This window comes from Anser brachyrhynchus (genome assembly GCF_964034855.1).
Source record: "Anser brachyrhynchus genome assembly, chromosome: 2".
Classification (NCBI taxonomy): domain Eukaryota; kingdom Metazoa; phylum Chordata; class Aves; order Anseriformes; family Anatidae; genus Anser; species Anser brachyrhynchus.
In genome coordinates, this window is record NC_137695.1 from 139,853,395 (window position 1) to 139,925,176 (window position 71,782).

Here is a 71,782-nt window from a genome sequence, read left to right on the forward strand (position 1 = left end):
AGAGCTTAAAGGAGATGCCCGGGGCTGCAATAGGAGCAGGAGACAGCCCCCTCCGGAGCCTGCGGTCCTGCCTGCTGCAACGTGCCAACGCAGCGCCCATGCACGGCTTAAATCCTTGCTAAGCCCTCGAAATTGGCTTAGCTGGGCACAGTCTGGGCACAGGTTGGCTTAGCTGGGCACAGGTAAGGCTGTCCCCTTACCCCTGGCCGTGAGCGGGCTGGGGGCTGCGGCTGCGGGCTGCAGAAAGCTCGGGGTGTGAGGAGTAACAGCACGTGCTACGAAACTGGCTGCAGCAGGATATTTATTAGTAGGAAAGAACATTTAGGGGACTTCAGTAGGGGAATTCGTGTGAACCTTCGGTATCCACCATACATTGGTTTTCATCAAGATTGTTCAAGGTTACATATTTATATAAGAAAACAAAATAATTCATATTTAGGTGCAATCAGTAATTCCAGTATGAAAAAGCACCATGTCACAAAACAGTTTACAATACAAAATTCTTCAAAATCTAACATTTAAAAACAATATTTGTTCAACAGTAATAACAATACAGTAAAAAAATTCTTATTTCCCTTCAAACAATACTGCTTATATATTTTGGCACTGAAAAAGAAACTATCACAAATGCGCCTTTTTAACCACACAATGCTGTTTTGTGAGTGTCTATATAACAAGGAAAAACATGCTTTTGAAGTCAGTCATTTTGTCAGGTGCAGGCTGAACTGCATTCTCCTTTAAAAAGAAAAAAAAAAAATATTTATATGAAAAAAAAAATTGGTAAGCTGCAGCATGTCTTGCGTTTTGGCCCAGGATGGGAGAAGCATCTCTCTCAGAGTCAGTCCGCTGAGGCAGCCCTGCCTGAAAGGCTGGGTGAAAGCTCCTCTGCCTCCACCACGCCTGACCAGAAATGAAGATCTGAGCCCCCCCAGATGGTCCCATCCCTTAGGGACTGACCCCAAATTCTTACTACATTAAACACCCCAATAGGATTCTGACCCTATACTTGCAGCCCAGGCTAATATTTCCTTCTTGGCTAATGTGTCATTATGTTTCAATTTTAGTTAAATATTTTTCAAGTCACTTGTGCAAAGTGTCTTAAAACATGGACCCAGTACATTTGTCACAGGGTCTCACGTCGGCCCGGCTGCAGCCCATGGTGGCGGGGCTGGCCAAAGCGTGTGATCTGGATGCTAGAGTCTGAGAGAGAGAGCACGACAGAAGAACAGACTTTTGGGGGAAGAATTAGTTTCCGCTCAGAACTGACCCCTATTGAAATGAGAAGGCGGGCACTACACTCCATGTCAAACAACGGCGCCTGTGTGCAGCTACGACGGCCCTTGGAAAGGCTGATCCTAGTGAACATGCAGTCCTCGGTGCAAGCTCTAAAAGCCGAACAAGAACAAAAAAAATAATTCGTTTTAAATAGTTTTTACATCTTACATCAAAGATGCCACTACGAAAACACAATAGTATCACACATTAATTAGTACAGTCTTAAAAATGCAAACCGACGCTGGTAAGACTTCCATACATTCTGCATATCATATGTACAGAAGAGAAGAGCTTCTCGAGAGGAGAGGACGGTCAGAGAGAGATAACCATTTTTTTTTTCTTTTTTTTTTTTTTTCTGAGTTGCATAATACAAATACATTATCAGCATAAGAAAACTTGACTCCAACACTAAGAATTCGAGGAAGGTCCTAGCTGGGAGTTAATAGCAGGGGAACGGTGCGCGTGCTGAGGGGCACAAAACACATACACAGCCCTCCGCCAGGCTCTGTCCCCTCTCGTGACTCGGTCGTCCGCTCTCCTTGTGCAGGGTGGGTTTCGCACGTCACTGCGGGTACGTGTTCCTACAGCATGCAACAGCACAGAAACAGATCCTGAGAGCTGCCCGCAGCCTTTCTGAAGGCAAAGCCCCTCCGGATGTCCTCGCGGGCGGGTTCTGCCTGGTGAGAACTGGCCGGAGACTCAGAATATCACCATAGGAGATCACAACAGAAGTGGGGAGAAAAATTAACACATCACAATAGCTATAGGCAACCACACGAAAGGACACTAACAATTCGAGACAGCCATAAGAAAACTATGCAGACCAAATTCTTATAATTCGTAGTTGTCCCTCTCCTTTCTGAGTTGCAAAAGTCTTTCTTAGGATATGTAGGTTTGCTTACAAAGCATTCGTCTAGAGAGGTATCTCATTTTGCCAAGACACAGAATATGCTGAACTCCGTGCTGCTGCATTTAGTCTGCCCATGGTAGCTTATTTAAAATTAGATTTGGTTCCTCTACTTTACGCTGCGACGTAGAGACAGCCTGGGGAGCAATGATGAGAAAGCTGTCTGTGGAATGGTCATGGACTTCAAAGGGAATGGACGCCTGGATCCGTTCAGCTTTTGGCCATGGGATATTTCAATTTGTTAGCCTCCACAGCATCAGAAGTTTTTGCCCAAATTCACACAAACAAATCTATAACTACATAGTTTTGCATGTATTATGTCGCCTACTGGGCAATATTTATAAATCAGAGATATGAAGTGCTTCTGTCAGAAGATGCTCCTATAGTTCACCTTGGGTTCAAGAGCAAAATAGCACTGAATGTGCAAATATAAATTACAGGACTGCGTGGATGGAATGGAAGTGAGCAAGTGGAAGAAGTAAGGATATCGAAATGCAACTCTGTCTCCTTGCAGGAAATATGCAGACAGAAATAATCCCTAACCTGCTTAAGCACTTCATTTTTTCTAGGCACAGCGAGCCCACCTCAATCGTAATTGTTCTGGCAGATCTGCTCTTGGGTTCATTGAGACTTTTCCTAGCATATGAGCTACACGGCGTGCAGGACTGTATCTGAGAGGATCTAAAACAAATAAATCAAGAACACAACTAAACCATGAATGAGGAAATCAAACAGAAAATGCCAAAGAAACATGATCCTGTAGGACATTCAAATGGCTATCACAGCACAATGTCTTTAGTAAGCTTCCTCAGGTCCTTATCAAATTGAAACTCTATTTTTTTTGGTTGTTGTGGTGGTTTTGTTTTCTTTTGTTTTCTTTCAGATACTAATAAAAAACTATTTGGTTGCCCTGGAAATGGGAATAAGCTAATGACAGGAAATGAAAAGGTGCTGGTGGCAAGGAGCTCTGAGTTCTCTCCCAGTGCAGGATCCATTAATCTCCCCTCCGAGTGCAGCCAATTAACAGCACAACCTGTGATTAGAATTTAAGAGGATTTTCTCAGGTGGGTTTACTAATCACCACCACCCTGTTCAGGGGAGGGAACGTGAGGCCAGCCCTGAATACTGCTGAAACCCCTGGCCCCCGGGGAGGAGAGAACCAGAGGTCGCACCCTTGACACGTGCCTTTGACGGGCGGCAGGAAGAGTTTCCGCCCGACGTCACTCCATTTTGCCAAAATTATCTCTTGGACCACAGCACCAGGATGCTCCAGGCAGCATCACGCTGAATAGGAAGACACTGTTCCTGCCTGGAAGAAATCAGGTCTCCATGGGATAAGCCGCAGGAGCGGAGAGCAGTCACTGGCCGGGTTCAGTCTGCAGTGCATCAACAAACACACGCGTGATAATGAAAACCACATTGTTCCAGGGGTTCGGCATGTTCCCGAAATCCTTAATACTGCCACTGCTTAATAACAGTAAATAAATAGTGGGGCTGGCAAGGTATATGCAGGAGGGCCAAGGGCTGAGAACCAAATCAGAAGCTGTTCCACCTACGTGTGTCCAGCCTGGCTCCTCCAGATGTCACAGGCCTGTGTTTTTTATTTGTTCACAGGGAGAGGGTAGGGATGAGAGGGGAGCAAAGCCTTGGAGAGCCCAGCACCCTGAGCCCTGGGAAGGTGAGAACATCTTTGGTATCAGGTCAGGGCAAGAGGGGAAGATCTAAGACATCTCTCAGCTGTGGAGCAAGCGAACAGAGCAGAGAGGATGGCCACCGTGTGCTTCAGATGACCATCTTTGAACCCCAAGTCCCCAGCTTTAGCAGGTAGTGACCCAGGGCAACACAGCCCCAGAGGTCCCACAGGCTGGAAGGATGAAATGGAGCTGCTCTGTAATTGCTAGCGGGGTGCTTTGCTGCGGGGATTCAGACCCTGGTCTGAAGGCAGCAATGTGTCTCACTGTTTTTCATTCCTCTTGTCCTTTCACTCCGTTCGCCACAACCCAAGCTCTTTTTTGGCTTGCTTGTTGTGCATTAGCCAGCATTTTACAGGTGATATCTTAATCCCAGCTATACTTAATAAAATAAGATGACCTGTGGGAGCAATGAGGAAACCAAGTCTGTGCATTCCCAGAAACCTCTCACATCTGGCCTTTCTGGCTGTTTCTGGTTAAGATAATGGAGAGTATATCTGAAAACCTTTTTCTCTCATCCTGCGAAAATCCCCATCCCTGAAACAATGATCAGCTCACACGGACATTTGAAACCAACAGCAGCAAAAGCCAGACTGGAACAAGGGATGCTGCTGAGACACTCAGAGAAGCCAGAGATGGTTTCTGCAAGAGACAAGGATGTTCACGTCCAACCAATTGCTCTACAATGCCAAAAGGGTCTAACAACCTCTCCGATGATGGTCCCCATTTCTAGTGTCACTGCCTTCCCTGCTGATTTACCAACCCTGCTCCTTTTTTCCTCCTTGTGCTTAAAACAGCTGTTCTTTTCACCTTCACCAGCCTGCGAAATGGCAACTCGGCTCTGAGAGTCAAGCGGAGCCTTCGTGGCAGACCAGGAGGAAATCTCCTGCAGGCAAAGCTTGGCCCACAGCTACACTTGGAAGTCGAACCAGCAGCTCCCCAGGGGAGCATATGGCATTTCTGAACTGGGGCATGGTGAACAGCTCTGCTGCTGCTGTGCAAGGAAGAGCAGAGCTGCTTCTGCAGCTACACGTTCACGCTAAAGGTATTTTAAAGAGCACTTTGCCAGCAGTCCTCTGCCTGGATGTGCAGAGCAGAGCTGCCCGGTTAGGAGATGCCATTTCTGTGCTAGTCTTACATCGCTCTGTGGGTCTGGCACGTCGCTGCTTCGTGTCTTATCTGCCCAGTGCACAAATCAAAAACTCTGCTAGGAGTCCTGCTCAGCTACCTGCTGCTTGCCAAGTTCCTCCATGTCTCTAAGCACGGTCGGCTCTGCCCGTGGTACCAAGGAAACCGACTTCCCCCACTTCCAAACTCCTACGTGAGATCACACCCAGCACGACAGAGCAATGAACGCATCCGAATATTTGCGCAAAGGGCAGATAAAAAGTTCTTATCCACTGGTCTCACACCAAAGACCCCAGAGACCCCCCTGGCCACATGAAACCGAGGGAGCACCGTGAGACAGACAAAAGGAGGAGCTGGTGTGCTGGGTGCTCGGGACAGGTCTCGCCCAGCCCTCCTCAGCTCGTTTTGCTTTGTGTCCCTGCACCAGGCTCCAAAAGCAAACCCATTTGGAGACTGCCTCCTCTATCCTGACCGTATTGCTATGATTCTGCATCTTCACCGGTGTTACTAAAAAAAAAACCAACAAGACAGAGTTTTATAACAGCGGGGACAGCTGCGTTCGTTGAGGTGCAGGGGGCTCCCTCCCACAGCTCCGTGTCCCCGGGGACCTGCCACTTGTCACCGTGTCTCCTGCTCACATGTACTGAGCATCATACGGCCACGGCCATGGTCTCATCTCAGCTTAGGCCATGGATTAGGACTCAACACCAGCTACCACAGCTCACCCAGTTTCCATGAGTCAGCCGAGCCTGAGTTTCTGCCCGGGTGGGTGCTTTCAGCCCCCAGCAGGTGCAAGGTAATGCGACTTAGTGCAGCCTGCGGTGCAAGAAAAGTAAGCTAAGCTCCATTACTGCATGTTTTCCACCAGCGGGGAGGTGCACGCTGGACATCCCTGGGGCTCAGCTCATGGGGGTGGTTATTAAACTTGGGGACCCCAGGTACTGCTGCTGCACACAGACCACTTCCAGCCACAGAATTTACACACTTCTGGCTTAGTGTTTTAAGCAGCAGTGTCCTGAAAATGCAGAGGTCATGCTTTCTAGCAGGGAACAACAAAGGACAAAATGCCACAGCAATAAGGTAAAAATCCTAAAAGCTCTTACGAGGAACAGCACAGCCCCATTATCTCAGGAACATTCACTGCTTCGAACTCACAGGGCTCCAAATAACGTCGAAACATAGATCTTTTTTCAGCCCCTCTCAAGCCGTAAGTGCTCACAACACACACACGCTGCTTTTACAAGGGTTGTGCTCCTGTTTCCCTTCCCAAAGCATTGTAAAACAAAGACTGCAAAGAGCACAAGCCACAGACATCACTTGGCATCTTCTGGCCCAGAATTTCACAAGCTATGTGGATCAAGTCGCATGCTGGATATGCTCATTAATTCATCTGGATAATACTTGAGTGAAGGTTACCTTTTCCACCAGCAAGTATTATTGGAGGATGTATCTACGAAATTGAGAGGTGACATGCAATAGCATGTACTGTCTGCCAGCCTTCCTGTACGGAAATATTTCTAATTGATCTCTTGAAAGTATCTAACTTGCTGCGTAATTTTATACCGGATAGGTCAGTCATTTTGTTTTCAAAAGGTTTATGAAGGCAGCAATGACTGCAAATGTTAATGGTAGCAAAGCAGAAAAACACAATCCAGCACTCAATGCTTCAGTGTTGCTGCTCTGAGGTCTGCAGATGCTCCCATACACAATTCAGCTAGGGCTCACTTTCAAAGTACACGCAGAGGCAGAGAAAGAAAAGGGTAGTTAATAATTTAAAACAACACCAATCGTCAGCGGTAGTCAGGTAAAAGAGTAACCTTGGTTCACTCTGTAAATGTTTATACAATACTTTTATCTGCAGCTATGTCCTCTGCAGCTGGAGGACGACTCTTATTCTTCCAGATCTCATGAGCTGTGGAAAGAATTACATCTCCGCTGGCCTGGGGTCACGTCGCAGGTTGTGTTTTCAAACACATGTTGGACAGCATTAACACGTGAAACCCCGAAACTACCGAGCTAAAACAAGCTGGAGTTAGGTGCTGGGCCAGAAATGCCTTGTAAAACTAAAGAGAGGTGGAATGCAGATGCTTAAATAAAAGGCGATGCTTTAAAAGTCTCAGTCACCCACCACTACTTTCACAACAGCAAAAAGAAGATGGGACCACGGGAAGGTTTCACGTTCATCCCCAGTAAGTGCCAGCTTTTACAGGGCTGCTTCTGACCTGGAGGCTGCGCTGAGGTGTTTTGTGTCCCTTGGGGTTCCCCCAGCACCACTTAGCTCTGCGGTGGCAGTGGCGGGGCACGCGGGGCAGGCAGGCAGGGGACCGAGTGCTCCGTCCTGTATCTGGACGGAGGTGCGAGCATGCCAACAGCAACCCCAAGCACTGGAGGAGAAACACGGCTTTGAACTCGCGCGGGGTGATGGGGACAGGGCTCTCCTACAGCAGGGCGGGTTAGGGAGAAATAGCTAAGCGACATTTCCACCGACGGGAAGAATCTGTGCAAAATTTGCCCGTGATGCTTGTAACAGCTGAGAGCACTAAGTATTGCAAGCTGTTCGTGTCTGTGCTCGGGCCTCTCCTGCTTTCTCACTTTCCCCCACACACCTCGGCTCAGGATTTTAATTAATTTCACAGGAATAAATCATCAGTTGGCTTTCTGTGATCATTTGAGACAAAAGTGTGCGCCTGAAGATTTTTATTATGTGCAATTAGCCACTCATGATCGTTTTAGTACAACTGATTAACAATGTTATTTTTAATTTATTTTTATTTTATTTTAATAGGCTTTGCGTATCAAACCTGGCAAAGCAAATGGTAATGAGAAATTAAGTCTAGGGATTTTTTTTCTCTCTTAATTATTGTACATGCTAGCTAGTGTTCAACAAAAAATTATTCACACTCGGCTACTTTTTCATGACTTCTAATTAGTACTTAGTTAATCATCATCTGCGAAGCAGACTTATTTTACTCAGTTTATTTTAAATTAAGGCTACCGGGGATTAGCATCTACAAGGTCACTTGACAAAACGCCAGCCTCGCCTGTCAGGCAAAGGTCGTCCTGCCGAGCCCACGGGCTCCCAAGGCTGTGCGCCGCCCGCGCAGACACCTCGCCAGCGGGACCACAGAGCAGCCTTCAGCTAATGACAGATTAATGCCAATTTAGTCAGCGTAATGCCTCCTGTCACCAAAGCCTTTCCATCGCAGCAGCGCTTGTACAGTTACCAAGAAATCCCACGCCTGCACCCCAGCTTTGAATGCAGCGACTCTGGCCAAAGGATGGAGGTTTTGCAGCGGCAAATTTCAGAAGTCCTGCATCTAGGCGAAAAGATAAACATTCAACATTTCTCTCGGAGCTGATCTTTTTTTCGTTTTTTTTTTTTTTTTTTTGTCGTTTTAATTTTTATATATATAAATATACCATAAAGCGTACCATTTCCTTGTTTCAGTACAGACTTTTGAGCTTTACTAAAATAAAGGAAATATAAATGCTACAATTTTATGCTTAAAACAAGTTTTGATGACGGCCTTCCCCTCGGAGCAGGCCCAGAAATTGCGTTAGCTACGTGGAGAGAGACAAAAACACCCCCAAAACTTCATACTGCACAAGAGCATTCAAAATAGCTGGTTTGCCTCAGTTTTAGCTGCTTACAGGTGTACATCATTTCCTTGGCTCAATGCCCACTCTCCTTAGTAGAAACTATTTTATTACTGACCTGAAAACTTCACATTCAACACGTATCTCCCTTAAATTCATTGTCAATACCCAGTTTTTCAATATCCACGTCTGCTTTTGCTGACCCCAAATGGCAAGAGGTATCGTCAGTTGTGGATTTTGGGATCAGGACTGCAAATTGCTGGATTTTCAGATAAAGCCATGTGAAACCAACCACTGTAAACCAAGTAAAAACGGTTGACTTTTTTTTTCTTTTCTTTTCTTGAAAATGTTCACGGCATTGAAACAATGAGGCATAGGAGCAGGGGTGCGGATGGTGCAGCCCTCACCGGTTGCGGACGATCGTCATCCTGTCTCTGAGCTTCACTGGTGCCTCCTGGACAGGAGAGGAGGTCCCAGGCGGGTCCTGCCCTATCACAACCCTTTTGCTTCAATCTCTGCTACACTTTCAGGTCCTCTGGGTGAACACTCAGCTACTAAAGCAGCAACCTAAGACCTATCGGTATGTCTTGCTGCCAAGGGTTTTGTTGTTGGTTTTCTCTTTCTCAATGTGTACTTTCCAAAACAGACACGTTAAAACGAAAAAACAAAATCTTTAAAACAATGATAACACCACAATATCTGTTTAGAACAGTACTGCCCGTGCTCTGGACAAATTGTTAAGAGCAATTCAGCATTCTTATAATTAATCCACAACAAAAGAAGCTATAAGATGCCACAAAAGAAGGCATAATTGGCCATACAGAGGCAACACTACCATGAATGTTGTTTGGCAAGGGGAGAAAAAAAAAAAAAAAAAAAAGCAGATACATAATTCATCCAAAGACTGGGTTCAGAATTGCCCGGCACTGCTGGGATCGCACTGCAGGAGTCGGACTATTGACGGGTCGCTCTTGGCGCCTCGGATGAACTCTTCCAGAGAGAGCTTTCCTAGAAAAGAGACACGTTGGCTTAGCACGGTGGGTCTGCACGCCTGCTGAGCCTGAGGAGAAGCATGGTGGAAGGATGCTGGCAGGGGGCAAGGAAAATCCCTGGGGGTGCAATGGCAGACTGAGGGGCACTTCCTCGGGGTGCTGGTTTGGAGGAAGAATAGCTGGAGGATGGTGGCCACAGAGCAGCACTTTCTGTGGGTGCCAGCAACACCCTGCTCCTGTGGGAAGGCACGGGGTTACATCTCCCCCAGCAACACATGGTTCCTGGTGCCTTTCCTTAAAGAAAAGGAAAAGACATGGAGTCCCAAAATCCTCCTACAGGGAGGTAGGGGTGAGCTAAGGCCGAACGTACAAGCCCTGGTTACAGCTGAGGTGAGACCGAGTCACCCTGGATAGACCTCCTTTCAAAGAAGAGGCCACAGACACATTGATTTTTCCCATGGTTCAACAATTTCTTGAGGTTTTATAGAGATAAGAGTTATTTTGGCCTAAGTTTGTGGTGGTTTTACTAGTTTGCATGCAACAACACCCCTTCCAGGCAGGAGCAGACAACGTAGGCATGGGTTTTTAAAAACCTAATATCCAGGCAAATCCATACCCTGCTCCTCAGTGGAAAATATTGGGCGTTTTCTAAGAGATAACCATCTCCCAGTGTGAAGTTAATGAACTGACAGGAAAAAAAATATAATTTGAGAGGAAAACCAAAGACCTGGCTGTGGGTTCCTGAGCAGTGTTTCTGAGCATTGCACCCCTCTGAGCCCTGCAGGGTGTCTGCAGGGTGGTGAGGAGGGACCATGGGCACCACGGCTTTGCCCAGGTGGCCGGAGGAGGAGCGGTGAGTCCGAGGGGACACCCAGCACCTGGAGGGAGCCTACCGTCTCGGTTGGTGTCCATCTGACGGAAGATCTTCTCTGTCCTCTTCTCCGGTGTTGACTCATCTTCCGGCATCTTCATTACAGAAGAAACCATCTTATAGATTGCCTGTGTGATATGAGAGCAGCAAAAGGCTGGTAAGAAACACGTTATCTTAGTGTAGGGGTATGGTTATCTCCTGGCGACCAAAATAGGCAGAAAATCTCCCAGGAGCATTGCCTGGGATTTGCTCTGCAGACACTGAAGGGAGTAGGTGGCACCAGTACATGCAGCTGCCCTCTTCAGTGGGACACTCGTTTAGAAAATAACGTGTTTCCTTATTTAGTCACAGCTGAACACAATCTGGGCCTGTACTGAGGTTACATTTTCCATTATGAAAACAGTCTTTGGATGAATTTATCACTTGAACTGCACTTAGGCACCAGCAGCTCCCGGGACGTGGGGAGCAGAAGGACCACTGAGGTCTCATCCCGTGCCACAACTCACCTCGGACCTTCAGCCACCCAGGCTCCACCCTCACCTCTCCTGTCCTTCACCCCACCTTTTGTGCACCCATCTGCCTGCTCGGTTGGCATCCTGCCATTGGAGAGCAGTGACTCATCCCTGCCTTTGCCAAGTCTCACAGATAATGCAGGCTTGACCAACAACGAGGTGGCCTTCTCCTTGTGTGCCTCCACAGCTAAAAAAGCACCATTCATAATTTGTTCCACAGGGAGCAGATGTCCCGGTCCCGCACAGCACTGGTGCCACTCATCATTACTCTTTGCACAGACAAATCCATTAGTCCTGCACGATTCCAGCTGCCCCTAAGAGAGAGAGGTGACTTTAATTTTAAAACACAAAAGAGTGAGGATCTCTTCTTCGCTTCCTCTCGCTCTGGAGGCTGGGTCCTCCTGCAGAACCCAGATGGCTCACTGTGGCTCCCCTTCCACACTTTCCACCCATGAAAGCACTCTGCCTGGCACACTGCAGTCTTCTGGCCCAGGGACAGCCCCAGGACCATGACAGCTTGGGTTTACCAGCTGGAGGACGCTGCTGAGCAGCACGGACACTTTACACGCAGCCCAGCGAGCACCCATTGCCTGGGCCATCTCACTGCCTTCTCCTCTGTCAGCAGAGCCAGCTCACCTTTCAGACTGCCTGGCGTTTAAATAACATCAAGCACTACACCCCGAGAAAGGCATTTGTCTGTTCAATTAAATATTTATCACTTATGCTCAGCACAGCCGAACATCTGCTCCCTCGGTTTTGTCACCAAGGCTGAGGCCGCAGATTTCCTGGTCTGCCCTCTGCTGAGTCTGTAATGTTGGTGGTAGGCTGCAGTGGGAGAACATTTTGGCATGGACAATGGCTGGCTGAATGGGAACACGGTGGGTACCCTTTTAATCACCATCATCACAGGTTGTGCTGTGGGGATGCCCAAAGGCTCCCAAGAGATTTGGGGTGCCAGAGTATGAGCCTCAGTAGATGCTGTCCACACAATCTTGATCATCTGATGGCCAGGAGGACAGAAGAAGGGATGAACTTGCAAGCAAATGAACAGTGGGAGCAGGCGAAGAGAAAAAGAGGAGATGGCAGGCAGTGAGAAGTTGCACCCGCCTCATCCTGATCAGCATGCAAGGCTCACGGGGATCCGAGCACAGATGAGGCTCATAAACCTGCCACTGTGTAAGCATCTTAAGCTGTCTGGCTTTTGTCTGGGGGAGGAAGAGAGGTGGAGGGGTCATTCCCTCCCTCAGGGCGAGAGGATGGCAGAGTCTGTATTGAAAGTGTGGGAGGAATGTCCCGGCCCGGGAGCGCAGCCGTGTTTACTGTGATCAAAGCAACCATAGTAAGAATATGCAGATTTTAAGGACAAAAAAAAAAAAAAAAAAAAAAAGCTCTTCAAGATGACTTCATCCTACAGGGTCCTTTTCACAGAGGCATGTGAAGTGAATAACAGATGAGATATTCTAGGAAAGCCAGATGGGAATAACATAGTAAGCGTTCCTTTCATGCTGAAAATGGTTACTCTGGACAAATTCTTCTGCCCTTACTCAGAAGCTCAGTGGGAAGTTTTCCCAAAGTGAAAAACAGCTAAAACTGATTCAGGATCTTGAGATTTGCCCCGTACTAATTCAGTGCAGCTACACAGGGCTCTTTATTGTGGGTTTGAAAGGGTGAGCTCTCGAAGGAAGCTGGTTCCTTGCAGTAGTCCCATGGAACTGGGCTGTGCTCACCTCGGGCTGCGTAACCTGGGACCGAAAGGCTGTGGGGGCCCTGCTCCACATGGAGTAAAGGCCTTGGCCTCACCGTGCTGGGGTGGAAAGCCACTGGGGGCACTAAGCAGGAGGAGGTTTGGACTTCCTCCAACCTGAAAAAAATTGCTTTCCTCTCAGTCTGACAGGGATTTTTGATGCTGCCTTTACGGAGAGCCGTATCAGCTTCTGCTTCTTCCCATACCAGCTTCTGTTTCCTCCTGGCTTACAGATAAGCTAGCCCAGCAAGTGAAATGGATGTCCTCTTGTTCCTATTAAACCGAAAGTGTTATTCTCATCTCTTGGCTAAGTGCTCTTAAGGTGCCTTATGATTCCGCGGTGTGAAAAAATGTGCCCCTAGAACAAGTTTTCCATCTTTTATTTAAAGTCTTATTTCAAGAGACTCTTGCCAAGTATGTCCCATTTCATCCAGGGGAGCAAACGCAAACTTTCTAGCCAGCTATTTTTGAGTGGTCTGGACTATTTAGATTATGGGTAAACATCTGAGAGATGTGAAAAACATTTCTAGAGCAGGAGGACCTGCAGCAAGGTCTGGCAGGAGGGCAGGCTATGAAACCCCTTCTCGCAGTACTTTGCAGATGTGCTATGCACAGTAGTAGGATCACAGTGGCTTCAAAAAGCTGTTCTGGACCATTCGTAGTGTCCTTGGTGGCACTAAGCAAGGAAATTCAAGTAGCCATCAGTATAACAGGGAAAATGGCTGCAGAGAAATGGCTGTAAAAGCACAAAGAAAAGCAGACTGAGAAGGAAGAGAAGCATGGCTTGCTTCTCTTCCCCATTATTTCAGGTGCAGTAAACTCCGGGCACCCTGGAGCTGCAATGGGGGTGGCATTTTTTTTCAGTGAAGCTATGACTTTCAGACTGATTGCCTTTCTTTTAGCATTCATTTTGATTTATTGTCTCATGCAAGAATCCAGATGAAAACAGTAAATCCTGCTATATTAATATGCAAATGCATGCTAGATAAGGGACTTGTAATAGGTTCCTCTGAGACATGTATCAGAGATATTAGTTCTGTTTTTCACTATCAGTGGCTTAGGGTACCGAGGAAGATATCTGATACAGAATCCTGTCTTTCCATATTAAAAAATAATAATCTTTTGTAAATGAAAGTGATAGTTGCTAGCTGCTTTCTCATGAGTCTGATCACCATGTATCAAAGGTGTCTTGATAAAGCATGAAAAGGTGCTCCTTCACTTGTTTCATGTATCAGCTGAACGTGCTTCCAGAGACAGAGCAGCAAATCCTACACAACAGGGAGGAGCTGGGGCTGGCCTGTGCAATACAAGAACATCAGCATGGCCATGAAAGCTGGAAGAAGAGATCAGGGTGAGATCTACAAATCAACTGCCTCATGAAAGGGGCAGCTTTCCTGACTGTTCACGGTACAGAAATGTTTGATGAGAGACTGGCCCGCAGGAGGCTCTGAGCACCAGGACAGTGGGACAACATGCTGGTCAGCTTGCAGGGTAGCATATGCTCCTCCTATGACACTTGCATATCCATTTGACTTTCCCCTTTCTCCAACAAAGAATGTGATTTCAGAAACATGAAACAAAGCAATCGTTTCCATCAAGTATGGCTTAGGGTTGGGTGTACAGATGGACAAAACATCACCCTGCACTGACCCTTCTGCTGCAGCTTTGTTTCATGATGGCAGCATGATTGTGAAAGACAAAGCTACAATTTGGTACCAACGTGGTGACGAAGGAGGCTGAGCAGCATTTCAGCCTCTAAACGTGCTGGTGAGCAGATCCGTGGGAACTGGGAAAAGCTGCCAGTTCTGCTGGCCCTAGCTTGGGTCACTACAGAGATCCCAGCCATTGATGTTCTCATTAAATTTGACACAAACACATTTGTGGGCTTGTCCTTGTGATCTTGGGGGTTTATGTTGCCGTTGAGCACTCAGGCCTTCCCGAAATACTTGTCAGCAGCAAGGGGTCCTGCAGTCTTTGAGGCGCCTCCTCCTGAGGAGCAGACACTTGCTTGGGCTGGGCTCCCCTGTCTTTGCTTTGTGCTTTGTTGGTTCTTTGGGGATTCTTTGTGTTTTATGGTTGTTTGTTTGGTTTGTCTTTCTTTTTTTTTTCTTCATAAGGAGAAATACAGCCAGAAAAACAATAACTGGCAGCCTGTTTACCCTGCCCGGGGGAGTGGAAGATTTGCAAGGAACAGAGCATCTTCTAATGCAAATATTCCATGGAGTCTGTCATGACACTCAGACAGGGAGGTGTCTGCAGCTCAGCGCAGTCCTGCTTCTTAACCCAGATACAAGAATGCAAAATAAAACGTGAAAGACAGTGCAACAACCCTACATTTGCAGCTGAGACATGTATCTGCTCTTACCAAAAGCAGTGTGAGTGCTGGTGTTTGTGACTGTTTGGAGGACACAGAAGTGCCCTTATAAAAAGACAAGGGCACCACGCATTAAACCGATTCCGTACACGCAGCTTGCCATCATGGACTGTAATTTGTGTGCATTCCTTTCGTTTCATTTCCAGCACAAATATAAACCTGAATAATACAGTACAGAGCTAGCATGGCAAAATTTTCCATGAAATAAAAATCTTGATAACAGGCTTTTTTTTTTTTTCTTCTATGGTGCTGCTTTACACAGACTCAAGCTGTGTAAATACACTACTATACCAAAAATGTTTTAAAGCTTTCAGTAGAGTGATGTGCCTCGAGGGTGAAAACATGTTAGAGGAAGACAAAATGAGGTGGGACTCCTACTAACAGCACAAGGAAATGCATCCAAAGAAGCTGCGAAGGGAATCATCATCTATCCAGATAACGTTTATCTATACTGGCAAGTTAATATGAAGATAGCTAGCATGGCACTGAGTATGCAGACATTGCTGGCATTAGGCAGGCAGATATGTTTTAAAATATGTGAGCTGGCTTTTAATAATAACGTGGTTTCAAAGTAAATTTCTTGTAGAGGGAGCTTGCCTTCCTTAAAAGTAAAAACCTGGTTAATCTAAGGTACTTGGTTCAACTGTAATTAATTGTAATTCCTTGACAGTGATTTCCCAGAGGACAGAACCACATTGATCATCATGCTGGCTGCTGTGCTCCAGCCCAGCAGAGCTCCTGAAGGAGAGCTTCCCATGCAGCAGGTTGCTCAGAAAAACACTATATTGGATATCAAATGCAGTAGTATAAATTGCGACAAAACCTTTGCCAAATGAAATAACATTTCATATTAAAGCACTAGACAGAGAACCTAGAACATAACCCCCCAGATGCTGCCGGATGTTCTCATTGCGGCATCTCTCTGTAACGAGGGAGGCGAAGGTGCGCCTCTGAGCAGCACGTACCTGCACGATTTCCAGCATCTCTGACTTGCTGATGTAGCCGTTCCCATCGAGGTCATACATGCTGAATGCCCACTTCAACTTCTGCTCCAGTTTACCTCTCGACGTTACGCTCAAGGCTATGATGAATTCTCTGAAATCTATTGTTCCGTCTCCATTGGCGTCAAAAGTGCGGAATACATGTTCCGCAAACTTAGAAGCGTCCCCATAAGGGAAAAAGTTCCCATATATTTTTTTAAACTCCTCCATAGATAAGTGTCCACTTGGACAGTCTCTCAAGAAGCCTTTGTACCACTCCTGGATCTCGTGTTCTGTAAAGTCTGTACTTTCTAGCAAATCTTGCATGACTTCAGGGCGTAGCTTGCTGTTTTGCTTTCCCATATTGGTGTCAAAATATTACCTGCAGAGGAAAAACAACTTCATTTAAATTATAGTAATTTATAATGTTTGTAAATATTAATAACAATTAGTTTGGAGGCTGTAGAAGGACAGTGTGCTGGAGTTTTCTGATGATAGTTCACACTTGGGAATCAACCAAAACTTTGGGATGTGTACCCTACTACAAGAAAAATCTGAAAAAACTAACAAGCCTAGTCTAATGTTATTTACATTACCTTTTCACAGTCTGGAGAACTGTAATTATGTCGAATTTATCCTACTTTCCTTTTTAAATCACACTGTAAGCAATGGCTTTTGCAAGCAGTAGGCTGACTGGCAGCTGTGTGCTGCGGCACAGCCTCCAGCCGGGGCACCCAGATAACTCAGGGACCTCACCCGAAGGAGCTACCATTTTTTATACCCCTGGTTGAAACCAGGCTGCTGCAGAAGATTACTTTTGCTTGGTCCTGCTTCAGAATGGGATCGGAGTGCATCTGCAATGTGTATTGAAACCAGGAACTCCACTTCTAGACACATCCTTACAGCCAGAGTCAATCGGAGCAACCCATAAATTGCCTCTTCTGTTTGGCAGGGACCAATTCTCATTTCGGTTCAAATGCAGATAAAATCTGGAAAGATTTTATCGACGGTGGATTCCTCCACCCCAAACTAATTTTTTTTTTTTTTTAAATTCTCCTTGTAGCTATAAATTGGAGCTATAACTGAGTAGTAGTGATCTGGGTGGTCATGGCTTTTTGAAAAAAAAATACCCAGACAACAAAACTGGAAATTCATTTCACTTAACAGTTAAGAAATATTCTTGGATGCAGCTTTTATCTACACTGTTTCAGTTAAATCAGCCTAGTTCTATTTTATTTAAGGCAAGTTGCTACATATCACATTGTGCAGCAGATTTACTAACGATTGATGCCCTTTGGGTTTTAAGTATAGGGGTGTGAGTGCATTGGCTCCAAAAGCCAGCATCATCAGTTTTACTGGAAGCTTAGCATTATACCTGAGTTGTGGGAAGCTACGCTTTATCGACAGAAACCTGCCTGAGAATTTATCATGGGAATGACAGTCACCACTGAAATCTGATGTATGGACAACTTAAGCAGAATTGCAAAATAATTTATACAAGACTCCCACGCTGTTGTCAGAACAGTCTTTGAGTTGCAGAGATGGATTTATGAACGATGTCTAGTGTGGCAAATGAACATCCAGTAAAATGTTCTTTCTAGATCAAGGTAATACTTTAAATAAAGAAAAAAAGAAAGAAATTGAGGGAGAAGTTGAGGCTCCCCCTGACTGATGTTAATTGTTTCCTGTGGTGAGAAGCTGAACTTCTCACAAGGTGAATTTGACCCCCCCCAGGAATAAAAAGACTGACTTCTTATTCTCCCGTGTTCTTGAAGCACAACAACCCAAAAGCTGTATTTCTTGAAGGTAAAATGGTGGGATCCATCCTAGATCTGGCCGTTCCTCACAGGATCCATGGCTGGCTGGTAGCTAGACGTCTAGTCTGAACTGCTGCCCTGAAGGAGAAGAGGCTCCCCTGCCCACAGGGAGGATGACAGGGGTGAGAGGCCTGCCTGCTGGGGTCTTCTCCATCTCCTGGACATTTCAGGGCCCTGGACAACTACCTTAATCCAGATAATGTCTTTTCCCCCAATAGCATCTCTAAAACACTTGGAAAGTGGAAGATGCCACCTCAAAGGTATTTTTTTCTGTTGCCTTTCCTGCTCACGAAAGCCTGCTGTGTGTTTTTTAAATCATCCAAGCTCTTAATACCCTGAAAATGGCAAAAATGTCCCTGTTTTATAGGCCCTTTCCAACAGCTGCCGAGGCAGCTGAGGGTTGTGTTGCCTTCAGCTGGCATTGGATGGGGTCCACAATAAACAACCCGGGGGTGAGCTGAGCGAATGGACCACATTAGAAGGGTTTAGGCTAAGAGGAACGGCGGGAGCAGGCTCTACCAGCAGGACACAGAAGCACCTGGGCAAGTGAAGCGGCGAGGCTTGGTTTCAAGCGGCACCAGTTTAACAAAAAGCAAGGAGCACAATCCCCACAGCTTTTAGCAGCTCCCCACGCCCACGGCCTGCCACTGCTCCATAGCCCCGGGGCCGCACACTTTTCAGAGGGTGAGAGGAGGAAGGGAAGGTCTCTGAATCACGCGCAAGCCAGCTGCAGTAGGAGGGAGCTGGCATTGGCAATATAATCCCTCGCCGCTTTTTAATACCTCAAGCATTGGAAAATGCAAAACTCAGCCTGTGCACTTCCAGTCCAGAGTCTTATGAAAAACAAAATCGTGGGGTAGCATTAAGTCTCTGGCCTTCGTGAGGCAGACAAAGGTGATGTGCTTCAATCCAAAAACCGGTGCGTTTATAGCTGCACGTGGCTGCAGGTGCAACATATTTTTATAAAAATAAAGAATAACAGAACACAGTGCCTTTTGTTGGTAACAGCAAAACATCACAATGAGAAAAATCTGTTTTCCAGGCACAAAGGGAGAACCAATCATACGTGGCTCGCAGAAAGGGGCTGAAATTCATAGCCACCGTGATTCCAGGCAACACAGTCAAAAGCTGTGGTATTAGTCCTGAGTACACTTGTGCTGAATATGTATCATGGTCTTTGCCCTCCAAATTGTTCATTATTAATAGCTGGTGTTCTAGGAACAATAACGATGGGATTTATTGTGCCCATTCTATCAACAAGAGATCAAAATGCTTTTGCAGTCCAAGTACAGAAAATCCTCGAGGACACTTGAAGATCCTTATAATCACTTCATATGCTGCTGCCTGCCTCTTCAGGACAGATTGGATTATGGACAGAGTACAGTGAGCTAAGAGACTTTCAGTTAGCAATGGCAGCAATAAATACAAAGGATGAAATAAAATTGGATCTTATCTTAGGCCTTTTTTCCACAGTTTATCACCTCTTGTAGACCTGTCAGAATTATAATAAATTGTTAGACATTATAATAGAGCAAGTAAGTAGTGAATGGCAACCACAATTGCAAAGTAAAACATTGACATTCAGAAAAATAACCGCTGGAGGTATACAAAACAAAGGGAAATTATTTTTTAATGATTATGTTTAATTACATTTCTGCACCAGTTTCTTCCTGTAATACAACGGTGCTGGACATAATGTACATGAACGACTTCTTGCATGGGTCAACATGACATACAAAAAAATTAATGTCTTATTTCTGAGGAAAATATTGTTTGGTAAAAGAAGGTGTTTTTGATGCCTTTATGGCTTGAAGAGTCCATACCATTTCAGCCAACAGAAGATAGAAGATCGTAAAGGGAAGTGTCACTGCTGTGTGGTTGCCATGGGAAGAATCTGTTTGCTGGTTATTGTAGGAAATGTCATAGGGGATGCTCCATAAATCAAATGTTTAGAGCTAGATCTAATCAGGCCTAAGTGTGGAATTTTGCAGATGGGACTGAAGGCAGAACTTGTTGGCAGACAGCACGCCGTGGCAATCCTAAGAGAATAAATAAATGAAACAGTGACCGGCTCCTGCTGGGCTGCCTTTCCCTGGGGCGCAGACAGGACATCAGTGCTGCTCCAGCCTTCTCCTTAGGCAGAGAGACCTGGTGGACAGGAAGGCAACGAACCCTTCTTCTGCCCCATGTCCCCAGCCAGCAGTTTGCTGCCGCTCACGTGCAGTTATCACCTTGATCTGAAACCTCAAGATAAAGCGACCATATCTCCTACCCCTCAGGAGCTGGGGACCTGCCTGCTGACACCACGGCAGCTCAGGGCATGCAGCTAATCCATCACCACATGAGTACAATGGAAGCATCTGAACATATTTCTTTAAAATAAATCTTTTTTTTTTTTTTTCTGTCTGTAACGTAAGCAACTGCTGGCAACATATTTCTAACAACGGCTGTTGTTAGGCCGGTGTGGGATGCACAAGGGATATTGTATATTCAAATGTTTACAAGATCTGTTGCCTTTTTACCTTGACACCCATCATATAAAGACATTCTTTCCTTTTTTCTTTTTTTTTTTTTTTCTCCAGTTCCTGGAGGATCTGCTGAGAAAAAGTATAATGAACAAAGGGCACTTTGCCCAGGGAGAGGTGTTGCTCTGAACATGGAAAATTTATAATGTTGGGCAGTTTGAAGCCAGCAAAGTTGAAAGCACCTGAAAGATGTGAAGAACCAGTGTAGACACAAGTCTTGCCCAATATATTTCCAGTGGGGGCAGCGAGACAAATCACACCATAGACTCGGCTATAAAGACCATCCCTGTCAAAATGAAGGCAGACCACTACTGTCCTGCTCGGCCAGCAGCATGGCTCTGCAATGTTACAGAAAGCAGGGACGAACCAACTCATTGTTTGTCTTCGGAAACTGCCACTTCTTGGTTTATTATACACAGTCTGATCCGTTTCCAAGAAAAACTCCACTTATGGGACGATGCTGTCTTTACGTTTCTAACACCTAATTTGAGAACTTCCTTGAGAATAGCGGTGGTGGTATTTCAGCCTCTGCCAGGCAGCCAAAGCAGCTCCTGACAGCAGCTGGAACGAGCTGAGAGCTGAGTGGGATAAAAGCATCACTCTGCAACATCTTTCATGTCCTACCCACTGACAGTCGTCTCCTGCCACTGCATGCCAGCCTCCACAGCACAGCGTGTGGGGATCCAAAAGCTCATTTCTCTGGCCTTCTCCTTCTGCAGCTCCAGAGACACCCCTGGTTGCTCCTTGTCAGTGCCCTTACATGCAGGGGAGTGCCTGGTTACAGGAGTCAGGGCCCTTGAGAGCACTTTCTGGTACAAAAGCTAGGTTTCCTTCTTACGGTCAGTTATTTCTGTAGGCTGTAATGCTGCTAACCGCTTGCACAAACTGTAGTGAGACAGTTCAAAGCAGCAGCTACCTAAACTGACATGTTTTCTCCCGGTCTCTGTGCGCACTGCTTCCCATGGCCGCAATGCTGATTTGGCATGGGCCGATAACCCAAGCAGGCCCAACAGCAGGTGGGCAACGCACGGCTTTTCATCTCGGGTTGTCCAGGGAAGGTGGCGTGTCCTTGTCATCTTGTAGCTCTCAGGTTGTCCAGGGAAGGTGGCATGTCCAGTGACCTCTGCAGGCCCCAGGCCCAGGAGGCTGTGGACATTCACTGAGCTCCTTGGAGATCCTGATGCTCACAGCCTCAGAGCCGTCTCTCACGGGGCTCTTTGCTTTTTTTGTTTTCTTTTTTCTTTTGCTTTCCCCACTCGTGGGACGTCGTGCTTTGGGTCAGAGCTGTGACAGCACCGGGCAGAACAACTTCTCCGATTGCTCAGCTTCCTGCCGTGATGCACAAGCACGGCCTTGTCAGGAGATTTTTCTTCTCAGCTCTACAGAAACCTGCAGGCTTTTGGAAGCAGCCACCTTGCTTCCTTCTGGCCATTTCTAGTTCTTTTTCAGAGGTTCATTTGAGTAACCGGTGTGGTGGTGCTTGCCAGGGAAGGCTTTTATTTAATTTTTTTAAAGCAGCAACTCAGAACATATTTTTGAAAGGAAACCAAACATTAAAAAATCACACAGGGACTTAGAAAAACACATGCAGAGTAAAATTTTCAGCCTTGCCACCCTCAATTTGTCTGATTTTATTGGCAAATAGCAAAAAAAAAAGGATAAAATTCACAAGCAAGATTCATTTAAATAATCTGACATTCTCTTATGAATATTCAGAAGGAAGAGCAGTAAACAGCTTTGCAGTGCAGTGTAACAAGTGCACAATGCCTGAAACATACTCTACAGAGTAAAACTTTGTGCTCCTTCAGCCCCCTCAGAGGGGATCCTTCCCCTGCAGAAGGTGCCCCTAATTTCCCCTTCGACTTATTCCTTGCTTTCCTGCTACAGCTCCCAGGAGAAACCAAGGATAAGAAATAAAAGCAAAACCTTTATAGCTCCGTGCTTGAAGAAGGGTGGGCTGCCCAAGGAGGAGCAGCTGCACAGGGTTCATGCATTTCAAACTTGGAGGCGCTTAGGGGTATTGAACATCAAAAGCCCAGGCTCCTATCCCTGCAGATTTACGCTGGCAGAGAAATGCTACAGCTGCTCCACGTTGTCTCCCGTTTCTCTTTATCATAATTCCTTTGTGCATTTTAGCAATGAGAGCTGGAGTAGGAGTGGAGGAGAGAAAAAGGAGCAGAAAGGCACTGCCCTGTCAATAAATGCTGATGTATTACTACCAAGATCTTGAGCATCAGTGGTAGATGCTAGCTAACAGCTCATCACGGTACTCTCAGCAATGCCCATGGGTTAGGCTGGAATTGTTTTGTGACCAGCAAGCAATGCTGTGGACCTGAGCATTCACTAGATTGATGCCCTCATGCCTCCTTCAACTGCAGCAGCTTCAGCCTGCTGAGCCTCAGGAGAAGGTCTCTGCTTCCAGCCTGTTTCCTGCAAGGCTGAGTGTGTGCTACAGGAAAATATGACTAGGCATGAGTATTTCTGGTATTGGAGTCGGGGGCAAAGACCACGTTTTGCAGATTTGCACAGAGTAGCATACTGTGCATTAATTATTCTTGCAGTCAGTCACTCTTTCCATTTAAAGCCCTGCATTCAGGACTTCACAGAGCTCACCTGTGAAACCATTCTAATTGAAACTTGGTGTACATCTACCCCATGGGCCCTGTCTGCTCCATCTCTGCCCACCAGATTTTGGTTGCCTGTGGACGTTAATCAGGTCTGCTCTTCAGCTACCGTCAGTCAGCAACTTGCTGCACGGCGAGCGTGCTCATAGCACACAGGATGGGGTCACTCCCCTTAGCACAAAATCTCCACCACCTCAAGAGCAGCTCAATGAGAGCTCTTTAGGAAAGTTTTCTACTTAATTAAGGTATAGTCTCTGTCTTCACACAGGTGTAGGCAGGCAGTGAAGGCTGCGAGAAAAGGGACTACAGGCACTACACGTAAAGCAATCAGTCTTCCCAAACCCTACAGTGGCCCTCCAAGGTCTAAATAGTGGGCTTGGGCACTACGCTTCCCTGTGAACATGGTAGGAGTCTGGCCCTCCAGACTTGCTCAGTGCCTGGGCTTTGTCCAAAATACTTTGGAAAGTGAGGAGGGACCCATCACTCTGTGAGCAGTGTGAAAAATTATGCAGTAAGTGCTAGTTAGTCATCCCCTCGGGCCGCCCAGCAAAGGCTTCACCCACCCAGAACAGCTTGAAAGTAATGTTTTCTCTGCTTAGTGAGAAATAAGGAGATAAGATAGCAGAAAGCAGGCAAAAGGGGAAGAACTCGCACACATTTTAAGCCCTCTTTCCAAGCTCCCAAAGGGTCTCGCCAATTCATGTCTTCCTCACTCTTTAAGAGCTCACTACAACAAAAATCATGACAATATGCACATGCTTTTTTGGTTCATAATTACTATTTTATAGAGAGTTGAGGAACAACAGTTTACCGTAGGTCTTCTAAAACAACAACCCCAAAACATTTTTTTTTTTTTCATTAATCCTGGGTAGAACCATCTAAGGTCTTTGAAATGACTAATTCTTAGTCTTGGCAGACTCGATATGACTCTTGTGAATTAGATATACATTTTTATATATTTGATTTCTCAAACTCTACAGAAAGAGCATTTTTATAGAAGTATGTCTACCTTTGCCTAATATTTTAAGATAAAGGACAGCAGAGACTTTGCTAATGCAGTACGTGAGGACATCCATCCTTACGAGGATGCTTTTCCAGATTTTGCTGCATTCAACTGTCTCACTAAGCACAGCATTTATAAACACTGGTGTTGAGCTAGCCGCAGGGGAGCTGGCAAAATCTCTCAGCCTATTCCAGCTGGGGGTGACTTTATCCAGCAGCATTCATTCAAAAGGAGACCCTATAGCAAGACCCAAATGGCGGACACTTTCTACAGTGATTTTGTCTTCTATTATGAGACCAGCTCAGGAGCATGAAGTTTCTTTGTTTAACAATCCCTTTCAGGACCATGTTTTCTAAAATGCTTGAGGTCACATTGTTCAACAGCTCAGCACCCACAATTTAATTCAGGCTTCTCAAAAGAAATACACCTTCCATTTGGGCACCTGCATAACAGGCAACTTCTCAAATTCTCCGGGATTTTCTCCCAGAAAATCACACCATTTATTTTGGTACCTAACAAGGGCCTGAGTGCTTTAGAAAAGCCAACCTTCCTACATGTCTGCCTCACTGTAATTTGTCTTTGTCTTGATACTCACAGCTCGAGCTATGTCAAATGCAGTTTATTCTCCTCTCTTCTGAAGTGCTTCTCTCCATTGTGTAAGGCACTCATGGGTAGTAACATAATCCTCCCCAATGCACCCAAGCAGACCAGTCATCAAATTCATCTAGCAGCAACTTTATCGGGTTTCTAATCTGTCCTACATCTCGTTCAGTCCCTTTATGTAACCATGTATGCAATACCTTGGTGGAAGGTAGTGGAAACTAAAGCAGAAAGCTACTGTTGCACAAAGTAACGTGAGAAGCTGATGTGAATTCACGATCTTGATGTTTTTTTTTAATCTTTGTAAATAAATAGCATGTGACTCCCAAAGAGTGACATTTGTGCTTACTCTACCCTTAAAAAAATTGTTAACAGATGGTCTTCTATCCCACAGCAGAGACTTGGTGTTGACAGATAAAATGAAAGCATGATATTGAAAAAAACTGAGCCATTAACTGGCAAACTAGATATTCGTAAAGATGTTCCTATGATGGGAAAAGGAGTGATGGTGGAGGTTTCTACCTGGAGAGCAACCATGAGTTTTTGTTCCATATTGAAGAAATTTAGTGGAACTTTCTCAGGGAAAGTCAGCAACAGGAGAATGGGAGTGGGAGGTTTTGGCAGCCAGGACCAGAATCTTGTTAGGAGATGGAAACAAGATGCTCCAAGTTAATGTTGAAGTTTACAAGTTCATGAATATGAATGTCCATGCCAGGCATGACTTGTCCAGCACCTAGCACTGTCAAGTGTTCCTGAACTCAACAGATTTAAGTAAGAGATGACATTTATAACTAAATGAATTTTGTAGGAATTGTAATAATTTTTAGAACAGTTTTCAAATAAGATTTTTAAACTGCAGATAAAGCATTATTTTTTTTCATTGTGCATGTCATTTCTAAGAATTTTTACATCCTTGTATTCACAAGATGAGCCTCTGAGCAGCACTGGGGGAACATTTTCTTCAGTAGAACCCATTTCCATCGAATAATGCAGCTTAGTTGAAATCAAAATGTTTTGTGGAAATGTGTCACATTCAGAAAAATAAATTCTGGAAAAATATCAGAATTAATCATTTCATTTATCAACTTTACTATTTCCTTTTAACAAAGCATAAAGTTTCAATGTGACTTTATCTTATTATTAATTTTTTGACACTCATTTTAGATGTTAATTTTAGTATTACAATGGTTTTGGCATTATTGAGAAAACAATTTATTACCAGTGCAATGAAATAACTCAGTGTTTCCGAATCATTTTTAACTTCCATCCCACCGGGAAATTTTGATGTTTTGTTCCGATTTGTAGTGAAAATAAATATAAATGTCAAAGTTTCCTGTGGAATGGGAATTTCAGATTCTAACCAGCTCTAATCAACAACAAAGCCATCTGCTTTGTATTAATGACTTAGGGCAGTATGTAGCTCTGCAGAACAGGGTGATATTCTGCTGCTCAGCATAGCTAGTAGAAGTCAATGACATATGGTGAGTTTCTAGCTCCTAGTTGTCTAGGGGAGTTTGAGGCTAGCCACTTTTATTCTCCATTCTGCATTGCCAAATTCAAGGAATTCATCATTCAAACCCAAGATTTTCCTGCGAACATATGAGAAAATATCTTCCCAGTGACATATGGCACAGCCTACAGCCCCTGCATCTGAAGGGATCTTGTTTAAACAGCTAGAATGTTTTCCAAACTGCAGTACAGCAAGCTACCTTCATTTTGCAATGGTTTTTAATTGATAATTTCAATAAAATATTTGCTCTGTGATCATTTCCTATTTTTTGAACATTACTAGGAAGTTTTGTAACTTCACTCAGATGAGTCATAATTTGAATTCTGTTTGAGAAGTCATATTGACATGATGGACTTCAGCACCAACAAAATAAAATAATATTTTTATTCTTGTTTAAGACAATGTCTGTCATTTTCCCCAAAAACTCTTCTCTGTCTTCCTAGATATATTCTTAGTTCTGCAGATAAGGTATAGAAAAACAAAACAAAACAAAAAAAAAACCAAAAAACAACCACACAATGCTAGTCCAGCAACCCAACCTACTTGCTAAGTTCAGCCACGACCCCAATTCATGAATTTTGCTATGTCCTCTGAAAAGTTTCCTGTCAACAAGAATGCAACTAGCTTTGCTGATGACTGTGTCTCCTTTTTTTCCCCTCATAATATGATGATAACTCAAGACACTCACCAGGGGGACGTGGGCTCTACTCAACCTGACCAGAATTAAAACCCCACCAGGAGTGGAAGCACGGGGTATGTCCTTCACAGCCATCTCAGCATAAAGAAAACTGCCTGAGGTGTGAGGCCTCTGCTGCTCTTGCTGTCCATTTTTAGAGAAGCTCGGTGTCCATTTTTAGAAGATAGTTAACATACCCTGTGCTGTCCTTGAGAGAGGAGGACACTTCACTTAGATGTACTCGTTTGTCCTTTTCAGGCATCTCATTCATTACACAAGCAGTGGAAAGAGGGACGAGGTGAAGTTAGGTGGAGCTGGGCTCCTGGTGGTACGTCTTTTTGGTACCTACTTCTCCCCACTCTACAGGGAAGTGTTCGGTGACGTGGGAAGGCTGGATTGCGGGCATACAACTGGAGCTTAAAGGGGAGACAGTGCTTTCTCTGGCACCTCCGAGTATCATTTGTGCACAAACTTTTTGGGAAACTTATCTTGGGTATGATATATAAGGGTGCTAGAAGAAGACTTTGATTTGTGTTCATTTTGAAAGTCAGAATGACATCCAGTCCTGATGGTATGCTGTGAAAAACACAGACCCGTGTCATACCCGACTGCTGTTTCGTGCAAAACAGTGTGATGCCTGATTTTAGAAATTACTCAACAGGAATGAATTTGGGAGCTTGAACAACATGGTGGAGGTTGGTAAGCAAACTCCCTTAAGAGGCATAGGAAAACATTTTACAAAGTAAGCACAAAAATAATTTGCTGCACTTCTGTGTCTCTCTCTCTCACAAACATATGGGCACATGCTTGTATAATCTGAATCTTCTTACTATTACTTTTTATTAATTGGCAAAACCCTGGTGGTTCTCCGTATTAAGTTTAGGTAGTGGCTGCTCATATAAACGATGTTGTTTTATGAAGAAAACCTTGTAATGACATCTATTATATGGTCATAGTACAGATAATTATCATTTCCCTGTAGTAAAACAAAAATAATTTTGTTTGCAAGAAGTCAAGAAAAAATATTTATATGTTCATAGCCTTGCACAAACTGCAGTGAGGAACATTGTATAAAAACTAGAACTGGAGCTAGACTGAAAAATCTGAATTATATGTTTGAATGCTTTCTGCTATCACTAACAATAATTTTTCATAAATTCAACTAAGATGAACTCCTCCGCAAATTAATGGGTTAACAGCATTTCTGCCTTCATTATTAATATCCTCTGAGGAAGTAAACAAAGTTCATCAGATAACTGTTTTCAAACAAATGAACCATTTTTTTCTCATGTGAACAACAGTTTGCGTTATTATTGAAAAGTAGAAGTGACAAAATGAGAGAACTTCTTTCTGAAGTTTAACTCCAGGAAAACCAGATTTTATCCAACATGAAATAAACTGTCACTTCCTAGTGACTGTAAGTAAATAAAAATTCTGTTCCTATTACATTTTTAGGCCTGTTTGTTTTTGCCTCTCTGCTGTTCTCAAGATGTCAGCTGCTCTGAGATTTCATTTTGCAATTCTTCGTTCTTGTAAGTGACTTTCAGCACCTCCACCGATTTTTCACTTCCTAAGAGTTCTGTTTATTGTGTTACTGTATAAAGCTCTGTTCTTTCTTTGAGATTTAATTTTTCTTTTTCCCTTATCTCTTACTTTTCTCTGATATTTCTTAGCTCCTTAGAATAAAACCCATTATTCTTACATTTTCTATTATCTTTGAAAATGTCCATGTCATATCATTTCTTTTCACTTTTTCTCTATTTCCTATGTTTTTCTATTCCCACTACAAATATTTCTGGGTATTAGTGATTCCCACAACATGCAGTGTTTAGAAACAGTATCCTAAAAATGAAGTATGTTGTGACCAAAGCAGCAGGGTTTGGAAACCTTGGAAGGAGGTTATCTATAGCACAACCTCTGTGTGTGTCTCTCTAATGAAATTATCCAAAAGAAGTAGGTAGGGAAGTCCTATTCTGTATCCAATTCCCTGAAAACTATTACCACTTCATCTACCATAATTTCATCTTGCTGCTTTTGTCTTAATGGTAGAGTACCAGTACTGCTGTCACTAGGAGCATTTTCTGAATTCCTTACAGTGTCATCACAAACATTTCATTAGAAATTCACATATTGGTGATCTGATTTCTTTTCCTGGGAAACAATAACTTTCAGACACTGAAAGAAGTGGTAGAAAGAGTGAGAGACACTAATTCTAATAAATTTTTTTGCCTGTAGCTAATGGAAGATTTATTAGTCACATGATGGTCAATAATTCAGAACCATTCAGAGATGTATGCTTTTATGCTATCATAATCTCACCAACAGAGATCTCAATCTCTGGCCCTATTGATTCCAGATTATTTTCTTGCTGTGTGCCCCAAACAGTCTTCTTTCTAAAGTAACCTCGACTCCTGGCATTCTCAGTATCATGCCCTATAAAAATAAAGGCCTCTTACTGGAAACATCTCCCCCTCGCTGTTTGCTACATATAGCTTTTAAAATATCCTTAGAATATCTTTAGCTGACAATTCTCTCTTACACATCATCTTCACCAATAGTTTCTGTCCCAACCCCACTCCCTGAACACTCCGTATTTCCACTCATTTCAGACATCTAACATTTCCTAATTATCTCTTCTGCTACCAGTGTTATGAAAATCCTTGAAGCTTCACTGCTCAGAAACAGCACAAATGCTGAAGAATCAGTCCACTGTTTGTAAAGTGCCATATAAAATCACCATACAAATTACTTATTCAATAATTAAAGCACATCCTGTTCCACCAAACATGTCTCATATCTTAATGTTCTAATGACTTCACTGGAAAGTCACTTAAATCAGTGAGCAAGGCAGGGATCCTCCTGTGAATTGCCAAAGGAATCCTCCCATAAAGATTAAGAAATTGATAGCTATGCAAATATATATAGAACTTCTGATTCTCTACTTGCTTTTCTTTATTAAATGAAGGATGTTCCCCGTGAGACTTACAGCTTTTTAATGAACGATCTAGGAAAATGAGACATTCATGAAGAAACAGTATATATTTCATGCAAGGTGCTCTAAAATCTGTCACTTTGTTAAATTTAAATAGGGATGTTTTCACATTAGTCTCCACAGGATGATAAAACAGTCACTTATCAACAGTTTACCACCCAGCACTTGGTAAGATTCATTTGATCTCAATCTAAATGAAAGATGTAACTATCATCATATCAGGAACACAGTTCAAACCCACACATTGTTCATTCATTTGTGATCAGATGGGAACTGGTTTCTGTGAGCTCATAATGAATGATTTGTGAAACCTTTTATCACCATAGCTTGTCATTCTTCTGATTTTTAAAAGGTTGGCAGTGAAGTTGGCTTTGGAGTTGGTTTCCAAGCACAAAAAAAAAAAAAAAGGGGTGGAGAAGGGGGAGAAAAGAAAACCCCCACAAGACAACTTTGGAAAAAAGCCAGAATTTTCTTGGAAGTTTCCTTGATGAGGGAGTAGGAGTGAGATAGAGCAATATCCTTGATTTTGGCAGCAAACCTTTCTTCTGGCAACTTCATTAAACAGCTATTACCACTTTATGACTTATCAGCAAAGAGTTGGCATTTCTGAGTGTGACTGATGGTCCTCCCTCTGCTAACAAAATTAGAAACATCAATAATTCTTAGATTAATTGCTCAGAAAATTTCCAAGAGGCAAACATTTCCTTATTTTTAGACCCTTGTTTTCTGCTGTAGTCAAAGCAGTAGAGGCCAAAGTTCAGCTACATGCACTTCACTTGAAGGATGGGATCCCTTTACTCTGAGATTTATATGTGCACAGAAACTTGTGCATCAATGGGTGGAGGGCGTACCATGGTGATCCCCCTATTCCCAGTCCCTGACTAAATTCCGACTTATCTTACACAGTCCTGGAAGCAGTCTTCTTGCTCACATATCTAAATTTCCTTCCAAAGGAGCATGGGACATGGGTATGTTAGGGCCTCCGACGAGGACTAACAGGGACAAGGGATGTGAGTAGTTGGAAGAGGATCTGTTCCCCGTTGATGCTGGCTCAGCCATAATGAAGTTTAACATGTGGGTACAGAGTGGTAAAAAGCCTATATTGGCCAAGAGGTGAGGATTCATGCTGGCAGTGACCTGCTCTGATGGAGTACTGGCACAACAGTTGTAGCCACCTCAAGCACAAAGCTGAAAGCTGGGGAGCTGCTGTGAAATAATGCAAGTCTCCATGCTTCTCCCTTATTGTTCATGCAGGGGAAAAAAAAGGTCTTTCCAAACAAGTTTCATGTACTCTTCTATGGTCACTGCTTAGACTTGCATTTGGAAATCCAACAGTAGGTCTGATTTCTGGCTGGAAGCCTGTTCGGCACTCCTGGAAGTAATCATCACATTTGGAGATGGGTAATAGTAAAGGGGTTAACCTCAGTGGAACAGCAATAAGCAGGTAGCATCTGAAAAGCAGCAGATTAGCAAAAGTATGGTACATTGCAGAAGACCACAAGCTGTGTCACACCTGAGGGCATGGTCTGAATTAGATACTTCAAGCTTAAACATTTTACATAGGTCTTGTCCTAAGGATCAGGACAGCAAGGCCAGAATTAGACTGGATATTTTACAATAGAACATTGTCCCAATCACGATTATATGTCTCTGTAGTTCTCAGTTGCCCATGTGAATTTGTTCTGACTTGCAGTCCTTATGTAGTCTCATCCTGGGAATGGACTCTTTGTCAGGGAGTGGAGGGACAGGACAAGGGGAAATGCCTTTAAATTAAAAGAGGAGAGATTTAGATTAGATATAAGGAAGAGATTCTTTACAATGAGGGTGTGAGGCACTGGCACAGGTTGCCCAGAAAAGCTGTGAATGCCCCATCTCTGGAGGTGTTCAAGGCCAGATTTGATGAGGTCTTGAGGAACCAGATATAATGGGAGGTGTCTCTGCCTATGGCTGGGGGGTTGGAAAGAAAAGGTCCCTTCCAACCCAAAGCTTTCTATGATTCTATGATCTTCTTCATTGTAGTGGAGGCAGATGATACGCCAGAAGACAGGCACAATATATGGGGACAGATGTGTGTGGAACCCACCGATTTTTGAAGATTTTGGGGGTCCTGGCAAGACCTGATTTCACTTAATTATTTCTTGGCACAAGTGACTTCAGCTGATGAACTGGGCAAGGCTGGAAGAGATTGGCAACCAAGTGGGAGACTGCAGGGAATATATATTTCAAGGTGTGACCTCATTCCAGTACAGACTATACTTATTTAATGATTTCTCCATATATATTCCAACCTGTAACACTTGCAAGCACACATGAAAGGTGTGTTCTGCTTTTTTACTGGTACATAAATTAATCTAATAAAAACATTATCTCCCTTACAAATCTCTCATACTCTTAGACCTTCATGGTTTGGGCAGATATTTCCATGCACACTTAAGTTCACTTGCCTAATTCTTGACTGGTTACAGTAAGGTATAGCAGGAAGAAATGAAGAAGGCAACTCCTGAAGAGGTCTAAATACAGACATCCCACAGCTAAGCAGATGCTCAGTTTTGCCAACATATTATCAACTAAAAGGTTCAAGTTACAACCCTGTGCACATATGCAGGGCAGTTTTTTCCTTTTAACCCAAGGCAGAAGGCCAGCAAGGCTGGGCTGCCTAAGCCAAGCGTGTAAAAATGACTTGAGGACATAACTCCAAATGCTCTCTGCACAAGGCAGCACATGAAGCCTTACACTGAGCAGAGCATGGGCGGTCCAGCTCCCGTTGGAATCACTGGCATGGACATCTGGTATTTTGCAGATTTCATCTAGAAGCCAGTTTTATTATTTGTTAAATAAATATCAGCACTTTTAAGCACAGGTTTAAATTGGGTCCAAATAAAAAAAGGATGCTCAGGAAAGATTAGGTAACTCAGGGTTATTATTACATTATTTATTCTTCAGAATATGAGTGAGAAACTTAAAGAAAGTAGCATCTGTATACAGTAACTGAACTGGAGAAAAGGTGAAAGAAGCTACATTTTGGAGAAAAAAATCCTACATTCCTACATTCAACAGGGTTCGATATCACAACATAGTAAGGATGATTCTGACTTTCATTTCTGAGCCATTCTCTACATAATATGATGAATTAACAACATGCTAATGATCAATGAGATAAAAGAATAATTATTTAATTTTGTATAACCTTACTCTATTATATATATACACACTACACACAAAACACAGACTGTTTTTTTTCCAATACTGTTGCCAAACTTCACACCCAAATTTAAGCAAAGCAAATAAGTGATGTAAAAAGGGTCAAAAATTTTATCACTGACCTCAACAATATGTTGTTTCCTAAATCAATGCAACAGATTAACTAAAACAACAAGAATTATTCCGTTGATTTTTCTTCTGCAGAAGTCTGTCTCAATGGATTACCACTCTTTTCTCCATTGAATGGCTGCTTGGGAAATCACTTTTTCATCTAGGAGTTCTGCATCTCTTATGTTTTCTAAAACCACTCATTTACAAAGCTAGCTGATAACAAAAGCAAAGTTAATTAATGTTAGACTGAAAAGCATCTAGCATATCTTATTCGCAGCAGAAAATCAGGTTCCTTGATGAGATCATATTCCGGAAACACACTGAGACCCTACTTAAGGGTGCGTGGTAATCACCACAGAACAAGAATGTTTGGATGTACCTTCTTTCCAGGAACGATACACAGGTTGAACTGTCTGAAATAGGAAGCTCCCCAGATATTTCTGGATGCTCACAGACCCATACTTGAGTAAGTGGGTAAAGCTGAACTTACGGGATAGTAATGTGCAGAAGTCCTTTTGTACACTCACACATATACATGCTCAAGCTATTTAAGGAGGAGAGCCATGGTGCAATGCAGGGGAGGTTCCATTGATTTGCAAACAAAGGCTCTCGCTGTGTTTGAGGAAGCGCTGAATAAAAGTCTCAGGGATGCACACCTTTAGAATCAGGTAAATTCCTCCTCTCCAAAGTGATCTTATTCACAAAGAGATCTCACTCTAGAATTTCTGCAACAATTTTCCAAGGCATGTCACAGAAATGAAGAATAAAGGAAAGCCAGATCTCAGTGTATTAATATATGTGCTCTGATTGTATAAAAATAGATGCAAGCTAAAAGATATGAGAAGTGAAAGCACAGATCACACAAATTTTAACTTTTCCAGTTGTTTGACTTTGAAAATGCACCATTATACTTTAATATAATATACATATATGTATAAATATATACAGTATATATAAATATGTCTGTGTATAACAGTTTGTATAACATTGCATTCAATAAAATAGTAAGCTGGATGCTCTGCCAGAAGAGGACAAAAGAAGGGACCTCCTGTTAGGGTCTTTTTTTGCTGGATAGGTTAGAACAAGCCAGAGAAGGGAGCGGGCTGCAGGGGTGGGATGCCAAACAGAACGACAAGTGCTTTGAGGAGAGAACCGAATGGCTCCTCCATATCTAGCTATGGGATTTGACAGGATAGATCTGAGTTCAGCCTTCAAAGCTGCTTTGCACAGAACTGACTGCACCTTCACATGCCCTTGGAGCTGCAGGTCTGCCGAGCTGCTGCAGAGAGAGATGTGGTCAGGCATACGTGGAGTGCGAAGCAGATGCTGGAAGCTGGGCGCTTGCCTCTTCTATGACAGCAAATTAAAAATTAAGTAAAGGATTGCCTAAAAATGTTCTGCCCACTCAATGGACCCTTTCTTGGTTCCTTTCTTTCTCCCGGGATGTTACGTTTCTGGTCTATGTAAGTAATATTATTTCTGTCCTATATTAATTCAGCCAAGTTTGGTAGCATGGCATTAATTTTTGGCAAAATTTTTTTAGGGTAAGTCTGTTGCAAAGTGCTATTCATGTAGAAAAAATCGGTTCCCAAGGCCCAGAGCTCATGCCCTCTGTGAGATGGGCTCACTGCCACTGGGGGAATGACACCTTCTCTGAAAAACAGGTGAACTGATAAAGTGCAGGAAAATGAGAGTTTTGGGTAGTGCACTGTAGGCATGAAGTGAGAGGGGACACATTTAATTACATACTGCGTAGACAAAAGCAGCTTTTACAGCAAGAAAATGGGCTGCAACGTAGCAAAATGATTGTGTGGCCAAAAATAAACAGAAAAACATGACATTCAGCCTTTGCATGGTGTGAGCAGCCTGCTCCCCGGGCAGCTGCTCCCTGCCCACCCAGAAGCAGCGATGCCGTGGGGATGCTGCAAGCACTGCATCGCAGAAGAGACTGTGAGAAGCTGCTGTGTGCTGACCACACCTCTCCCACTGTTGGATTTTCTACACATATTGATCCTGACCCAAACCTTCTACTTTAGCATCTCCGTTTCCATCTGGGGTTTCAGAGAGAATCCCATGCTGGATCTCCCTCCATTGGCTGCTCTCTAATTTTGACGAAAAGGTGGGACTGTCCTTTGCCCTTTTTTACACAAACTTCAAATCAATACCAGTTACATAGAAGGGTTTGAAAAAAAATTTTGGGTGCTCAGAAGGAAAGAAAAGAGTAGAGGGATTCAGCCCCATATTTGGGTTTCTCTATCCAGAGATATCTGATAAAGAGATGTTCTGTACTGTGACACACATGATCACTTTATCTAAATAAACAGGAATAGATGAAGAACAGCCTGTGTGAGACCAAGCAAACCACGTGCACTGCAGTCCTATCACCTGAGCATTCTCCTGGGTAGTTCATGCCTCTTCACAGACCAGAGAAGAAGCTTCTTGCAAGGTCCCATGTTTTAATAAATCCTAGACGTTTGTTGGCACAGGGTATGCTGAGAATGCACCATTGCTCACAGCACTGGGACAGCTCGCAGGAGCTCCTGCAGGCCTTGCTGGTGCTGTACAAATACACAGCGAGAGAGGCCTAACATCGCTTCTTTGGGGGAATCCAGAGGGTTTGAAGCCGGCGGTGGTGAGGACAAGTGTTGGAGTTTCTCAGACTATTTTCTAGTCTTCACCTGCATCTGACTACTGCTAATACCAGTCTAACGTTCAGTCTTCAGGATGCAAAGAAACTGGTTTCCTCACCCCTACTTAGATGTAGATGAAGTACCTGCGTGCTTGCGGGCATACATTAACTGTCTCCTGCTATTTTTCTCTAGGAAAATGATAAACAATAATTTTTATTTTTTTACTTTTTTTTTTTTTTTCTACTGAAGACTTTTCAAATGTCAGCTGTACTTTAGTGAATGGAATAAGGACATAATTAAACATCTGCTCTTTCACTCCTATTAATGACTGTAGAATAGCCAGAATATTCTGAAGGTTGTGGCCATGGTAACAGACACTAGCTTAGAAAAAAGGAAATATCTGCAGTTATAATTCAACATAAAGATTGCTCATCTCCTTCCCAGAGCTGGAAGTTTGCAATCAGAGCCTCAATGAGGGCTCTGGTCCCTCTGCTATGATTTCTTCATATGTATGTGACACATTTATTGCAAGAAACTACCATTTATAACGGCATGGTGTGGCTAAAGTATCAAATTCATTTTTATCTGAAGGAAGAAAAACCATTGTTTTTTGGGCAATGGATGGGAGCAATTGCTGATAAGTGCTTTTGTAGAAAATGACAAAGCACTGTGGTGAAAGTGGGCCTGATCTTCCCTAACTGTACTTGTCTGGGTTCCTTAGGTCGGTGAAGCAGTAGCTGGTTACACCAGAGTGAATCCCAGTGGCTGAAAGCACTGTTCCTGGAGGATCCTGAAGAACTGAGCCTGGAGATCTCCTTGGGTTGACCGAAGAAGAACTGACAGAAACTGATGAACCACCCCTGCCCTTAACAAACCTGTTCACTGCCCGGATAACTCTAGTGTCTCCTCTTACTCTCTCCTGCCTGGGGGCTGTGGGTCGAGTGCCTTGCATCTCCACCTGGCATCCCACTACGCACTGTTTCTACCTAACGTGTTTCTACCTAAGTGCAATATCTGCCATGGCTTATAAAGAGATTGCTCCTCTTTGAAAAGGACACACTGCGAAATGTCTAGAAGGGCTGAAAATAAGCAGACAAGGAAGGTGTGGGGGGCTAGTCCTGATGAACCCAGCTAAAAGAACCGACTTGTAATTTTGGATGCTTCCTGAAAACCTGGTCTGAGGCTCACAACTAGAACTGGGGTGAACCCCAGCTGCTGTAAGTAGGCAACAGCAGCTTTCTGTATGGGTAATAGCCAGAGACAGGATGGGAGTGCCTGAAAATGTTATATGTTTTGTGTGATTTGCCTTTGAGCTGCAGTGCGCTGTAAGCATTCATACAGCACAAATAGAACTAACATGTTTGGATTTAAGTCATATAGAAGTGATATGTATTTGCTCCCGTTGGGTTTCGTGATAACAAGATTCCACCATCAGCTAGCTATAGATGTTTTTAGTACATGTTTTGGAGCATCATACATTTAGGCCTTCGTAAAGGAAGACAACATAACCAACACAATAATTTATTTTTGACCTGATTGATTACAGCTCCCAATTAATGTTAAAATAAGACATACAGAGCACATTGTGACTCTGGAATGTAAATATTACCTTTTAAAATATGAAGAAAATTAAATGTGAGGCAAAGTTCGGTGCAGCCTGCAAACTTTCCTAGCATGGCCAAGATCAATAAAGCTACTGCCACCAACATTACATGGACTTCATGCCTGTGGTTTTTAACAACGCCATCCTTGTAGCATGGCCAGATGAAGAATTTAATTCAGTTAAGTTACATAAGAAACTCCACCCCACTAGCAACACCAGGCAGCTTGATCATGAGTGAAAAGCAATGGCCCGTGAAGACGTGTGATGTTTTTGTGGGGGGACACTTGATGGCCTCTTTCACAGCTGCCCCGTGCACACACAGCCACCCCCTTCCTGATGGAGCCATTCCCATCCCACAGGCTGCCGAGATGGACAAGGCCAAAGGTTCCTTTGATGAGGTCTGAGCTGTCATCGGGCTTGAAGTTCTCAGCTCTTGAGGTTTCCTTATCAGCTGCAAAATCTCTCCCAGAACTGCTGCCATAGGAGGCCTGTGGATATTGAGCAATCCCTGGCCACCATCTGACCTTGTGCCATGCTTTACCTCAAAGCACATACAAAGGCCTTCAAGCCCAGGGAGGTGTCTGCCCACGACCACCATGTCACAGGCTGTGAGGCCCTGAAGTGTGTCCAGAGAAGGGCTACGAAGCTGGTGAAAGGCCTGGAGCACAAGTCCTGTGAGGATCGGCTGAGGGAGCCGGGGTTGTCTAGTCTGGAGAGAAGGCTCAGGGGACACCTCATTGCTCTCTATAGATACCTGAGAGGAGGTGTGGGGAGCTGGGGGTCGGCCTCTTCTCACAGATAACTAGTGATAGGACTAGAGGGAATGGCCTCAAGTTGCGCCATGGGAAGTTTAGGTTGGAAATGAGGAGACATTTCTTCTCAGAAAGAGCAGTCAGGCATTGGGACGGGTTGCCCAGGGAGGTGGTGGCGTCACCGTCCCTGGGGATGTTCAAGGAAAGGTTGGACGTGGTGCTTGGGGATGTGGTTTAGTGGGTGACATTGGTGGTGGGGTGATGGTTGGATCAGATGATCTCGGAGGTTTTTTCCAACTTTAATGGTTGTATGATTCTGTGCTGTCTCCCTGCAGCTTCTGGTGCCACTTCTTGCTGCAGTGGCCCACAGAAATGAGCACCTCCTGCGCTGCCAGCACTCAAAGAGTACCCCAGTTTCCAAACCAGTAAGAGATCCAGGGCCCCAGGGCAGGGGGAGGCAGGCCTCCTGCTTTGTACCGCCTTTCACGTGAGCTGCTGAGAGCGATGGCAAATGCTCATGCCCAGAGGGAGGGGAGTTTTAGCGCTGCTCTATTTCCTTCCCTGCAAGATTTGCTTTCAGAGGAGGAGGTCAGAGGCAGGGAGTAGCTACCTGAGGGAGGGCTTTCTTGTCTGCTCCTCCGAAGTGCTGGAAATCTAATGGAGTGGAGTGCTCCATGAAGCCTCACTTCACTGGAGCTTTTATCTTTCAAAATTAGGTTAGCAAATTTATTGCTACAGTAGCTTAATCTCAGAGTGCATTATCTGTACACATGATGGACTGAAATATGAACTAATTCTGTCAATAAAGTGACTGCTTGAATCTTGATTGCCAGATACAAGGAATTCAGTCTTTCCTTTGAGATGCTAAGTAGCTGCAGGCTGGTACAGTCCCCTCCCCATGCTTTTGGTTTAGATGCTTCCTACATACAATTTGTCTCGGAGAGGAGAGAGAGGAGAGGAGAGGAGAGGAGAGGAGAGGAGAGGAGAGGAGAGGAGAGGAGAGGAGAGGAGAGGAGAGGAGAGGAGAGGAGAGGAGAGGAGAGGAGAGGAGAGGAGAGGAGAGGAGAGGAGAGGAGAGGAGAGGAGAGGAGAGGAGAGGAGAGGAGAGGAGAGGAGAGGAGAGGAGAGGAGAGGAGAGGAGAGGAGAGGAGAGGAGAGGAGAGGAGAGGAGAGGAGAGGAGAGGAGAGGAGAGGAGAGGAGAGGAGAGGAGAGGAGAGGAGAGGAGAGGAGAGGAGAGGAGAGGAGAGGAGAGGAGAGGAGAGGAGAGGAGAGGAGAGGAGAGGAGAGGAGAGGAGAGGAGAGGAGAGGAGAGGAGAGGAGAGGAGAGGAGAGGAGAGGAGATCTGTCTCCAGGCTCCTGGCTGTGCACTGCAGCTCTGCACCAGCTGACACGGTGGTTTGGGGTCTGTAGCTCTTGAGGACATCTCTGACTAATACTGCAAGCTCTATGAGCACTGGGGACACAGCTCATGTTCAGCCATCCCTTACCCCAAAACACATATAAAGCTCTGCAATAGGACAACCTGTGTCCCATATCGTCTGGGCTCAGGTCATCATGGAGCTTTGGTGGTGGAAGGGGTCCTCCACTGGACGTGGACACTCAGAGCCCCTGGTGTTGCCTGCACAGAGCAAGGGGACTGGGCTGGGTCGGAGCATGTGCACAGATGCACACTAAGTTTTTTTTTCTCCGTTTGCTCAACATCCGGTGTCAAATTAAATTATATCATTTGTTGTTGTGGAGCTCCTTCAATTTAGCAAAAAGAGCTGGAAAACGCAGCTTCATGCCAAATTAAAGCCTTTTCTGCCTGATTGCTCTGTTCAGTGGGCAAATCCTCAAATCAATTGTTCTTCAGGCTGTACCAGGACAACTGCCCACCAAGAGAGTTAAACGAAGTCTGGAGTGTCATGGGAGTTTCTGGTCCTTGGTTTTAGATCAGCTTAGATTTAGGCACAAGGGGAAGGATTGTCAGCCATCCCTCCACAGGCAAAGGTGATAGCTTATTCTTTGGGTCAGAGTATGCTCTAATGTTAATAATAATAATAAAAAATATATCACTCAGGGAACAGCCTTAACTAAAGACTGAATTATTTTTTTCTGAAGTTTATTTTTTTATTTTATTTTATTTTATTTTATTTTATTTTATTTTATTTTATTTATTTTTTTTAAGGGAGAATCATTCAGTTCTCATTTGAACAGCACATTCAGAACTTGGTGATAACATAGATAGATACCCGAAACCTGAACTGTTCAAAGGAAGGAGGGCAAGAACTAATTTCTCAGTCATCAAAAGGGCAGCCAAAGATTCAATAATCTCTCCTCTCTTATTTGAGCCTAAAAGAGATGGAGCTCTGTTCTCTGGTTTGCGGGTTGTCACCAAGTCCTCCAAAAGTCTCTAAAGCCTTTGGCACAAAGAAGAAAGGAAGACAGTCAGATCTTTGTGGGGAAGTGCAGGGAGATGTTGGGGGAGAATCTCGCAGTCTTAATTGAAGAACTAGCAGGAATGTTGTTTTAGGACTACAGGGTATTTATAGTCTCACCCATTTTGAATGTAAAGGGTACAAACATCAGTTTTGCTATTCCTCTGCAGGCCAAGATCTGAGCAACACAGGCCAGAGCACAAAAGAATTTTCACCCCATTCCAAATTCCTATAAAAAAATGCACTAAGCCTGAATAATGAGTTTAGTCATTTGAATCATGAATTTGGCTTTATAAGCCGCTGGGAGACTGAAGCAGAGCAAAACATGTCTGCTAACACCCCGACTTGAGCACCACAATTGGCAAGTCCTGCTGAAGAGAGATCTCAGACCGAAGTTGTAGAAATGTGAGAGGTTAGAACTGAAGTTTCTTGGCAGAACGGACCTTATATGGAAGCCTCACAGAAAGTCCTCCGCACCGGCTCGCAAACCAGCACATAAGCTCACATTTCTAATAGATATATGTATATACATAGAGGTTAATTCAAAACCACTTAGGCAAAATCAAAGTAAATCGTCCCCTGCTGGGGGACGTGCCAGACAGAATCTGACAGATGTTTCCTCTTTAAGGGTAATGGGTTGAATTGAAAGGGGAAATCTCAGGTGGAAGATGGTTACAATAGAGCTCTTCAAAGAGGAGTCTCCCGATGGATCTTATTGAGCATTTTTGTTAATAACCATGGCGCATAATCTCAGAGCAGTGCCTTTGCTGATGACACCAAGGCAGGAGGCACCATTAGCTGGAGAGACAGGCTATCACTGAAGAAAAATGGGGTAATTTTAGCACTGGAATAGTGCAAATTAGAAAGCGCAATTTCTGAGGGACCACCAGGAAGAATTCATGCTTTTAACTAGAAATGATGTAATGGGAGGAAGACCTGAGGTTCTTACACAGCCAGCAGGGAACTATAAAGCACCAGCGTGATCAGACCCGAAGGAGGCAAATGCCACTTCCTAATGAACCTGCTGAGATCGATCTGGTGAGCCCGGGGAGTGGAAGCATCACTGCCATTAATGAAAACACAGCAGGTCGTACAAGGGTTTGGTGATACGAGGACTCACCTGGACCTCTGTAGTGCATGGACGGGGGATTGCCACGTCCAGGAAAGGGAGCCAGACCCACGGGGGATGAGAGAAGGGCTGCTAGGCTAAATAAGGGAATGGAAAGCCTGCACTCTCTGAGGAGACCAGAAGCATTCGGCTGTTTAGCCTAGCTAAAGAAAGGCCAAGAGGGGATATGGTTGTAATCTATAAATACATCAGAGGGGGTAAATACTAAGGAAGGAGAAAAGCTATTTAAACTGAAGGACAATGCTGGCACAGGAACAAATGGGTATAAACTAGCCATGAATAAAGTTTGGCTGGGAATGAGAAGCAAATCTCTAACCACTGGAGCAGCGAAGTCTGTGGAACAGCCTTCTCCTAAGATCACAAGACAAAAGGCCTAGCTCGTGTGAAAACAGAGCCTGAAAAATGCATGATTTGGGCTTACATGGCATCACTACCTGCACCAGGCTGGATGCCTCAGGAGGTCCCCTCCTGCCTGTCCTCCTCCGGAAGAGAAAGGATATCTTAAAAAATGAGTGCACTTCTCAAGGCAGGGAGCACAAAGGATGGCCAAGAGAAGATCCAAAGGCAGAAATGTAGAGCAAGGTGTTTCCAATACCTCCGCCTGCCCCTGCAGTGTGCGATCTCCCCCATAGCACATCAGTAACGTGGTGCAGCAGGAATGTGAGCGTGTGGCTGTGCCAGCAGGTAACTGAGAGCCAGGGTGCAGCAGATAGGTCAAGAGGAGCTGTGTCAATTCAGCATTAGGGAGCATTAGAAGCAGTAATACAGTTATCACAATAAATTAATTGAAATTACAGTCTAGAAGTAGCCTCAATAAAACTCGCAGCTAGCTGGGCTTAACCTTGGGGTCAAGAGGCTGTACAGAATGTGCTGTCCAAATCTGTGAAATAATAAGCTTTTGGTTTTCTTGGAAAGTGAACCACATGTCCAGTTTCTATTCAGTATTGATGGGGCAGATGGCAACTGTATTTTTTAAAGACAGTTCAGTTTTTCTACAAAGCTTTTCTTCCTTAACATGATCCCTTCCTCTCCTATGGGCAACACAACAACACAGAGCTTTTTCATCTGAAGATCTCTGACCGCGCTACAAGGACTGTGGCACCTGCATTTCAGCGTTGACTGAAGCGATGCACAGGAAAGGATTTTCTACAGCATCTGTGTGGCTTTTTGTATCAGCTGGTCCTGTGCTCCTGGACCACTTGGGGTCAGTTTTTGAAGATCCCGAGGGGGTAATCGGTTCCTGGGGCTGGACCCACAGGGACAATCAAGGGGACCAGGCACAGGATGCCTGGTCCTTAGGCACTGCATGAGGTGCAGTACCAGGGCTTGGAGGCTCTTGACACTTACAACTCCTGATGGCCATCCTTCTGTTCCAGGGCATGCCCAGGGCTCTCCTGGTTGTCACCTTGTCCCACACTCCCCACCTCACCCCACCACGAGAGGTGTGGAGGACCCCCTCTGCCATCACGTGGCCTCATGGGGCTGCTCGTCTTGCACAGCCACGTTTTGCTCAGCTGCATGCTCCTGCATCCCTGCTCTGCCCCAGCACCACAGCCCATGCTCCTGGGCCTCTCTTCTTTGCAACCCCCTATTGCTCCACAGGACAAAAATGCCCCTCAGCTATTCATGGCTGGAAACTACTTTCTAGGTAGTCATAGTAATTAAACAGCAATTAGCAGCATGACAAGGATGTCAGCAAAATGACATGCCATTCACACTTCGATGTGTCTTCTCTCGATGTTTCAAGTTATTATAAATGATAGATTTAGGGAGCGCTGCCACTGCAGTAAGTAACGCCGGTCCTTGGGGTGCTGCAGGGTACAGGAGGTGTTCCACTCTGCTTTTTAGCTACACGGTGCTTATGTGCAAAAAGACCAGAAGTTAACCCGCATGCAATTTGTCAGCTGTCTGCCCAACAGGGAAGAACAGAGCTGGAGGATGCAACCTTGGACTGGGTATTCTCTTTTCCTCCCCATGAAACTGTCTGCCCAAGCCGACAATAAATAAAAGCAGTAAGCAATAAAGCACAGAACAGTGGTGAATGACACCTAAGTACTTTGGTTTGTAAGATGAACACTGGCCCTGCATGTGCTGCGTGGGGCTGCAGAGGGAGAGGACCTCTGCTGTGCTCTGCTATCTGCAGGGCAAGGGAAACCAGGCGGAGAGGAGACAGGCAGATCAACAGCCCGTCGTCCGAACTCACTGCCTGCATTTTGGCTACCTCACCAGTTTCCTCAGGGCAGGAAAAATTATCTGAGAATAGATACCACAATACCTAACAAATTAATCTGACACCAGTTTCTCTCAGGGGACGCGTAACGTCGTTAAGCACTGTTCCCATCAGAAGCCCCAAACCTGATTAGTTTACGTAACTGCATTAGATGGAGAAGGTGCACGTTGCTGCCAGTTGCTTAGTGGGAGCGTAGCGTAGATCTTCCTTTTGCCCACTTACAATTAAAGTGATCTTCTTCATATATTAGATTCGGTGGCTCATAATGAAATACAACAAAGATTCCTGGAGTAAATCGCATTTTTCTCAATATGGTTAGACAATTTTATGGAGTCTTTTATTGATTGGAGGAGGAACAGTTTCAGAAATAATGTGCTTAAACGGATGTGAGAAAGCATCCAGCTAGCATCAGTCCTGCAGGTGAAGGCACAGCCCACAGCAGCCAACTCCCGTCGGTGCCAGGAGCTTGAAGGCAGCAGCTCTGAACTGGTGGAGGGGGGATTTCGGACACGACTTGGGGGAAATGCCTGTCACCATATCGTCTGCATGGACAAATTTAGCACACTGTGAAACCTCGATCAAAATTACCCACCAGCAGATTCAGATGAGCGGCTTTGATCAGTAAGGAGTAGTGAGTGGGGATGTGGGCAACGCTGATCCTCTAGCGGGAAGATCGAGGCAGAAGGCAAAAGATGACACAGAGCAATGAACGCAAACACTGCCGAAGCACACAGACAGTTGAATAGGCATTTATTAGCAGATGAAACGACTGTGCTTTGAAACAGGAGCACATTCTGGTTAAGAAATGAACAAAGTCGAGGAACTGTACATTAGAGCCAGATGCTTAGTGGAACTAGAAATTTAAGGAAGTTTTTGCTTTTTTTTTTTTGCTTTTTTTTTTTGCCTTTTTATTTTTTTCTGATGATGCCTGGAAGAAAAGCTTGTTTTCAGTTCTATTTCAGAAAGAAATGTTTCCTATTGTTGAGCTGTCGTTCAGAAAGACATTTCAGCTTTACTAGAGAGGGCAGCTGTGTAGCTGTGCGTGCCCGGCGGGCCGCGCTGGGCACATCTTTAATTACACCTACCCTTCCGCGAGTTCACTGGGAGACAACTGCTCAAGGCTAATAAGGATTAAAAAATACTCAGTCACTCTGAAAAATGTCTTAATGCTAGTCTTCCTAAATCCCCCGTATTATTTGGGGCAATATGAGCACAACAATTTCTGTTTGGAAGTGAAAGGGGAAAACTTTGCAGTTTCATGCGGGCATGCTCACGTTTTGGGGTCCTGCTTTGCGAAATGGCACAGTTCAAAACACAGCCCAGCCAGTGTCTGGCTTTGATGTAAAGCTGTAAATCATATCAAAGGGTACTGTGTGACAGCTCCCATGAAAGGGCCTGCCAAGACATCACAGTCATGGTCCTGTGTGCCTGGTCGGGACTTGCCTGAGGTTACAAGTGGGTCGGTGGAGGGGTTTGGATGAGGACCCCAGCCTGAAAAGTCCCAGCACGACAGACTGTGCCTGCTATCGGGTGGCACAGCCCACCTCACGATGCTCCAAGGCCAGAAATGTGACTGCAGGATACAAAAACATCACATCACTGGGAGAAAACACCACCCAGCCATTGTCTTTGCTTTCTGCCTCTTCCAACACTCAGGTTTTATGACAAGAGCACCCAGACATCTCTTCCCTCTTGCAGGGCAAGATACAAAATGCTTCAAAGCGCTGCAGGACGGAGGTGGTGCTGGGGGCAACTCTGGGAGCTGCAGGGCTGTTAAACAGCACACAGGGCTCACTGCAGGCAAGGTGGGTTTAAACCCCAGATACTAGGCACAATACAGCGTTGGAAAAGTGGGTCGTGCTGATTTCTGAGAGGGTTAATACAGATGATAACGATTTACTCATTCTGGAGGAACTGGAGAGCAGAAGGGGTGTAGTACGGGGTATCCACTTCTGCAATTTTCCCATCTTTAAAATAAATGCATTGTGAATTAAATTGCTTTAAAACTGAACCAGGCGGGATGCTAAAACCGACTGCTCTGTGTGACAGGCTCTAGCTGCCAGCCTGGGGGTCGTGCCCCTGTGGGCTGGGCTCCTGCTGGTAGCAGCCGGAGGTCCCAGCTCCCCCAGCACCAGGTTTCAGGAAAGCTGCTTTTCTATTTTTAAGGGTTTTTCCAAGAATTTCCACCTCGTTACACACGATGGCATACACCACATCACCTGCAATTACAAAGCAAATGCATCTGAGAGCATTCCCCAACACAGGGGCTGACTGACAGGGAAATCCCTCTTCCTTGCTGCTGAACATCCTCACCTTCCTCAATGCCAGGACCTGGGGGAAGCAAGCTATTACCTCTTGGGAGAGGGGTGTTGGAAGGGGATTAGGAACCAGGCTCCAAATCACGTGGGACGTGCTCTGCCAGCACCTCGGGCTCTGTGCTGGGCTTGCTGGGGCTCTGAGGGGTGAGCCCTTTGTGGGCTCAGCCTTTGCCAGCACTGAGCATGGAAGGCTTGGGTGATTCATCCCCCAAACCACAGAGACAGCCGAGGTGTGCCCAGCCCCCCGAATTTAGCAGCAGCACCTGTCCAAGCAGCGGGTGACTGCTCTGGGCACGGCCACCCCGGTGCCTGCTGACTCCAGGGCAGCTCCTGGAGCTTGCCCCGAGGAGCGCTGCTGAGGGCTGTCATGAAAAGGCTCACGGCTGAGAAGGCACGATTGCTTTAGGTTCTGGGAATCGCCACCTGCCCCGCGGTGTCCTGCCAACATCCCTCTGCAGCCTGGCATTTGCTCGTGCAGACACACGAGAGCCTGCAGCTGTCCGGCCCCGGCCGCAGGTCCCCTCCTCTCCCAGCCCCAGCCATTCCTCTGGTTAAAAAATTGTTATTTCGGGAAAGAAATGAATAATGGGAGCAGCACTGGAAAAGCACGGGGAATTCAGCAAACAAAAGAAAAGCTGCTATTTTAGAAAAGGCCTCGAAGTGGTAACCGTGATTTGGTTTAACCCCTTCTCTACCACCCTGCACTGAGTGCCTTCCTTGAGCATGGATGGAGCTGAGCGCAGGGAAAGGATTTTCCTGTGGGTTCCCAGCGTGGGAGCAAGGCCACAGTGAGCTCATAGCTAAGGCGCAGTGAAATATCAGCAAAAATACACTTTTTGATCAAACACTGAATTAAGTGAGGTGGAAGTTTCTGCAAGGGTCACAGTCTTTAATGGGAAGAGAGCGCAAATCAAGCAAGCAGCCACCCTACCAGCTCCTCTGTCAGCTTTTTGCCCCGTTAAAAAAAAAAAAAGTGTTTTTCTAATTGGGGCATCACAAGCATTATGTGCACAGAGTGACTGGGAGCTGTACCCCAGCACGGCAGTGGTGCTGGGCGGAGGAAAGCCAGCATTGCTGCGAGGAAGGGAACTGCATCGGCCAGGGCTGCAGGTCTAGTTGAGCTTTTGCCACCGCAGACCTAGACAACTAAATTCACCGAGGCCCCTGCAGGGCTGGTGTGAGGCGTGGTGTGCCGCTGTGTCACCAGCTCTGCTTTATCCTTGCCATGGGTGTGAGTGCACATATGCAAGGTCTCTTGGCAGCCCTGGTGGGGGCGAGACACAGGTGACAGCCACGCTGTTGTCCAAGAGAAAAAAGGGCCAGCCGCCCTCCTGCGCGAGCTAAAGCCAAGCAGAGCAGCAGCAAAATGGGAAACGGGTGAGTGCGGTGGAGCTGCTGTCGTGATGCTGCTGGAGGAAGGGTAGCTCGGGTCTGAGCTCCTGCTTTCAGCTCCTCATTTCTGAATTCTCAAAGAAGAGTTAAATTAATTTTGGGAAGAAAACTCTGAACGCATGAAAAACCTGCTCCCTAAATCTCCCATTCCAGGGGAAGTAGGAGAAGATAAAAGATTGTTTTGTTCAGGAGATCGGTTCCTCTTTCTACCACCTCTGACATTCCTGAGTCCCAGGGCTTCTGCTTTCACACAGCTCTGCTTCTCTTCTCCTATTTTAGAGGTGGAGAGCAAGACCTCCTTTGCAGGAGTCCCTCAGCTCCTTCATCAAGCCTTTACAGCAGAGGTAACAGCATGCAGATGGGATTTCTGCAGCAGTGCCCGCACTCCTGAATCACCAAGTGGTCCCACACAGGCTTCTGAACTGTGCGGGGTCTAACAGCACGTGCTGTCCAACGCTCCTTGCAGCTCAAGTTGGGGGTTTTGATCCAAGAAACCGTCCAACACAGCAAGGAAGAGCTGCAAATTCAGATCCCGTGGTCCATTTTAAGCAGTAAAATAAGAGAAAGTGAAGGGTCCTGCATGCCACGTCAAATCAGCAGCAGTGTTCAAGCAAGAGGAGACCGCGGTTAGACTGGAAGATGCATCCTTGGTGCTGCAAGTCTGCACTCTTGTTGTTCATGTGAGCCCATGAAGCAACTCTACAGAAATGCAGGCTGTCCCTCAGATGAGGCTGCTTTAGTAGGGTCACAGCGATTCTATATGAAAAGCCCCACACAGGATAAACAGCCCTGAATAGGACATTGACAGGCAGGTCCAGAGGACAACAGACAGTGTTTCTGCTGAGATATAATTGCTCTAATTGGACCTGGGCTGGCTAAAATGGTGAAGTTAAAGAGGGCTGTGCAATCAGGCTGCCATTCTGCACAAAAGAATAGTGTTGTGATAGGAAGCATGCAGCAGTCGGGGAAATAATCAGCAGCTTTGTGCTCGCTTCCCCCTGGCATCTGGGCTTTGCCGCAAGGAGCATTTGCGCAGCAGGAGCAGAACTCTCTGATCGAGATACAAGTGCTCAGGGCGGGATGGCTGCAGCCTCCCCGGGTGCCACCCAGCTGAAATCGGGCACTTCAGATGAGCTGCATCCCTTGTGCTTTGGTAATTTTGGGCCGTCGGCGAGGAGAGGAGCTGGCCGTGATGCTCGTCTGCTTTCCCCTGCCCCTCCTGCCGCACGGCAGTCCAGGAAGAGCAAATTTGCCTTATTTCATCCTTCCTAACAAAATTGCCTTCCCAGGTCGTCTGTGCTGATGCTGTGATGCTGATGCTTCGCACCCAAAATGCAAGCGATGGGGCAACGCCTTCCCCCGCAGCACGGCCGGGTGGGTTGGGTGCAGAAGGTGGCCCTTGGGATGAGAAAAGAGAGCACGGGGTCCGTCTCTTAGCAGGACCCTGAAGGATGTATGGGGAGACGGAAACACTAAATGTGCTTCACACTCAGCTTCTGCCTCCTCTCAGCTTTGCTTTGTGCATCACGAGCCCTGCTCCACACACTGCCTTGTCCAATGTCCCAGCAAGGTGGTGGGAAAAGCTTGCCAGGGATGGTGCTTTCCCATGGAGCGTGTGTTTCCAGGAAAATACGAAGGGATTTATCGGCATGAGCCCAACTACAAAGAGAGATTGTGCTTGTTTCCAGCTAATATATCTATGATAAGCCAGAGATCACAATCAGCATTATAATAAAAGCTTAAGGATTGATATCAGTGAGATTTATGCAGCTAAAACTTTGTACAACGCTGCGAACAAGAACAGCAAAACACCTTGAATTAACGAAAGAAGAGAAAGAGAGCTAAGCCAAGCCCCAGTGGGAGGGAACATTGCTGAGAATTTCAGGCTTTGGGCAAATTCAAAACAGCATTTCAGCCCGAAGTGCGAGCTTCTTGGCTTTTCTGGGTGTAAAACAGATCCTTACATTATCTTCGTGTCATTTTGTGGCTGCAAGCAATGCGGCAACTATCAGCACAGCCAGACTGAAATTCAGCAGAACAGGATCTGAGCACTTCAGCTCTTAATGATTAGAAGTTTCTGTGGAAATGAATCTCACCAAAAAAAAAAAAAAAAGAAAGAAAAAAAGAAGTTCGTTAGAAAGTCAACAGCGTGTTGAGGCCGCAGCATGGTCACAGAACGGAGAGGAACTTCACAACTCGGCGTCCACGTTTCCCACCTATAGGATTTCAACCTTTGGTGGAGCTGTAAAAAGGGCAGCTTCTTCTTCGCGGTGCTCCCTCTGGGAAATATCACATTCAGCAATTCCTGAATTACAGTTTCTAATTATATTTTCATACTGTAATGCTGTCTGAAATGCAAATTTGATGACAGAATAATTCGATCCATGTAAAATAATTACAAAATTACTGTTTCTCAAACCTCAGCTCATACTCCCTGCTATTTAAGAAGATAAATTTAACAGCAGCGAAAGTACAGCCAAAACATATTCTATTTTTCAAACTGTTATCTGACTGTAGCTGTCTGCGTAGACTTTGGCTCACCAGGGAAGGTTGTTTCTAAAAGATGGCTACCAACACATTCCAGAGCGAGGATTTCTGCGCTTGAGCTTGGAACCAGCAATGAGGTCAGCTTTTAGTCTGCATTCAGAGTACCACACGCGTGGCATCTGGGTCTAATTGGAAAAGCAACTGTTGATTAAAATGCCAGCTCTCTGCTGCTGCTGAGCTATCATTTAAACCAGTTGTTGCTCAAGTTGATGCGGGACATTAAATTAGCACAACGTAATGGTTTTTAGCAGGGTGGAAACCAACTTCTGCAGCGTGTAATTTAAGAGCCTGAAACTCAATACGGCTACATCAGTTCCCACTGTTTGACAATTCTCCCCATAGGGGGGATTTTATTCCCCTCCAAAACACCGCCTTGAGTAGCATCTGGGACCTTTAAGATGACAGCAGAAACCTCCTCGGTCTGAGAAATGCAAGAAGGAGTCAGCGTTCTGTGCTGCAAGTGTTTTTTTCTTTTTTTTTTTAGGTTTTATTATGCTCCTAGCCTAAATTTAGATTGTCATTGCCCATCAACTCAACCAGATCAAGGTAGACCACACTAAGGGCCTGAGCGTATTATTATTACTAGGCTGGAGGCATCAACAGCTTGAGTCTGTTTTTAATTTCCCCGGCTGCATCCAGTTGTGAGAGAAGTGACTCAAGGAGCTCTCGGTCCTGTTTCCAGGCAAGGTCTCCCCTAGGTGAAGTGCTCCAGCGCCGGGGCGGTTACGGGGCTGCTCACCCTTCCCTGCGGACAGGGTGCAAGAGCTGTTGGGGCTGATGGGAGCTGTGGGGGTCCCTCTGGTGTCCCCAGAAGAAGGTGCGGTGTCACCAAGCCCGTGCATTTTTTTTTCTCTTTGTGTTGGGGGATTTCAAGCCCAAGTTTGCAGCCTGAGGCTGCAGCACCGGGCAGAAGAGGAGGGATGGGCAGCAGTCCCCTTCCTGCTCCTCGGCGGTGGGAAGGAGGCAGGAACCCAAAGGCTGCTTGGTCTTTTCTCATGGTGGGCAAAGGGACGGAGGGAGGCTTAGCGCTCTGCTTCCTTGGAAATCCACACACTACCATGGTAAAACCCAAGCGCTTGGTGAAAGAGTTTGGTACAGAGCTGACCAACGAAACAAGAGCACAAAATCACAAGAAAGAAGCGCGCGGACCCCGAACAACTCTCACTTCCCTTCCTGTGCCATCCCCATGCACTGCAGACTCCAGCACCTGCGAGCTGCCTCGCTGGCTCTCACGGCCACCCTGCCCCCGGGGCTCCGAGGGGATGGTGGGGTGCCCAGAGCCCCGCAGAGGGGACGGGGCCAGGCAGGACACATCCCCTCACACACCCACCCAGCACCACCGGGAGCCTCCTGGTGACATGGGAGGCAATTCGTCATCCTTATGAAGGCTTGCTCCGCATTGCTAGCGCGAGATACGCCAATTAAACTGGAGATGAGGGACCCATTTTTTAAATATTTCTAATGAATAGCTTTTCAGAGAATGCTGCCTTGATTATTTTTCCCCTTGTGGACATTTCTGGGTGCCTGCAGGCTGGCAGGGGGCACAGACCATGACCACGGCGAAACAAGGGCAGCCCGGAGGGAAGGCAGGCATGGGATGCTGTCCCAGCGCCGCGATGCTGCGCGTGTGTTGTAAACCCTTGCTAGCTGCACCTACGAGGAGTGAGTGGGGATTTCTCATGCACAGATGCACTGGCATCAGGCAAAGGATTTAATAAACACAATTCAAAATATTTCCGTCTCCAAAACGTTGATCATTCGGACACAAGAGTTACGTTGGAAAGAGCAGATAACGCCAAGTGAAATGGTTCAGGGGGTTCAGCTGCATTTATCCTTGTGGGTCTGCGAAGACTGCCAAACCCAGAGCACTAAGCCATAACTTTCCTTACAGAAGTGCCTTAAGTTTTAATCTCTGCCTTGGCTCCCTCTCTGAAACACTTACTTCTGCTGCACTTAGTAACATCAGGATAATTCTTACGCTTTATTTTTTTTTCCTTTTTTATCTTTTATTGCACCGTGTTTTAAATTGTTTGGCAGCTCCGTAGTCATTTCGGAGTGGCAGCTGCTTTAGCAAATCATTACCATTATCAATAAACCCTTTGAACTTTGGGAGGAAGGGAACAGGAGTATTTAATTAGAGAAGATAAGAACGGTCTAACGTACTTTTCCAGGAAATAACGCACACGATGCTTCGTCTGCAGCCTGTTCTCAGGGCGAACACATAGATGGTCACACGCAGACAAACTCCGTCTGCGGCACTAAACTTCAGCAACCCTGCAGTCTCCTCCAAAACAGCCTCCTCTGAGCCACTACAACGCAGACAGCCGAGCTCCCTGTTCTTTTTCTTTTTATAAAAAAACACCCAAATAGCGTTTCATTTTTCAATTGCCATGGTGCTGCTCAGGCTACGGCTCCTTTTTTTAGCTCTCCTAACCACCCTTCACCCCCAGCAGAATAAATACAGGCAGAAAAGCCGTGCATGCGAGAGAAAGGGTAAACGCCTAAGTTGCTCATCCTGGCATACTGCGGATGGTTTTTCAGGAAGCTCCCCATCCGTCCCTCTGCGGGCACCGGGGAGCCCAGAGCGTGCCCCCAGCCAGGACAGAAAGCACGAGCCGTGTCCAGCTGCCGGGGGCGAACAAAGCTGGTTCACGGCCGCCAACTCGGGGAGCTCGGCAGCGAGCTGCTCCCAGCAGCATCTGTCGCGGGCTTTCCGCTCCCTGCGCACGATGGGGACAAAACCGCCCGGATTGGGCAGCGTTAAGAAATACCCAAGTTCCAGCAGAGGTACAGGGCTGTGTAGATGCCCGGAGCAGTGACATACCTAGGCACGGTTTCTTTGAGCCCCCGGATGGGTTAGCCTAGGACTGCTCATGTTCATCTATATCCCTACGGTGTCAAACGAGAACAATATCATTTTATTCTGCTTTCACGGATCATTAATCCAAATTTAACTCCGCTCAGCAGTCTGCATGCAGAATTAAGCAACTGGAAGCTGCTTTGCATTTATCTGATAGCGCCGGGCTTGTTCATCAAGGCAAACTTCCAGCCAAAACAAACAAGTGAAAGAAACACCGGTCACGATAAACTGCTTTTTATCCCTTTTTTTTTTTTTTTTTTAAGGAAAAAAAAAAGAGGGGAGGGGGGGAAATACCTGAGGAGAACATAAAGCAAACGGTTACCTCACACTGCAGAAATGCAAGTTTTTAATAGTCCATGCTCTGGCAGCCCCTGAGAAACAGCAGCAGCGGCGGCGGCGGCGGCGGCGGGGATAAATCCAGCATCCACTAGGTTCTCACAAGGCTTTGGCTGCGCGGCCCAAACCACAGGCTCTGCCTCCAGCTGACGTCAAAGTGGCTGTCACATGGCCAGATGAAAGCCAAGAGAGCATTGGTTGTCGTGGCAACCCCAGCACTGCTCCGAAATTATTTCAATAGGTCATCTGTCACACGGGGCGCGCATCCCAACCAGCACGGGCGGCCCGAGCACCCGGGGCTCCCGCAGCTCGGCCGGACGGGGCTCGTCCCGGCACTGCACCGATGGTGAACGTGTCCCCGCTAGAAAATGCACCTCCCTCTTCCTCTTCCTCCCGCATCCCCGCATGCAGCATTAAAAAAAAAAAAGAAGAAAAATAAAAAAAAAGAAACCGCCAAACTTTTCTGCCTGGTGCACCCACGCGATGGGGCATCCGCATACGGGGCGCCTCGGCGATGCACGGCCAGCGGGATGTCCTGGGATGAGGACAAAGCAGCTCCCACCTCCACCTGACCCCAGGCACCTCCCCAACCTTCACCTAGCCCCCAAAATAACTGGAAAACGCTTTAAAGATATGTGGGCTGCCTGGAAGGATGGACGGACAGAATGAAATACGGTGCGCATCTCTCCGCCGCCTTGCCACTCGTACCTCTCCTTAAAGCGAAGGGGCACGGGGAGTGGTTGCAACACAGCAAGGCAGCCCCAGCTGCCTAAAAACCCTGCCTTAAAAAGAAAATATTCACGGTTCGCTGAAAAGCCTGTGACAGTTTAGCAGAACAAGGATAATGTGATGGATTTTTAAAAGCCCGGCATGTGCTACATGTGTTACATATAACCACATGTGTTAATCCACCACAGAGGGCTGAAGCTTCATGTCAACACCGACCAATAAAACCGTACCATAACAACACACAGATATATTTCTCCATTTAATGGCAATGTTTGTAAAACACAACAGAAAGTTTGGGATCTCAGTTTAGGAAGAGATCACTCAGGCACTGCATGGTGTGCTACTGCCAAACTGCTGCTCGGGCAGAAATGTGTGCACATGGGGGAGAATTTAAAGTCTTTAACTCTCTTAAAAGTCCTTTTCACAAAAGCAGATGCTATAACCTCTGCGTTTTACAAGGCGTTTTGCTAAGGCTGGGGGGAGGCTGGGCAGGGACCAGTACACCACCCAGGCACCCAGAGATGAAAGCAACAAAATTCATCCCTTGAAGGCCCCAAAATCCAGCTGAATGTGGCAGAAAAGTGGATATTCCCTGATTTAGCTTCACTTTTCCATGATAAAATCCCCAGTGCCAAATCTGTGTCTTTTGTCGTGTCAGCCAGCCAAGTGAGCACAGAGCAGTGAGACACTGGCACTGGTTAGAAAAATGCATAAAACTATATTTAAGGGCTGAAGCCCTCAGAGGAGCAAACGTGTCTCATCCACCTGGCACTGTGCTTCTCATCCTGGTGCAGGAGATGTGCCCGTCCTGCATCCAGGACTTTACCTCCCTCATCCTCAGCACGATGGACAGGCTGCTGGAGCATCAATGAGCACAGTAATATGTGCCGTGATCATAGCACACACTTTGCTATCTATAATCTATGTCTGTATCTGTATCTATATCTGTATCTATCTAAAACACCCCGAGCAGGCTTGCATCCAGACATATGCAATAACTTACACTCAGTTACAGCACTGCAGAGTGGGACTGGGTCCAGCTCTTCATCCCGCTCTTGTTCTGGCTCTGCCGAGCTAACAATAGATAACATTTGTTTGCCCATAAACCAGAATACACACGGGGAGCAGAAATACTATCTGGCTGGGTCTTTGAACCCACAGAAGGCTCAGTCTGCCCCGGTATCAGTCAGCAAGGCAAGCTTGCCCTCAGAAAGGATCCCCATCGTTTTGGCAGCTGGGAATCCACTTGACTTTTCTCTCACAAAAACGATGCTTAGAAAAGTGCTTCGTGCTGAAATCTTCCCTCAAATATCCATGACTTCTACTGCTTTTTAAAATAGAAGGGGGGAAAAAAAGAAGCAAGCAGACATGATTTTAATGTACTACATTAAAAAAAAAAAGCCAATGTGTTTTGCTGGTGACTGCAGTTTGCAGTTTGAAAGAGGGGTAATGTTTCCATTGGCATCAGAAGTACAGATAAAAAAGAGACAGAAACAGGGCTCAGCAAAATGTTGCCGTGTTGACTTCTGCGCTTGTAGAAAAACAGGGTGGAAAAAAAAACCCGCAGGAAAAGACATTTTAGTTGTCATGCAGCTGACATGGCATTGCAGGCAAAGAGGGTGCCGGGAGAAAAACAATGAGCACCAGTGGCTCGGCCCACCCCATTCACTGAAGGTGGCCCAGTGAAAGAATTATTGTTCAAGCCAAATCAGGTGGAAGATGGTTTCCCAGGAATGCAGCGCTGTAAGAAAACCCCGTGCTCTCCATATATGTGCCTGGGCTCTTCAGTGGTGCTATTCCTGCTCCCAGGGGCTGAGTGATTCCCCGTGCAGGAGCAGCAGCCCTGGGCTCCCGTGCAGCAGCCTGCAGCGCAGTTTTGGGGACTCCCCGTCCTTGCAGTGGGAGATGTCACCAGGCTGGAGGTGTGTGCGTGGGTAGCGAGCATCCCTTCCCCTGCAAACACCTCAGGGGTGTGCTGCTCTTGCACCACGAGATGTCTTTGGATGTCTTTGGTCACAGTCAGGAGAGCGAGAGGAGCTGAGGTGGCCTCTGGGCAGCAGCAGGGCTGCTGGATGGGGCGGGGATCCCACCTGGCGGGCACTGAAGCACCAGGAGACAAGTTCAAAAACGTGAGAGAGAGGATGAAAACTGAAATACTCCTAGCTGGAAAAAATCCCCATCATCTAGTAATTGCCGTCAGCGCCTCCTAAGGGACCAGCCAGAAGACTGACTTTGCTGCCGAATGCGGATGCTTCCCATTAACTGATGTGTTTGAGCTGTGTGCACTTGCTTTTTTTTTTTTTCCTTCTTTTTTTTTTTTCTTTTTTCTTTTTCTTATTTGAGGGCCAAACTGAAAGAAACCAAGGAAAAGCCATTTGGATCGAAGAAGAACGGATTACTTGGCAACTTGCTGGGGGAAAAAAAAAATCGCTTTGGATCAAAGAAGGCATTTTGAACATTTTTAAAACAAGCAAGGCTATTTGGAGACAAAGGTCTTCGTTTGCAGTGGGGCTCCAGCAAAGAGCTGTGTGGGCAGGAGGGGTCAGCATCATGTGCCCTGCCAACGTCCACCCTCCCAGGAAGCACAGCCCCTCTGCTCTCAGACCCACTGCTCACCCCCCTCCCATTTCCATGTTTTAACCTAATCTGGCTCATTTGGACTGAATCTGATGATTGCTTCCAATATCCCAAAGCAGCACTTTCTGGAAAATAATTGATGTGCTTTTTTTTTTTTTTTTTCTCTTCCCTAGTGTCAAACTAATATTTCAGGTAGTGAATTACCCCCTGAGCCCTCTTGCCAGGATCTCCGTGGTCTCACAACAACATTTCTAAATGTCTGGCTCTTTTGCGTCTCCTCCTTGCTGTGTGGAAATCACATCTGAGCGGCAGAGATATTAAGATCCTGACCCAAAGTCATCCAAGCACATGGATAACCTTACGCCGGCCGGGATGTTACACGTGTGCTCAAGTATTTGCTGGATGAGAGCCCAAGTGCCTGACAGCCTGGTGGAAACCAACCGTGCACACAGCGATAGCGGGTGCAGATAAACAAAGAAACAAGATAGAAATATCCTTTTGCTCCCAAATGAATCTTTCTCCAGCAGGGAGAAAGGAACAGAAATCTGTAACAGGAATTCAGTCATCTGTATTTCAGTCCCACCTATATTGAAAAGGAACATTTCCTGCTTTAAAAAAAAATCTTCACAACATTTATCACACTTGGCAAATTTGAAATGTTTTTGCTCTTTTCTCATTTTTCCTTTCCTGTGCTTCCACTCCCTCATTCTCCTCCACATTTTCTTACCCCTTTCCTTGAGCTGCTGCCATCCACTCCCGTGTAGCTTATCTTATCTAAGTAGCTGCCGGTGTTTAATTTGTAATAACTAACCACCAGCCTGCACTCTCACATGGAAACACTATATCACACTCTTGCTAAATATGCCAGCACATAAATGGCCTGATTTATTAAAAAGAAAAAAGAAGGAAAAAAAGAATTTCAGAGCACCTTTAATGGCATCTCACTGCCCGCACTCAGAAGTCCCGGTGCCACCTTACCCTTCCCTGGTGAAGGCACCACCGCCCCGGCACAATATCTCCCATTGCCTTGAGGCCCCGAGAGGCAGATAAGTTGTTGGCACTGGAGACCCCTTTTCCCACCTAAAGGATGATGAAGTATTGTAACCCAGTCCCAGCAGCCCTGTTGGTGCCTGTTTGAGCATCCCCGCACACCAGGCGTGGGAAGAGCCCAGCCCTGGTGGCCATCCACCCAGGGCTGCACACACACGTCAGGCTGTTTGTGTTAGACCATCACCAGGTATCAGGGTCCTGGTAAATGTGAAAAACAGGCAGAGAGGATCCTGAGGAAGCAGCATTATCTGATCACAGGGGAAAAATCCATCTTGGTCGGCTTTGGACACAAGGAACAGCTGGTTATGCTTGGTTTCCCTGCCAGTGCTCATCAGGACACCTCTGTGCTCCTTCCCTCTAGTGCCTCCTGCAGCAGCTAATCGATGCTCCTGGCTGCTAGGTGGGAGCCCTCTAAATGGCCAGGCTTTGCCATGCCCTTGACTCCTTGTTAGTGGATAAGCAGGGTTCAGAGCACTTTGAAGATGTGAGCTCTGAAGAAAGCCCTGGAGTTTCACTCTCGGAAGGGGAACGGGCTGTTCCTGCACATGCTGCAGACACACAGCGCTTCTGGCAGGCCTTTCAGTAACTTCGTCCTCCACAGATAACAGAGGAAGGCTTCCTGGTGTCAGTAGCTGCTGAAGAGATAGTAATGAAAGCATTTTTGGCATATGTTTTCTGGCTTGCACCGGTTGTCTTTGCCTGTTCCTTGATAGCATGCTCTTTTCCCCTTTCTCCCTTTGATACCCAAAACATAAGTGATGATAAATTTGTGATAAACGCCCTCAAGACAGAAGGAGGAGCTGGAGAGGGCATCGTTACGGGGTGTGGAGGAACCCTACTACTTCAGCATCACCTCTGCCAAAGAAGATCAGGATGACCCAGCGGTGCCCAAGCACTAACTCCAGCAGCAGTGATGAGCTGCATCCCCTGGACAACCCACATTTTCACCTTTTCCAGCACTCCTGCTGTCTCTGCAATCCCCAGATCCAGCACCTCTGGTGCATGGGTGCATCCCCCTGACCTTGCTGTGAGACAGGACAGACATGTGGATGCTGGTTGGTCCCATACCTGTGGTGCAAGCCTGTAATGCTTGTGCAAATGTAGATGTAGGGGTTGTCCTCGTACCACAGGCTCTGCAGACCTGGCACTGCCTGATGCTGTGGAGGGAGGTGGGTGCAGAGCAACAGCCATGACAACCAGCTGTGTGTCCTAGCTGTGCTCTGAACCGTGTGATGCTTTATGTGAACCTGAACATGGACAGGCTCGGGCAAGTCAACGGGAGTCCTTCTGTTGGCTTCAGTTTACTCTGGGGAAACACATGCAGGGTATTTTGCAGACAGATTATGAACTCACTCTGCCCCTGGCTTGAACTGACTGAAAGCCACCTGAGCACGGTATACATGGTAAAAAAACACAGGCACAGAGAAAACGAAGCTAAGAAGGTAAGCGCACTCAGACAATGCTTGGTTGCTGCAGAGCACATGTGAGATGGAGCCAGCGAGTGCCCGCCAAAAACATGTAGAAATACCCCAAGAATAAATGAAAGCAAGCTAGGAACAGCCAAATTCTGCAAAATCCAGTTACCTTTTTTTTTTTTTTAAATATCTGCTGCATTTATTTCTCTCATCTGCCTTTGGTAGGAACTAAAAACTATGTCGTACTCGAACCTCCGGTGACAGGCCTCACCGCACGATGCACCTTTCTGTCCTCGCTGGGCTGACACTGTCCAGCCACAGCAGATGTCCCCGGCCTCCCCTCAGCGAGTGACGACCAAGGCTGTTTTCCCACATTATCTCTGAGTGGGATAATGCAACTCACTCAGCTGTGCTAAATCCCAGCAACCAGACGCAGCAAAACAAAACAAACTGGAGCAAACTCGAAGCCGTCACCGTGAGGCAAAGGGAAGGGCCTCGGCAAGCCAGATGACCGGCCCCAGGCCTCCGCGGCCTCCGTGGCCCACGCTTGCCTTGGCAGCACGGGCAAGAGCAGCATTTTCCAGCTGGTGTACCCATTAAATCTTCTCATTTGTTTATTTATTTACGTAATTTTGTTTTTGGAAGGGCAGCTACAAGAAGATTCACACAGAAGACCGATTGTTTATTAATGCCGAATCTGGTGGATGGCTTAGGCCCCAAAGTGGTTCATGAGCAACTGGCAATTTTGAAACAGGTCGAGTAACATCTCAACCCAAAACAGTGTTAACTTTGCAAAGGAAATTCACCCCAGTGTCCAGCCTCGTGAGATAAATATGAGGAGAAAAAGAAGGGCAGTTATTACACAGTGTCCAAATTAAAGACAGCCTTGCTATGGTCCCCAGACTAATGTAATCCTTAATGTAATCTCCACTTGCAGTAAAAATGGAGGACAATGAGCAGAAGGACAAAGACAGGGTAGCTTATTTGGCTAAGAATATGGAGATGAAAATTGCCAAACCTGAAATGGAATAAAATTTGAAGGGTTTTAATGTGCCTGAATCAGAGGGCCAGATGATCTCTAAGAATCACAGAATAATGGAAGAGCTGGCAAAGGTTGGATGTGGTGCTTAGGGACATGGTTTAGTGGGAGATATTGTTGGTAGGGGGATGGTTGGACCAGGTGATCTTGGAGGTCTTTTCCAAACCTAACGATGCTATGATTCTATGAAATGAAATGGTAAGTCTGGCAGCATGTATTTCTAACAACTATTTCTACTGCAGGGTGCTTCAGGCTGTCTGTAACAAAAGGACTGTAAGTAATACAAATAGGGGGGCACTTTATATGGTCTGCGTAGCATGCAAAGCATAAATCAAATTTTTAAGGGAAGAACAAGCACAGAGGAAAAGAATACAAGCCCATACCTTTACCAAACAGATGTGTCCAACTAAGCCACTAGCTATTTTTGATAGAAACATACTTTTTTGATGGTAGAAGTTCTTTCTTTCAAAAGAACTTTACTAGCTGAAGGGAAAGAGATTTACCTACATGCTGCTAAACCAGCCAATGTGTCACGATATGGGAAATCACTGGTTAAAACAGAGATGACACAAATTAGTGCAAGCTTGTGAGTGAGGAGGAACTGGCTGGTGAGCAACAACTTGCTGAGCCCAGACGGGGCTGGCAAGCAGACCCCAGCAGAGCTCCTCAAGGACCAAGCCTGAGGGTGTTTTTATTTAATGTGGCCCATTGTGCTGGTGAAACCTGGTGACGATGACATTGCTAACATGTCACAGCGTCAGAGAGGAAGAGCTGGATGGACAAGCAAACTCCAGCTAGGAAGAGATGGAAATGCCTGGGGAACGGGAAGCCCACCTGGCTTCTCAGCACCGTTCCCTTCAGCTCCAATCAGAGTGGCTGAACCAAAAATTATTTTCTAAAGAGCCATAAGGGTATGGAGCAGTGGTCCTTACTGAACCCAATTACATCCTGCCTGTCCCCCAAGTACTTCCCTGAGGACACAAAGGGAGGTGAAGATGCATCTCCCCATGCACCCTACTGCTGGGCTGATACACAGGACTCAAAACTTTCCTTTTCAAGATAAGTGAAGTATTTGGCAAAGGGCATTGATTCCTTGAAGCTACAGTCCACTATGATGGGGAGAAACAGCTTGAGTATTTGACTTCTCTTAACTACCTGCAGTGTTTTCTCTCTTGAGTTGTTTTACTGAAAGGTACTTCTGTCCTGGAAAAAAAGCAGGAGAATTCATTCCTAAAAGGCGAAAGGAGCAAGTTTCACTAGGCTGGTAATTAGTCACCATTTTAAAATGTTGTCATGCAACGTTTCATAACTAGGCAATGCAAAAACAAAAACAGTATAAAAGGAGCCTGGATTCATCTCCTGGAAATTCTGTGTTGGAGAATAAGTTGGATGAGGGAGATTTTCACATTGCCAAGGGGCAAATTTTATTGGATTTCAAGGTCCTTGGTGAATTAGCAACAATAAACATAGAGCAGTAAAATTGAGGGTACACAATAAACTGCATCTACAGAGGACAGTCAGTGCCACCCTGACACTGACAGGCAAGGACCAGATGGAGGGAGCTGATCAAAAGAAGGGGGGAAAGCCAAAACAAAAGGAAAAAAGTCATTCTCTCACTTTATGTTCATTACCTTTGATTTTGAAAACAGCCAGCAAAGCAGACAAGCCATTAGAAATGCATTGCTAAAATGAAAATAATGCTAGTAGATGCAACAGTGAAAGCTCTTAGGATCAGCAGAAGCTGTGGTTCCCACTACTTGTTAAAATAAATCCATTTTGCTATGAAATGGGACAAAGAAACGGAAAAAAATATCCCTAAGTTGCCCAGACAAACTCACTGTTATCTGATTATTGAAGTGTTATTTGGAGATGGTGATTAAGTATTGCTGATAAATTGGATCTGCCTATATGGTGTTGCTCTAGCCATCTGCTTAGGGTAGCAGGAGTCCCACATTACAATTTCCAAAACAGCAGTAATCTTCACTTTAAATAAGTTGTTCCGAGAACCAAGAGTGAAACCTGATTTCCTCTAGAGCCACATCATGTGGCCCCTGTGTTCCCCACTGCAGTGACTCCAGACCTGCTCTGCGTACACAACAACTCTTCACTGCAAGGCTCCCAGATTTCCCCCATACCTACAAACAGCTCCAAAATCCTCTCAGTTTTCTCTTCTATTCTCTTCTACTTCCACAGTGCCCCCAAGGGGCCCCCAGCTCATCCTCAGGGCCTCTAGGCCAGTTACACCCTATCTTCAACTTCATGTTGGCAGTTTTGGTCATGCTAGCTGGACCAGAAATGATGCTGGTAGCGACCCTGGACTTCATTGCATACTCCACGGCCAATCCAGCAGTGTGTCCTAACTGATTAAACTGAGTGAAGAAGTCCTGACCTCTCCCTGTGCATCCTTGGGTGAGAGATTATTAATTTTGGTTTCTTCAACAAGCAACCAGTTTTCACAAAGCATGGGAGAACTTGGTCTTCTTGAAATTTCCACCCTTCTGCCAGTCAGACTGGATTTGTGCAGTGGTTTCAAAAGCAACTTGGGGGGCATTTCGAGAGGAAAGATAAATCACAAAATGACTAATGTTGGCAGGGACCTCTGGTGGCCATCTGGTCTATCCCCCCTGCTCAAGCATGGCCACCTAGAGCAGGCTGCCCAGAACCATGCCTAGATGGCTTTTGAAGATGTCCAGGGATGAAGCTGAAGACATGCCCAGAAAAACAGCATGCTCAAAGAAATCCTGATTTGACTGGCAAATAGAGAAAGAGGAGCTGTCTTCCATTCCTGTTAATATACAGCATAACAGATCCTGGATGCACTCCCCAGCCTGGTGTTCTGCCAGTGCACAAGGTAACTGAGCCAGCTGTGCTCCTGATCCTGCCACCTCACTCTACAAGTCCTGCTGGAACTCACAAAACCCCAAAGTAGTGTGAAATTAGCCACAAGGTGTCAAAAATACCAAAACTGGAAAGTAGGCAAGAAAAAAACGAATCTTCAAGTGAGCTACTGCATTTTCAACAACACCGGGGTAATACAATGAAGGCAGAGACTTTAGAAGAGGTCTCAGTGTCCTGAAGTATTTTGCATGTTGAAGAAGCTATTGGCCTGGTTTGCTCCCTTCTATGTAGTGACCATTAATAACAGGCCATTAATAACAGGCCATTAATAACAGTGCTGGAGCTGGGACAGGCTCTGCTGGGGTGCGCAGCCCACTGCACGTCCCTGGGCTGTTCTCCAGCACAAAATGTACTCCCAGGCAGTAGCTCAAGCCTGTCTCGGGCATGGAGGAGTGTTTCCTCAATGTTTGTGTTTCCTGGAGCACTCTTCAAAGGGAAGCCCCAGGGTTTCAGGTGGTTTTGTTGCCACCAAGAAGAGATTGAGCCACTCAGCATCTTGCATGAACTGGTAGTACACTCTCCTCTGAAAGAAACAAGAGGCAATGTAAATGGGAAGGCCGGTTGTCATTTTTAATGCTCTCCAGGCAGATGGTCTGCCTCAGTTTTGTGGCTATTTTCACCTACAGCTCAACTTTCTTTTCTTAGGGGTTTTTGCTGCTTAAAGGTCTCTCAGGCAATGTCTATGGAGAGGTTGTGTAAGGTGCCAGATGCTGCTCCATGCTCTTCATTTTGAAGTTAAGGCTTAACAGTTCTCACTATTTTCTCTCCAAATAATGGGCAGCCCAGTGAAATTGGGTCAGAACAAAGGTAACAGACCTGCAGACCTGCTGAGATCTTGGATGTGGTCCCCAGCCTGGTGATCTGCTGTCTCAGTATGAAGCAGGGTGGTTATTTTCAGCAGTGGTACTGCCAGAGACCCTGTTGCAGAAATGTAAAATAATGTGAGGCGGCTCCCATCCCCTGCAAGCTCCTTGAACACACAAAGTTATCTCCTTCCTTGTTAGCTTTTCCTGCCCAATGAAGCAAATCCAGATGCAATCAATAACAGGATGAAAGACTGTGGGACAGGAACATGGCAACTCTTGTATCTGAAGGGATTAATGCTGGTACCCAAAGCAACAAGTAACCCCGAGAGATCTCAAGAATCCTGAGGAAAACATTGCTCCATCTAAATACTCTTTACATTTGCAGTGGTTCAGGCCATAGAGTTATGACTGCAAGTCAGATTCTGATTTGAGTAAGTGAATTATATCATAGGTTACTGGTAACATCTCAGGGATATTTATGAGAGGTTTCTTTATATAGACAGTGTTTATGAACATCCTTGAAACATTTGGAAGCAATTTGGTTTTTTTCCACACACACACTCACTACTTAGCTCACCATAGCTAGAGACAGATTTTGGACAAAGAAGGGTGGAAACGTATCCAGATTCATATTTTTAAAGGTGATTTAGCCCAACTCCACTGCGCTGACATACTTAACTGATTTAAGAGGCTGTGTCTTGTCTCCAGTGTGTATGCAAGGCACACAGTGCTCGGACAAACACAGGTGCACTTGCCAGCTGGACATTGCTATAGCCAGCCCAGTACGTCCTATAGCAGGGGTAACCCCTGCAGCCCGAGGGCAGGTGGGATGAGAGTGCATTACACAGCCCCCAGGATCATCGTAAATAACATGGTGAGGAGAAACAACTGGCCTTAAGGGTCACCCTGCCGAGGTCTCTGACCATCTGGTCCCTTTTCCCAAGGACCAGGCTAGGTGTGGTTTTGGAGAGCTGGCTCAAGACCTGCGTCCAGTTTTCATCTGCCCCAGCCCATGTTGGCCAGTTAATTCAGGTTCTGACCCCGCAACCTGAAAGCCCCGAGGACACAGTTTGGCATGTTTCAGCCCTTCAGCAGGCACTTGCTGCTGCACCCACCCCCCTGTCCGTGCTGTCGGCAGCAGCTCGGGAGAGCTGTCCCAGCCGGAGGTGGCTGCTGGAGGACGTCACCGCGGAGTGTGCGGAGGTGGGCGGCACAAGCCTTTACAAAGGTTTTCCAGCCACTGCTGGCTGCTCCGCGAGACTGCACGGCCGTACATCTGCTTATTTTATATCGTTTTGCTGTCAGGGAACAGCTCCCATCTGGAGCAGTAGTGAAAAGCCCTCCTGATTAGAATTTAGGAAACCGAGTTGCAATGAGGAACGCGGTGCCAGGGCCCAAGTGAGATGAGGCAGGGTTCCTGCTGAGCCACGTCCCTCTTATGCAAGGAGACAGGGATGCAAACAGGTCCATACCTCGGGATAAGGCGAGTAAGAGCAGCTTAAAAAATCTTGCAAGGGTCAGTGCTATTGCACTGTAATGCCTAATCCAGCAGTCCCTGAAGCCAGAGTCAGCCTTTCCACTGACATGAAAAGTTGTTGGATAAGGGCCTGAGTGACTAACAAGTACAATGTTTGAAATACAGGCGTGGGGCATATTTGCAAGAATATTAAAGAAAAAAAACCACCAACAAACAAACAAACAAACCACGTATTCAATCTTTCTTCAGTAATTAACTTCAAGATCTGTCTATTGTCACTAAGTGTTTTGCAAACACTCCAAGTCTGAAAACAGAGAACAAAAGCTGCCCTATTTCTGAGCCAAAAAAGTGCATCTGAACACAGGTGGGGCTTGCAGAGAAAGGGGAGCAAGTGTTTCTGCAAAGTAAATTCATATTAAAAAATTAAAGAAGTGATGTGAACACAGCAGAAGTTGAACAAAGTCAGAAAACTTTGTAATGAGAAATCTTATTAAAATCCTCATTTTTGCATCCCTTTACCTTGGAACCAGCATAACTCAGTCTTTTCCCAATCTCCAAGTCTTAGAGCTCTCCAGTAATGGTCTGAAACAGGCTTTAACTATATTACCTTGAAATATTTTTAAAGATACGTTTAATGACAGACCCTAAAGCCCTAAAGGGGACATCCCCGTATCACTGAGCTGAGGTGCTAGGTGTCCAGGGGAGCAGGGGACAGGTTGTCCTCCCCAGGGGCACCTGTGTGGAGCGGCACGAGGGTGGCAGGGATAGCAAGGGCAAAGACAAGGGCTCCTGCAGGGGCTATGGGGACGCTGGTTTGTCCACCTGGCAAGGGGGCACCCGCTTGAGCAGGGCACCATGGCACCAAGCGAAGCACCCACAGGCTGCCATTCATTAGTTCGCTTTTACACCTGACTTCATCCCTCTCTAGGAAACTGCCATTTTTATAATCAGTGCATTTTCATAAAAAAAAAATAAATAAATAAAAGAAGGAAAAACTGAGAATATGTCCACATTTTTATCAGGTCTTCATGATTGAGCAGGCATCACATCTTTTGTATTCAAGAGCCCTCACTGCTTTTCTCTGTGCAGTCTGAAAATCAGCTGGGGACCACTTTAAGGCTCTCTGACTTGCACTGTGAGCACTCCTGAAACATCAGGCTATCAGCAGGATCTTCACTGGGCAGCAGAGACCTATGAACCCTTCACAAAAAAATGAGAGGACTATAATGCTGTGTGAACCTGCGTGAGCACATCAAGAATAAATGCTCCATCTCTCATTTCTGAACTCCCATATAGTTTTCAAATCCTGACCTTGCCACTCTTGAATTTCCTGGCTGTTGGCTTCCCTGTACTCATTTCATTTATCTAAGCAGAAAAGGATGGGAGGCAGATGAATGCAAATGTGCTCCTGCTTTTTTTTTCATGAGCTCTGTGGCAAGATTAAACAAAGAATTTTAATGCGCCGGTCAACAGTCAGGCAGACTCTCACAAATATCAAATTATAAGGATTTCCATGACCTAAGAGTATTTAAAGATTAAGTGGGCATAAAATATACAGGTTATATAAAATAAAAATGAAATATACAAATTATATTTAACATATTATATATATATAATTTAGATTAATATACAATTATATATAACCCCCACTTCCCCTGTCCACTTAGCTGGAGGTGCTCTGAGGGCTACTGGGTTGAGGTCTTCCACAGAGAAGAGCCCATGCCATTGTCTTAGTGGTGTCAGACCGGGACAGGCCAAGAAGGGTTTTCAGGACCTCAGCTGTGGGTGTGGGTGCCCTCTGCTCAGCTAGGGACTACCTGAGGTGCCTAATTATTTCTGTGGTTTTGGACTTTGGCTTTTGTAAATGGACTTCTCAGCCTTAGAGAGTGTAAGGATACGGAATGCCAGTGAAGTAAGGACTGAGGTTGCTTGCCGCATGGTTCAAGGCTGTTTGGATTCCCCAGGCAGAATCCACTAAACGCCAGTTTGTCACTCCTGTGTGTCACTACAACCCACAAACCCACACCTGTGGACAGGAGGTGACTCTCAGGAGGCAGCCCATGTCCTCTGCCACCATTGGTGTGCAGGGCTGTAGGCTCTGCGCAGACCCGGGGTCTGGGACACGGCCGGCTCTGGCCAAAGGAGGTTGTCAGAAGAAAGTTCTCCCTCTCTGCTTTTTAGTAACAGCCTACGTTATAAAGGAAGAAGACAAATAATGTGTACTTTGCTGGCTTGAATGGCATTAAATACGTACACACACTGCCTTTGTAGGACAGATGCGCATTCAGTCAAATGACTTTTTGACTGCGTTACCCATGCAACACACGTACCTGTGTGACTGCGTAAGAACACAGAACAAGAAATGACTGGTTTTTTACATTATCACACCTCAGGATCCACCTGTGCAATCTGTACAGGTGTCTGTTGGGATTTCCTCTGGAGGATTTATTGTGTATTCCCCTGCTGTGAGGCAAACCTCGCAAGGCCCTTCCTGAGCTTCCTCCAAGGCTCTGTTCTGGGGAGGCCTACAATGCCCTCAAGTGACCGGCTGCATTTCCCATCTCTAAAGCCCTGGTGAAACTGACAGAGACCGCTGTCAAAGGGCAAAGGATGGTGGCACTGTGTCAGAGAGGGACCACACGTAGGGCAAGAGGCCACAAAAACATGAATTTCTCCTCAGACATGCCTGGCAGCCGCCAGCTGAATGGTGGTGCCGCCAACAACAGGCAGAAGTTGCTCGGAAGAGGAAGTCAGCTCACCTGCCAGCAGAAGTTGAATGAATATTATTTCCCCTTTCCTAGAAACGTCACCCGTGGTTTTTGGTGGGACAGATGATGTAAATGAGAGAGCGGCTGACGCCTGGTACATCCTCATTCTGCTTTTTTAGCTGGCAGGGAGGGCGCAACCTGGTGTGCAATGCCTCTGAAGAAATAGCTAAGCTTTTCTGCCTGACCCTGCAGGCTGGGCACGGAAATACCATTTACCTGCTTGTCCAACACCTCAGCATGGAGATGAGGAAGAATTGCAGTGGGATCTGTGCTCGTGCAGCTCCAACGTGAGGGGATGCTCTGGCTGACCTGTGGCCACCATGAGAGGGTGACCGTGGGCCAGGAGAGGAAGAAGGGGCTTCTGCAGCGCTGTGACCGAGGTGCCTTAAATGTGAGGGACATAACATCTGTCCTCTGACATGCAGGGTGGTGGGGACTGCACTTTGAGAGACTTTGGACACTCTTTGGCTGGAAACATTTTGCAGCGTGACCGTGCTTTGTCCCAGCTGCCCGAGGGAGGGACGGGGGCTGGCTGGTGGGGACCTGGGAGCGAAGGGACCCCCCACTTGTCCCAGCTGGGACGTGTGTGTTGTGTGTGCGGGGAGGAATGTGAGGTCCCGGCAAAGCAAACATCTCCATATGTGGGTGTCGCATAAAAACAGACATGTAAACAGAGCCCTTTCCAAAATAAACACCTGCAAAATAAACATAGAACGGCAACGTATTAAACAAAAATAATCACTGAGATACAGGGGAATGTCGCAGCAGCCAGCCACCAGCCCACAGCTGCCACAAAAGCAGAAATGCTCATCTTCCCTCATCCCGTGTGTCCTGCCAACAAATCTGCCTCCCACAGACGCTGGGGAAGACACACACGGAGCGAAAGGGTGAGATGTCCCCGTGGCAGAGGGTCCATTGTGAAGGCCCAGAGAGAGGGACCCACTGCAGGGGGGAACAGGATCTCATGTCAGAAAGGTCCATCTCCACTCCTGCAGCAGTTAACAAAACCTGGGACACTTCACCCCAGAAACACGCAGGTGTCCCCCTGCCCTGCTGGGGCTGCTGTGGGGATGGGGATGAGGATAGGGATGGGGATGGGGATGGGGTTGGGGATGGGGATGGGGATGGAGATGATGGGGATGGGGATGGCGATGGGGTTGGGGATGGGGATGGGGATGGGGATGGGGATGGGGATGGAGATGATGGGGATGGGGATGGCGATGGGGTTGGGGATGGGGATGGGGATGGGGATGGAGATGATGGGGATGGGGATGGGGATGGAGATGATGGGGATGGGGATGGGGATGGAGATGATGGGGATGGGGATGGGGATGGGGATGCTCCTCCTCTCCAGGAAGCTCTGAGTGTGAGCACAGACCAAAGCAGGGGCAGCGATGGGCCCCAGGCAGCAGCCCATCTCTGCCGAGGCTGACACACACTAGGCATTATTATTTTTTCCTCCTCCAGCACAATGCTGACCTTATTCTGCAGACATCGCCACAGCAATGATCCAAACCAGATCCCTTCCTTCCTCTCTTTCAAGACTTTTTCCATCGTGTGTTTTCTGCCATGCTGGGGATGGAAAGAGTCTGCCCTCTCTGAGGACACACAGCTGCGTGCAGCCTGCTCCATCCATCCTTTACAATGCCTAATCCCAATACCCATCCAGAGACCTGGCTCAGCCTCCTTATCCTCCTCCATCCCTCCCCCCTCCTTCAGAGACTGTGCCTCCATTCTTGCATCATCATCACCTCACAGCTCAAACAGCAGTCCATGTATGGATGCTCCAGACCCATCCATGTGCCACCTTCAGGATCCTCAGCTTCCACGAAGACTGGAGCAGCAGTAATGAAGTCTGCAAGTTTAACTGACCAAGCCGCCATTAGCACTGGTTATTTTCCCACCGTTTCACTCCACAGTGGCATCTCTTTCAGGGACATAATTTCCTGCCTGAATCTTCTCCAAGGGCCCTGGAAATGAGTTTGCCACCAGCCTGCCCCTGCGGCACGTGCTGCAGGTAGCTCCCGTCACCATCTCCAGGCTGTGGCAGTGGGTGTCTTGCTGTGCCCTCCTGCAGCCCCCCTGAGGGTCTGGGGGTGCCTGGTGGGACACGGTGCCTGTGGTCTGAGCAACACCTTGCACAAAAAAGCCATTTACAAGAGGTGCTTGTTTGCATGGCAGCTATGTCCCGTGAGTGACAGGCGATTTCACTGCTGCTTCTCATGCCTTGAGGCTCCCTAATGGAAGAGTAGGAGCTTTGCGGTGGAGTGTGCTGGAGCTTACAGTAAGCTGAGCACCAAAACCAACTGAGTTTTCTGCTTCCCACAAAATCAGCTGAGAACAAAGCACCAAAACTCCTCTTTATTTATTTATTTATTTTTTTTTGTGGGGTAAACCACAGGCTGCAGCAGAAAGCTGATAAAGAGGCTGTTCTGTATTATGGTTTATATTGTAAATCTCACATCTTGGGCAAAGTCTGTGCAAATGCTTGTGAGATTAGCTACAGATACCAGGACTAGGGACTCTGTCTGCAGTGGCCTTCAGAAAGCCGAGCTCTCCCTACCCTGTACCTGCTGTATATCTAGTGGACTGACTGCTTTAAAAAGAAGCTTTGCAGGAGATGCTATTATAAAAGGAAGAATTTACTTTATCATCAGAGAAATACATACTATATCTCAGTATTTCCTAACCACTAAAGTATTTCTGGTTTATGGTTAGGCACTCGCACAGTAAATCAATATGCAAGAAGTTTCCTTTTCATGGCAACCTCTTCAGCTCCATATACATTTGGCACGCAAAGCACAAGGGCCTGCCAACCTGCTTCTTCTTTGCATATCTCCTGGCTATTTCGCAGCAGTAACTCATGTTAATGAGGTTGTACATTTGCTCATTCCCTTAAAAAGTAACACGCAGCTCTCTCAGATTGCCCCCTCGTCCCTGCAGATGCTGGAAAGGCCAGCTGCAGAATGAAGGAGCTCGTACCAAGGGCTTGGCCACCCCTGCAGATGTGTCTGTCTGGATGGTTTGCCTTCCTCTGTGCGCTGGGAAAGAAGAAAACTTCTGCTCTTAACAGAAAATAAACAAATACACACCAAGAAACAGAATAATAACAACACAGATGGGGTCTGTGTTTGCTCTCTGTAGTAAGACAAGGAGTGTCTTGCTAAAGTGTGTCATGGCAGAGCCTCTCCTACAATCACTTCACACAGGGATACTTTAAAATAAAGCCTACAAACAGCGAGTACAGCCTGCCAGGAGAAGTCACCGCTCACAGAATGGCACACTGCACCTCTTCATGTCTGAGCTCAAAGCTGGTCTTTAAAGAGAATTGCTTAGCAGCTCTTCTGTGCTATGAAAAAATATCACATTAAAATTCAGCCACAGCTAATACTTAAAATCCCCTGTCTCATTCGTTTAACTCCTTGTGGTGTGGGTTATTGTGGTAGAGTCATTGCCAAAACTGGTTCTAAATTAAGTTCAGCTGTATGCTGGAAACACCCCTATATGACTCTGAGCTAGGTGAGGTTGATACAGCTTTATTTGCTATTATCAGGTTCTCAGGGATTACAATTAATTTGGTAGATCAAACACCGTGATCAAATTCCCTCAGATGGCTCATCTGCTTTAAGTTTGCAGAAACCAAATCTTTGCATACCTGCAAATAAATGCCAAACTGTG

General features: G+C 46.1%; 1 protein-coding gene across 2 annotated transcripts; it reads right to left on the reverse strand.

Annotated features, from left to right (window-relative positions):
• Positions 1-284: 284 nt before the first annotated feature.
• NCALD (neurocalcin delta) lies at positions 285-53,796 on the reverse strand. 2 transcript variants are annotated; one of them, XR_013947739.1, is made up of 5 exons: positions 53,332-53,795; positions 16,057-16,453; positions 10,484-10,589; positions 8,717-9,606; positions 285-1,385 (listed from the first exon to the last, which is right to left on the reverse strand). XR_013947739.1 is itself a non-coding variant. In XM_080583224.1 (4 exons), the coding sequence occupies exons 2-4, from the start codon at positions 16,432-16,434 to the stop codon at positions 9,509-9,511; spliced, it is 582 nt and encodes a 193-aa protein (XP_080439350.1). In that variant the 5' UTR covers positions 16,435-16,453; positions 53,332-53,796; the 3' UTR covers positions 7,682-9,508. The 2 variants fall into 2 exon arrangements, 1 of the variants encoding a protein (XP_080439350.1); XM_080583224.1 differs by lacking the exon at positions 285-1,385 and having other exon boundaries at positions 7,682-9,606; positions 53,332-53,796.
• Positions 53,797-71,782: the final 17,986 nt, after the last annotated feature.

Bases quoted from the DNA above. Each gene is read 5' to 3' on its own strand.
- NCALD (XM_080583224.1), bottom strand. From the start codon at position 16,434: ATGGGAAAGCAAAACAGCAAGCTACGCCCTGAAGTCATGCAAGATTTG. The intron at 10,590-16,056 runs GTACGTGCTGCT...CATATCACACAG, and splicing joins AGATGCTGGAAATCGTGCAG to GCAATCTATAAGATGGTTTC. The intron at 9,607-10,483 runs GTAGGCTCCCTC...TCTCTTTTCTAG, and splicing joins GATGGACACCAACCGAGACG to GAAAGCTCTCTCTGGAAGAG.